Source organism: Mytilus californianus, unplaced genomic scaffold (genome assembly GCF_021869535.1).
Source record: "Mytilus californianus isolate M0D057914Y unplaced genomic scaffold, xbMytCali1.0.p SCAF_12, whole genome shotgun sequence".
NCBI lineage: Eukaryota > Metazoa > Mollusca > Bivalvia > Mytilida > Mytilidae > Mytilus > Mytilus californianus.
Window position 1 is genome coordinate 44,439,734 of NW_026262604.1, and position 72,089 is coordinate 44,511,822.

At 31.4% G+C, this 72,089-nt stretch overlaps 1 protein-coding gene across 2 annotated transcripts; it reads right to left on the minus strand.

Annotated features, from left to right (window-relative positions):
- Positions 1-26,027: 26,027 nt before the first annotated feature.
- Positions 26,028-37,528, minus strand: LOC127721868 (uncharacterized). Of its 2 annotated transcripts, XM_052228677.1 has the most exons (9): positions 37,047-37,528; positions 36,003-36,190; positions 35,129-35,195; positions 34,147-34,362; positions 33,602-33,731; positions 32,883-33,074; positions 28,941-29,111; positions 28,114-28,198; positions 26,028-27,152 (listed from the first exon to the last, which is right to left on the minus strand). In XM_052228677.1, exons 1-9 carry the CDS (start codon positions 37,498-37,500, stop codon positions 26,094-26,096), a joined length of 2,562 nt encoding a protein of 853 aa, XP_052084637.1. In that variant the 5' UTR covers positions 37,501-37,528; the 3' UTR covers positions 26,028-26,093. The 2 variants fall into 2 exon arrangements, with proteins under 2 accessions (XP_052084637.1, XP_052084638.1); XM_052228678.1 differs by lacking the exons at positions 28,114-28,198; positions 28,941-29,111 and having other exon boundaries at positions 26,949-27,152.
- Between the last annotated feature and the right edge of the window lie 34,561 nt (positions 37,529-72,089).

Below are 72,089 nucleotides of genomic sequence, written 5' to 3' on the forward strand. Positions count from 1 at the left end.
ACTCACGTTCGGTTCTTTTTTGAGTTCACACAATAAAGCTTCAAGCATTTTACCAGCTATAAAGTTAATTTACTTTTATGAATCTTCACTGCAGAAAAGATGTCAAGAAGAACATATCTTTTGATGTTTTATTATCCTTTTTACTTTCATCGACATCTTTGATGTAGTTTGGAGCACTCAACTAAACTATTTTTTATTTCTCCACTTCAGTGATAGATTATTTAGATATATCGTGCAGAATTGTAATCTTATTAAGTCATTACTGTGTATCTATCTTTCTGCAATCTATTATTCCATTTCATTGAGATAAATTATAATTATTTCTTTACTAAATCTATTGTTTTCACATGTCGGTTGCAGACATAGTCATACTAATTTTGTAATTGCTTTAGATCCTTACTCATATACTTAAGTGTATTTCGGGGAAATATAGTTTCGTAGCTTGGACTGTATGAAATTAATAAAGATTGGTTTTCATTTTTTTTTCGCAAAAATTTGACTTAAACGCCTATAAGAAAATTGTGGATTATTATGGCATCCTCAACGGAGTTTCTTTTTTTTCTTTTTCCTTTTCTTCCACACTTTTTTGTCCTCGCTATTTCTCGGAATTTAATGGACCAATGTTGATTGAACTATGCTTTAATGTAAAGCACCATGTGAAGTTGTGCACTTGACTTTGGAATGGTTCAAGATGGCCACCTTTTTCCATGGAAACTGCAAAAATGTAAAAACAAATCTTTCATTATAAGACTCAACTGGATGTAACTTTATGGAAATGTTAACTGGTATGCCTAGGTACGAATTCAGTATTAAGAAATTCCAAAATGGCCGCCATTGTCATGGAAAAAGGGAAAAAGTTTAACATTGACCCTATGGGAACACGCATTAAAGCTGCATTTTCTTAAAGAATATAAGATCAAACTCAAGGAAACTTTATAGGTATGTAACATGTACTAGGTCAAAGTGGTTCCTGTCTTTGGAATTTTGAAAACGCTACGGTTACCATGAAAACGACAAAGATTTGAAAATGCACCAAATTTTATGAAACTTTATAGAAATGTTAACTTGCATGTGCAGAGTTGATATATGATTTTGGAGATTTTAAAATGGCCGCCGTCACCATGGAAACAGCCAACATATGAAAAATTTCAAAATGCTACAAACTTTCTGAAAATTTACAGTAATGAAAACTGGCATGTGTAGAAGCACTGTTTGACTTTGGAATTTTCAAGATGGCTGCCGTAACCCTGGCAATGGGGGAAAGAGGGTGTCATCCGTTATTGCTCGCAATCACAAATCTAGTAGAATGAATCAGGCGGGGAAAATTAATGAAAAAAAAACAAAAAAACAGACAGCTGAAAATGATATTTAGAGATTGTATTTTTCTTTTATTATTTTCACTAGACGTAAAAAGGCAGCATAACAAAAGTAATAACTTATTGAAGCGATGATGAGTATTGTGCATATTGAGGAATTAATATTGATTCACTCATAGGGTCTTTGCATCGGAAATAAACACATTTATTCTAAAAATAGTTGTTGGCATGATACGGGTTATGTTCTTCTCATATATTTTGTGATGGTATGATACTAACACCTGACGGGAGTAATTGTGATTAATTTGTATATGATGACGACATTTTCTTTCAGTCAGTTTAATTGACCTGGAGCTGGAATGTCAGTAACTGCTAGTAGTCATCTGCCTCTGCCATATGCTAGTCTTGTATGTTTTTTTTTAGATTTTGGTTCATTTTCAATGTTTCGAAGTTTAGTGTGACGTCCATTTTCACTGAACAAGTACACATTTTTATTTAAGGGCCAGATGAAGACCGCCTCCGGGTGCGGGATTTTCTCGCTGAGTTGAATTCCCACTGGTGGCCTCCGGCTGTTTTCTGCTCTTTGGTTGGGTTGTTGTCTCTTTCACACATTCCCCATTTCCATTCACAATTTTATGCTTAAAGGCAAAACAAAAGGCCTTTAGCAACATATTTGTTTATTAGTTACAATACCGACTCAAAGATGCCTGGCTTATAATTGTGTACGCTTAACGCACGTTTTGTTTAAAATAGACTCCTCCGTGGCGCTTAAAAAATGTTAACATACCAAGTAAGGTACAAAGTTGTTGAGCATTTCGGAAAGGTTCTGTCAAACAAAGCTAAGGTTATCTTACTACTTCGAACAATTCAAAGTTTTGTAAATAGTCTATTCATGACTATGACCACATCAATGATATTTCATATCAACACAGAGGTACTAGGTTGATGATACCTTCCAGGAGAAAACATCCTACATTAGTGGCATCGACACAGACGTTGTAAAAAACATCACCAAAGATACCAGGCGTAAAACATATATCCTTATGAGTACAATTACTTTAAAAAAAAAAAACCTTAAGTTTGTTTTTGATTCCTGTACACATAGCTATTGAACGTGTAGATAGTGTAGCATCGATTCACTTACAAAAAATGTATTCCATAACAAACGTATGATACACACATTATAGATACCAGGCTTAAAGTTTTGTACCTCAGAAAAAAGTAAAATCACAAAAATACTGAACTCCGAGGAAAATTCAAAAAGGAAAGTCCCTAATCAAATTGCAAAATCAAAAGCTCAAACACATCGAACATATTGAAACACGTGTCGTCCTCAAAAAACTCATCAGCGAATCTCGAATAAAAAAAGTTTAAAAGGCCAAATAAAGTACGAAATTGAAGAGAATGGAGAACCCACAATTCCGCAGTCTTTTACACAATACATTTAAGGTAATTTTTTCCCAGGGTATGAAATCCTTACTATTTCAAAAAATTCGAAATGAGTGTATGGGTTAATTACCTGAACAATTGTGTTGTTGAAATGCATGTTTAAGATCAATAGAATTGAGATTGGAAACGGGGAATACGCTAAAGAAACAACACCCAACCATGGAGCAGAAAACAGTACAAGGCCACCAATGGGTCTTCAACACAGCGCAAAATTCTCGCATCTGGAGGCCAGCTTCAGTTGGCTCCTTAACAATAATGTATACTAGTTCAGCGAAATGAACGCCAAACTTAACAATGCTACCTCCAAAACATATAAACGAACCAAAATAAGAAAAAAAAATGAATTAGATATTACTAAATGTCAAGTCTTTTAAGCAACATTTATGCTTCAAATTTCAAATAATCCGAAAAAATTGTTTACATCCGCATGAAGTCATTGTATACATGCAAATAAATTTTTAAAGTTTATAGTTAATATATCTTAACGTTTGTGCAATATAGTATACTTTTAAAGCCAGCGGGTATGAATAACTGTCACATTAAAATGTTATGATGAGTTTCTGTCTTTTGATCAACGTTGCTTATTCTTTACAATAATAATCATACTATTTAGATTTCAAAGGCCGTATAGTTCGTATCATAATGCCAGGTGTCTCAATCGTTGTAAAATGCAGAGATTTAAATGAAGTGTTGCAAAAATCTGCTGGTGTTGTTTTGAAAAATTTCAGATAAAGTTGTTTCCTAGTTTATTACGTGATTATTAAAAAAAAAAAAATCCATAAAGTGCAGACAAGACCCGTTTGATAGGTTATTTCGAAACAAGGGGCAATTACTCTAGACAGACTGTGATTTAAAACTACAAATTTCTACAAGAGGTGTTCTTTTGTTTGAACTTTGCGTGCAGTGCGACAAAAACGTTAATTTCTAGATGAAAGTTTTCATTTTCGGTCCTCAAAAATTGCGATTCGAGCAACGTTTTTCTCTGTTTTAGATGAATTATCTGTAAGCGAATTCGTGTTCTTGGCTTAGAATCCTACCTTATCGATAAAAAAATGGAAACCTAATAAAAAACAGGAAAATTAGGACCATAAAAAAAGATACAATGAAAATCAATTGGTTGAACAGAACAAAAAATAAAGTTCAAAATATACTGGAAAGATAAACAAAATCAGAAAACATTGGGCAGAAAATAAAGAATGAACATCACGAACACAACAAAAAATCAGTTCTAAACACAGGTACGTCGAAGAATTAGCAGTGTATTATTTGTTGTTTTCATAAAGTTAGTACAAAATTATAAACTTATACAACATGTTTTTTACCTTTAACATGAACGACTGTAACTGTACCAATTTAACTACCTCATTAAGGTATTTCGACAATTAATCTCTCTTCGAGGCAAACATATTTAAAAATTTAAAACATATTACAAACGTTAAAGAGTTATACAATGAAAAAGGACATACGTAAAGTCAAACCCGGACAGGGAATCTGAGCTATTCTTAAGGAGATACATTACTAAATCTTAAATGATTTTGAAGTTATATTACAGCCAATTTAAAAGAAACATCATATTTTATTAAAACTAAACTTAAACTTAACACGTTTTTCAACATATATAGGAGCACCTTAGATCACCCATGATATTTAGTGAGATTCGTGTTGCTCAGGTCTTTTGTTTATCTGTGTTGCGTTTTGTGATTTTTGTTTGTCTTTGTCCCTCATTACATTTTCTGTTTATTTTCGACTTATGAGTTTAAGTGTCAATTATGTATCTTTCGCCTATCTTTTCCAACCATTTATTTTATAAATTAATAAGAAACATTATCTTAGAATTTATTATCAGTCGTGTGCACGTGTTATGTATATAATTTACATTTGAACCGCCTTTGCACCAATAGTATTTTATTAGTATTTATTTATGAATATATCAAAATTCAATATGTAATTCAAAATGCTTTTCATTTCGTATGTACACTAACTTTGTAAAATTATTATTAAGATTATTAAGAAAACAACCTATTCTGACATTATCAGAAATAATTAATAAAAACAAAAGACAAAAAACAAAACCTGGTGGTCTCTACAAATCTGAAACAACAAGACACTGACATGAAGAGAAACACAAGAAACATATACTAATCTAACAACCGAAGTAATTAAACGTTCAAACAACTAATAGTTTGCTGTGATATAAAATCTGTCAGTCCCATGTAATAAACAACAGATATAAGAAGATGTGGTATGAGTGCCAATGAGACAACTCTCCATCCAAGTCAAAATTTATGAAAGTAAACCATAATAGGTCAAAGTACGGTCTTTAACACGGAGCCTTGTAATATACAACCATGTTACATAAGGAATGGAGACACATATTCTTAACGCGGGTATAACAAATAATATTTATTGACTCATCAAGTTGGCCTGACATAAAGGTAAGAAGTAATACAATACTAGAAATAAAATCCTATGTTGTAGAATTATATGTATTGGTTAAGCATACTGTTGCATTTAATAAGTTATACTGTAAACCAACTTTTTTTCGCGGATACTTTTTTTCGCGATTAGCCCTTTCTAGCCCATTTCGCGGCGACTTAATTTCGCGATTCTCAATTTTAATTGATGTAATTATATATGGAAAAATCAATGTTTTACATATTCGCGACGATTTATATTCGCGTTATTTTTCTACTCGCGAAAGTCGCGAAAATAAATCGCTCGCGAAAATTAGTTGGTTTACAGTATATATTGTCATTCAGTTCTTTGGGATTTACTTTAATCGGTATGATATATCGCTATGTAGTTCTTCGGGACTTTCTTTAATCGTTTGCCGTTTTATTTCATCTTTATTTCTGTAAAATACCTATGAAAAACATATATTTTTCTGAATAATTTCTTTGAAGAAAATATATAATTATAAACAGATGATCGCAAGAAATTTGAGTAATGTTTCATTTGAAATTGATTGTTATTGAAAAAATTTGAGAGGATGATTGAATCAGAATTATGCAGAATAATTTTATTATAATTCCAAGTTTGCAGAAATCATTTAGAAACTTTAAAATTATTATAAAACTAAGGTTCTTTAACCCTCATGGAAAGTAAAAGCGTTTCGAAGGATACCAAAAAACAACCCATTCAAACTCATAAGTAGAAAAATAAACTGACAACGCCAAGGCTAAAGTGGAAAAGACAACACTACACAAAACGACACAGAAAACCTAAGTCTGAACAATACGAACCCCACTAAAAACTGGAGTAAATGATATTATTCTTTTAAGTACTTTTTAATCATGTAACTTTTCACTGTTCTAAGTATTTACAAATCTTTGGCTTTTGAATGTTAACTTAAAATGTTTGGACGTTAGCGTTCCTGATCAAGGTTAATCCAGAAAAGCGCTTTATTTAAATTGTATGCGTATTTACAGATTGATTTTCATTTCATTGTGTGGACGAGACGCACGTCTGGCGTATTGAATTTTAAGCCTAGTACCTTCTGCTAGCTATTATTCGTGTGTTTCTTTGTCCTATATGTTCTCCCATTTATTTGTATTGTGGTCCTGTCATGTGATGTTGTCGTTTTGACGTTGTGTTTGACGTTGCCATAAAGGCGGGAGGTTTGGCATGCCACAAAACCAGGTTCAACCCACCATTTTTTTCTTAAAATGTCCTGTACCAAGTCAGGAAAATGGCCATTGTTATATTATAGTTCGTTTCTGTGTGTGTTACATTTTAATGTTGTGTTTTTGTTGTGTCGTTGTTCTTCTCTTATATTTGATGTGTTTCCCTCAGTTTTAGGTTTGTAACCCGGATTTGTTTTTATGTCTATCGATTTATGAGTTTCGAACAGCGGTATACTACTGTTGCCTTTATCTACAATGGTTACATTTCGATAAAATATTTTGAGCAACACATGTGTTATGTATCAAATCTAATGAAATATCTTTGTTTATATAATTTTGAATTTGTATGCTCTTTATTGACGGATAGAAATAAAATGATTTGTTTAAATCAACAATTGATTCCAGGAGTGCAAATTAATGCATCATAAAAAAAGAGAAAAGATTGATTAAAAGGATTATGTAATAAAAATCTGTTTGTAAATGTAACATAACCAATTTAACAGTATAATCAATGCAATTTTTATATTTGGAATTTGGAATAATTATACTTCTCCGTCCTTTCAATCATCTACATAATACTAACAATATGTTGATTAAAACATAAAATTTCGACAAGACAATCAGTTTTGATTAACGAGAGTAATGCCAACAGTACGACAAAATTTATTTTCTCAATGCAAAAAAATAAACAATACATTTCGGTGCACATGAAAACGATTCATTCTACTTTTTTATCCATTTGTTAAAGATACATTACTGATGAAGACTTGTTAACGACTAAACCTTTCCAAATGTAAATCTCCCTAAAAAAAACCCAAAGTCAAAACTTGAAAAAGAGCGGTCAAAGATACTAAAGGGACATTCAAACTCATAAGTCGAAAATAAACTGACCATGGCAACAAAAGAAAAAAGACCAAAAGACAAACAACAAAACATTAAACACGACATAGAAAACTAAAGACTGATCAACACGAACTCCACCAAAAACTGGGGGTGATCTCATGTGCTTCGGAAAGGTAAGCCAATCCTGATCCACATTAAAATTGAAAATTACGAAGCTTAACAATCCATACGTAAAAAAATATATCAGAAAACACAAGGGCCAATTAAAAAAAAGATAAAAATACTGTACCCGAATATAACAATTGAATAATAAACGAACCCAATGAGAAAACATGGAACGAGCTCAGGTATTTCAATTAGTCGTGCAGATCGGTGAAAAAAATGCGGGTTTGATGAAAAAAGCACCACATTTGACATGTTGCTTTAAACAATTTTAGCTATGGCCCATTTTGATATTTCAATATGGCGGCTATTTCCCAGTTGGCCGCCATAAAATATCAAATTAAAAGAATATCACTTATATAAGTTTACAGTGTGTTTCGTATTGACGTACCTTCAGCAAAACTAAGTGGCCTATCATACTAAGTGCATGCAACATTTATCAACTTAAGCCAGATCTAAATAAATTAGGAAGTGGTAATTAAAGTCGGAGGAAGGGGGGAGGTTGGTAAATCTTGAAAATAAAAATCTTGACTATCATTAAGTTTGAAATAAATAATCTTGCATTATTGCAAATGAAAATGAATGTTCTTGCCCAAAAATATCAAAAAAGTCAAAAAATGTTAAAAACAACATTTTGATTCTACGGGAGAGGGGATGGCAGTTTTTGGAAGAGCAGAAAATAAGAATTCTGGTTTGAGTAAAAATAAATAATCTAGCGGCCTTTGAATTAAAAATAAATATTCTGACCTCATTAAACTTGCCTACCCCCTCAAAATTAAATAGTCGTCCGCTTAGTGAGAAAGGTATTGATAATCCAAACAACGGCATTGTTCTTGCAGAATAGAAGTCTACAATGAATAATAACGTATCGGCACTGATGTCATTCCAATATGCAAATAAGAATTAACTAGAATGTATACCTCTGGACGCATACATTTTTGTTATGAGCAACTGGAAGGAATATTGATAGAAATGATATTAAAATATGCATTTTTGCAATAATCCCAGGCTTGGAGGACCATTACAAAGGCAGGCGTGTGCTTTCCTGTTTAATGATTAGTGTTGCATATATGACTGAGAGGCATCGATACTTTCAGTAGCTATGCAGGTATTTAATTAAATTAATTTATTAATTTAATAAAAAAGATAAGATGAAAACGAAGTACACATTCTATGTACCTGAAAAACAGGATGCTGGCAAAAGTTTTTTTCACAGTCATTGAAAACATTTGATGATCATCGGTTGGCCAAATATTCAGATGCAGTCAAGTTATTCCATTTAGAACTACGATGCTAACCATTTTATAGTTGCTTTTAGTTTATTCCTCTATTCTTTAATATTACCACAACTTAACATGAAACCATCTCTAAATGTATATTGGCCTTTTACTGGATGCTACAACCAGGAAAGGAAGACTAAGTGACAAAATGTGCGGTTTCTGATTTTCTTTGTGTATTATCCAATAATGCATTCATCTACACTACTAGGAGATAAAACATTACACATTGAATAATCCTGGTGATTATACAATTGCAACCATGGACAATATTGGAAAGAACCAAACTGCTGCTAAAAAATAGTTACAAAGTACGAAAGCTTCAATATTAACGAATCAGTTTTCGGGAAGTGTAATTGTAGCTCTAGGTAATAAATAACTTCAATTGTATTATACATGGTGGTGTAATTTAGTCTGATAGGACGCCGTCTTGAAAATGGCCGCCATATTGAATGTTTCAAAGTGGTTCTATAGCTTAAATTGACTACCATATATATGTCTACATTTGTGCAAAGTTGCATTCCTTTATCATCAAACTCACAATTCTTCTGAAAATGCTGGACTTAATAGGATGCGCCGTTTCTGCTGCACCAAGTAATATTCGTCATGTTTGTCATGTCATAAAAATCATGTAGTATTAAACGATAAGGCTTCATACCATAAACGATTCGTTAATTCCCTGATTTCATTTTTAGACATTACAAAATTCATAAAACGGCAACACTGGATGTTTTCCCCTTAATCGACAGTGATAGATTGACTTTGACAATGCAGTCAATAACCATAAATTATGAAACACCGTCTACGAATAAAATAAGAAACTCGTTGTTGTTTAAAAGTAACACCAAAGAGCACAGGAAATCTTCCCTGTCAATCGACTGCTGAAACACAGGTTCTACAGTAAGGCAATCAGACCCTTGTATTGTAGAAGAGCCCTTACCCAGACTTACATTTATTCACGTACTTTATCGAAGTTATATAGTACCATACGATAATTTTGAACATAAGAACATAATGGTCATCTGATTTGTAAGTTAACCAATTATATTCTTATCCCGACTGTGAAATTTTGACTAAGTATGGATTCGTAAGGTGGTTGGTGCATGCAAGATTGGAAAATTTTACCATGTTGTCATATCTTGTCTCGCTTCTTCTGGACTCTTTCCTTAGATTTGTATCTTCTTAATGAATTCATAAGGTTTGAACATGGGTTGATTGTGTTGACATCAATCAAAAACATCAAATATGTTCCTACAATTGTTTTGCTTAGTTATTAGAAGACTTTATCTTAGTATTGCTTATTAGAATTTTTTCCTAACTTTTTCTTACATTTTCTGATCAGTATTTAAGCCCTCTTTGTACTAATATAATTCGATATATATAAAGTAAGGAAATTAGATATTATTACCAATAAGACAACTATCGAAATGATCCCAAAATGAAGCCCTTTTAAGCAACTATAGGTCACCTCACGATCTTTAACCGATGAACTAAAACTATACTGTATGGTCAGTTTTTAAACATAACGGCAATATGAATCAATTTAAACGAAAAAAAAAAAAACGGCCTGACAAAACAATAAAGGAAAAACAAACATGACAGTCAGCAACCAACGACAAACAAAGAACTACAGGCTCCTGACTTGGGACAGACAAATATAGAATGTGGATGGGTTAAACATAACTGTAAGCGCAAAACCCTACCATAACATTGGACAAAGGTGTTACATCACAACAGGAGAACAAACTATGAAAGTTAGTTTGAAATTGCTCTACTCGTCGGATCGGCACAAAGCACAAAGTGCAGACCTATGAGTCACATATAACAAATACATGAACCATGTTATCCAAGACTAAAGTAATAATCAGTTCATAGCAAGCAGACTTAGTGTAAAGAGGTCATATTAAGTCTGAGCAAGTACGACCTTGTGCAATCCCAAATAGAATTCCATGATATCGAAAGGATTCCGGATCATAAGTTCCTAAATGTATAACATTTCCTATATAGTCATGTTCAAGTTTAGCAAAACAAAATCAATATTAATACCAATAAAAATAGTATTCAAAGATCTTATAATAAAATGTTCTTTGTTATTGTAAAATAAAGACGCTTATTAATTCCTTTTTACAACGCGTTTGTTAAAAGACTATTTTGAATATTATCAATGCAAATGATTGAGTCATTGTCAGTTATAAAACAAATATCAAAAGAACATTACAATTCTGGAACCAAACAAATGCTATTTATAGATAGATACACATGTAATTACAACAATTTAACAACAGAAGCAATAAAACATCCAAACAATGTCCAGCAATTCTGAAAACAAAGTAAACGAAAATGAATCTTTAAAATTACGAAGCGCTTTGCTAGATTCATCTTAACTAGGAAATCCTCAATCCAAATTATTTGAAAGACCTATTTTATCAAAAGGGACATACAAGATTATCCAAATTCATCAAAGATCAATTTTGGTTAAGAAAGTTGTAAATATTCTGCAAATAACATATCGTTAGAAAGGGAGTGACAATACGTGATTGGTAGAAAAGATCGGAGAACATAAATGAAATATTGAACATATCAAAAACATTGAGTTTTTTATGCCTTAACTACATTATTTTTGACATAGTTACACATCCAACATGACTATTAAATTAATATGTAATTTAATCATTGAACATGCAATTTGCTGCGACATAGAATATGTCAGTCTCATGTAATATATGAATGTTCTACAAAACCCATAGGAATATGGATGTAAAATAATCTTATGTTGGAGAATTATAATTTGATTATAAACAGAATGATGCATTTATTGGGTTAGATATAATTCCATTAGGTACTTTAGGATTTGCCTTAACCGTTTTTGGTGTTATATCCTCTTCATTTCTGTAAAATGTCTAAGGTAAATATATATTTTTCTGAATGATATCTTAGAAAGAGAGAGATAAAAAATGGAAGTGATATGTACTTTTAAGGGTACTAATAGTAGGAAATGTGAGCAATTTTTGCAGGAACGATTGAATTATGCATATGCTGATTGCCATAATAATTGTTATAAATTCACCGTTTGCAACATTTATGGTACAGATTTTACTGCACCAGATGCTCAATTCAACAACAATGTCTTCAGTGATGCTTGAGGCTAAACTATTTGAATAACCAAAACCTTCACAAGCGTTGACGAGCTGATCAAATTCAAAAGTACCATAAGTATAGCCTGATATGGAGAAGGTATGAGAGTTTTGCACTAGGGAGAGAAATTCCAAAATTTTCAATGATTTTTATAACAGCTACATTTAATTAAAACCAAACAATATCCGTATTTTCATGCTTGTTTTGATGTTGTTTTTATTTAATTTCCATACTGACACTGTGTCACAGCAATTTAGTTACAATGTACATTTTCTTTGTATTATTTAACACGTATTAATCAATTACGTATTTGAGCAACAAATGTGTGACCTATAATTGTTTACTTTTTATACATTGTGACTTGGATGGAGAGTTGTCTAATTGGCACTCATACCACATCTTCTTAATTGTATATTTATCAAATCAAAATAAAAAACGTATGGATTTTTCTATTATGTTTTGAAAGAAAAATTAAAAAACGTTAGTTTTAAAATCAACAACTGATTATTAGAATGCGAATTGTGTTCAAAGGTCAATACGACAGGCATAAAATAGGAAAACGTCACCATTTGCAAATAAATGAAACTAATCTATCATCCATTTTGACAGGTTTTTAATGACACCGAGAAAGATCGATCGAAAAAGAATTATGAAATAAAGGCCTGCATGCAAATATTGCATAATAAGGTTAATAGTGTTGTTAAAGGTAATTTCATATTTAGAATCTTCTGACATTTCCGTTCTTTTAATCATTTACATTGATCCATAGTACGATAATGTGTTGTAATCCACCACGTAACATAACAAATTTGCCTAGATACCCATTTCTTAAGACTGTATAAATAAGAAAAGCGCGGGGCAGAAAATTGACCCTTCCTTATTTTCTTGTTAACCTTCTGTTATGGCCTTTTTACCCTTATTTAGTTTACTGTGCAGTGTTTGGTTTGTGTAGACATCCGTTTTTGTCTTATTTTGTATAGTGATTTGTATGTTTTTCAATTTTGATAAGAATTCTGATTGTCCCATTTGTATTTAAAAAGTAAAATCACAAAAATACTGAACTCAGAGGAAAATTCAAAAAGGAATGTCCCTAATAAAATAGCAAAATCAAAAGCTCAAACACATCAAACGAATGGATAACATATGTCATATTCCTGACTTGGTACAGGCATTTTCGTATGTAAAACATGGTGGATTGAACCTGGTTTTATAGCTAGCTAAACCTCTCACTTGTATGACAGTCGCATACAATTCCATTATATTGACAACGATGCGTGAACAAAACAAACATACACAATAGGTAAAAATGTCAAAAATAGGGGTACAGCAGTCAACATTGTGTTATCATATTAATCACTATAAAACAAACAAATGTAACAAAGAAGCACAAAAAGGCATACATCCTCATTTTGCTTTTTTATTATACGATTTAATTGATCTATGTAAAATCCACCCATAATGGATTGACGGTTTAAGGTACTGGCATAGAATCGCACGTTTGATGTCACTCAGGTAGATATAAAATAATTTTGTCGTTCAAAGTATGACGGGATACATAAGTACAGAGTCACGTCAAATGGATATCACAAAAAAAACAGACTTAACAGTAAAAGACTTTTTCTATACATTTTTTGAAGCCTGAAGTACTGAAAAAAAGTTCCAAGGAGTAACGTTGGAGTCATTACGTAGCTTAACAATCGCGATGTTGTTGCGAACTTCATAAATCACAGATACCAATGTAAATCGATATGATCCGTTTGTTGAAGTGGAAATAAAGGAGTTACAATCCCTGTTGAGCTTCTAACCTTTCCTTTAATGCGTTCTACTTGTAACTTACGAAGCTATAAAATGGTTTGGGGCAATTCTAACACTATTAAGGTTAATCAAACACTTAGTGAAGGCATACAACTATAATCACTATAGGTAGTATATACATGTCTATGTATAAAAGCATTGCATGTTTGTTATCCTCTTTATTTGAGAAGAAAAAAGGACAAAGGCTTTCAAATTGAAAATACTTAATATATTTGGTATCATTGGATATTAACATTCTATAAGCGGCTTCACCGACGGTTTATATAGAAATACAAACGAATGATATCAATTTTAAATCGAACACAACAATCAACCTTTGTACCACAAATGCGTTATCAAATCAATTTTATCAGGGGTAAATGCTTCTGTTTAACTGCTAAGGTACACTTAAAATGTTGAACACATTTTAATCATTGTTCCTTTTATCCTCTTTGTTGTTTTTTTTTATTGCGCGTAATAATAATGTGTCATAATTTGATACACAATTTAATCTCTTTCACATTTTTATCCACTAGGTTAACTTCTAAGATAGTAAAAGAATGAAAGATAAAATTGAGAATGGAAATGGGGAATGTGTCAAAGAGACAACAACCCGACCATAGAACAGACAACAGCAGAAGGTCACCAACAGGTCTTCAATGCAGCGAGAAATTCACACACCCGGAGGCGTCCTTCAGCTGGCCCGTAAACAAATATATATACTAGTTCAGTGATAATGAACGCCATACTAAACTCCAAATTGTACACAAGAAACTAAAATTAAAAATAATACAAGACTGACAAAGGCTAGAGGCTCCTGACTTGGGACAGGCGCAACAATGCGGCGGGGTTAAACATGTTTATGAGATCTCAACCCTCCCCTATACCTCTAGCCAATGTAGAAAAGTAAACGCATAACAATACGCACATTAAAATTCAGTTCAAGAGAAGTCCGAGTCTGATGTCAGAAGATGTAACCAAAGAAAATAAACAAAATGACAATAATACATAAATAACAACAGACTACTAGCAGTTAACTGACATGCCAGCTCCAGACTTCAATTAAACTGATTGAAAGATTATGTCTTCATCATATGAATATCAGGCACAATCCTTCCCGTTAGGGGTTTAGTATCATACCATCATAACATATATGAGAAGAACATAACCCGTGTCATGCCAACAACTGGTTTTTAAATAAATGTGTTTAGTGCCGATGCAAAGACCCTATAAGTGAATCAATATTAACGCCAAAATATGCAATCTTTAATGACCTGACAACAGTATCGTAACTATATCCCTTCTTAATAAGTCTATTTAAAGGTTTTGTTAGCTTTTGAGGTGAATACTGACATTTTTGTGCTTTATAAAGAATATTTCCATAAAAAATTGGATGTGAAATACCGGAACGTATTTATTGAACGTATAACCTGAAGAGGTTATTGAATTTATAATTTCGAACTAGGGGTATAGTTGTGCACTATATAACATATGTATCACTATTGTTTTTGAATAAAGCATAAATAAAATAGTGAATACCACGTCATTCATTTAACTCTTGCTACCAAAGTCGGTATGCTTTTTTTCTTTTTTCAATTTCTCACAAAAATGTTGTGATTAATAATTTAACAACTGTTACATGTGTGATGTGTTAAATAGAATGTTTATTTTCAGAAGCTTCAAGCATCATCGACATGAACAGAATTAAGAGTGCATGCCTGTTGTAACTTTGATGGAAGCTTAAAATATTTAAAGACACAAACATAACGATGATCCTTCATTTGAATATGTCGATATCTGATACGTTTCAAATGTTTGAAAGAAAGGTAATAAAAAATCAAATTTAAATTGATATATTATGATAAATTTTTCTGGAAACTCTGATATTATTATATAATTTACATCTTGTTAGACAATATTTTGCTAACCTCTTTTGGCAATTCATGCTCAAATGATCTTGATTGTTTTATTTTTTCGAATTTCAAACTTTTAGTCCTAAATATACATGATACACTTTATTCTAACAGCTGTTTTGTTCATGGAATCCGTGTCATATGATCAAACGTTTAATCACAAAAAAACAAAATCATACTTGAGAAAGATACAGACTTCAAGAGATACCAATTACAATAGAGCAGAAACCTTAGGTGTGAAATCATTATGATATGTTTTTTCATATATCTTCACTGTGGTGTTTATCTCATCGTCTGACCGCTATGAATTAAGTTTATAGAAGTAGAAAGGCGCATTCGAATACTGATAACGTTCTTTATGTAATCTTTTATATAGAGAAATGATAACAAAGAAATGAGGAACATCATTAGTCAAATTTTCATGACAAATGATTTCATAATTGACTTCAAATGTTGATCTACTGATTCGGTAAAGAACTATTAAATTGTATCATGAATAGAATGCTATCCATCCCAATTTCAATATGTGAAAAAGGGAAGTTATAATCTATAAACTATACAAAACAATTTTTGTTCAATATTCGAAACCTTCCTTTTGAGAAAAAACAATTGAATATGTTTAACGAAGTCAAAATGATATAAGTCTATTGATATAAAGGGAAATGAAGGTTGAAAATTGATGTAATTTTCGAAATATTTGCATCTATTAGACAATGGAATCGATAAGCAGTACGAAAACTTGATTGATGACAGCAAATTCTTACTATCTACTACAAGCAAGTGCTATGGCCTGACAGATAAGAAAATGGTAATTGAAAATATTTCACCTTAGCCATCTTTCATGTCTTTCGCATTTGTCAATTAAAAGAAAATAGCAAACTTACTTGAATTTTATTCAAATATTTGTTTGAATTCCTAGACTCTCTTTTTTCCTTGGCGTGTATTATTTGACCAACTTGTACCCTTTTCAAATAGATAGTCCTTATTATCTTTACATGTGTTTGTTGCTGTTTTCAAAATGTAACAAAAGGATGTTAGAAATGTTTTTTTATGAGTATCCCTTCGTACATTTTCTTGTTTCATCATAAAATTGTTTTCATTCATAGCACACCACCATCAATATATTCAGCTGAAATTAAACTGCCGGCTTTTTGAAAATAAAAAGAAAGTAAAAAAAAAAAAACAATACCAAAACATTGTATTGACAACAACTAACAAGATAAACATTATTACACAAATAAGAACTACAATTTAGTATATTTGATAATATAATCGTCTAAAAGTAATGAAACCTCACATATAAAATATGGTTTTCAAATGTTGGTGTAGTTTCGAGTTTACTTCAAACTTTCATATGGATTGTAATTTGCCTTAGCTTAAGCTTAAAGTTTCTCAGACTTTAGTTTTTTATGTTGTGTTTGGTGTACTTGTATTTGTCTTTTTGTCGTTTTATATTTTTTGCCATGGCATTGTCAGTTTGTTTTCGATTTATGAGTTTGGGTATTACTTTGATACATATCGCCTCTCTTTTAAGTCATAGTTTTGCATTTTATCATTTTCAGTGTGCAACAGAGCAATTTAAACGATGCTAAGCTTAACATGTGTTTCAGAAACCATAGGTCAAAGATAGAATAGCACAAAACATTATTGAAAACAAAGAAGACCAACACAAATCCACAAAAAATATACACAGAAGCAAACAACAAGTAAAAAGCAGGTTTTATTCAAATTTAAAAAAGTAAGCAGCTCATGCATCATTAGTGTAGGCCGTCGTTTTAGTTAAGCACTGACACAATTGCTGGTTATTGTACACGTAAGAAATTCATAGAAGAAAGGAATTGATAATCTCCATACAAAGAATAAAACACAATAACAGACCAAAGAGGTTGCCATTTCACCCTTTCTCGAATGTGACCTACCGAATTAGACTTATTACCGGATTTATATTAACTTGAGCAACATGACGGGTGCCACATGTGGAGCAGGATCTGCGTACCCTTCCGGAGAACCTGAGATCATCCTCCGTGTTTGGTGGGGTTCGTATTGCTCAGTATTTAGTTTTCTATGTTGTGATTTGTGAACTAATGTGAGTCTTTTGATCATGTTCTTTTTTTTGCCATGACGTTGTCAGATTATTTTCGACTTATGAGTCTCTCTTTTTTGGAGTAAAGTCAATATTTTAAGGTACGTATTTATGACTTACAGCACACTTTTGAATTAAGGTTGTCAACCTTCTGATTCAGCGTATCTGATAAGTACGACTTTTTGTTTACTCATTTGACATTGAAAAGGCAAAGATGAACTTATCCGAATTTAACTGTTTTTTTAGGACTCGTTTGGTCATATCGTAGTCATGTATTCGGATAATTGTACTGCCTTTCGCATGTTTACGTTTGAGGGTTACTGATGAAAAGAAAATCTTTTTGGACACGTGGCATTTACAAAGTGTTTTTCCTCTATCATATGAAAACATGACATATGATACTAAAAAAAAACAAACCATACTGCGCGTATGAATATGAACTTGGGGGTTAAGCATCAATTAATCAACAAATATACTACAGTTTGTATACAGTCCGTTTGCACAATAAATATTATGCATATTGCGCCTTTTTAGCATACATTTCATTAAAGACGGTTGACATATAGTATTGGAAAGCTAAAGAAAAAAATGAACTAAGATAAGCGAAACATGTTTAGCATATATCTTGACTTTAGGACCTTGAACCTATGTAAATAAAATAAAAGAAATTATTACTTCAAATTATTCATGCAAATGTCGATTCACGAATTACGAATAATTTCCACATATATAAATGAAACAATACTTTCTTCAATAGTTATCTTTATTCATAACTTTTTTAATCAAATGGAACATTGCATAACAGGAAATTCTATGTCTTGTTGACAATTTCTTATAAATTTTAATTAAACATACAAGACCATTTCCATTGAAGTAGTCATTTCTTTGTTAGGCTACAAGTCTTCTACGTAATTGGGTATGAACATATTTCTTAAAATGGATTATCCGTTAAATTGCATTCCTTTAACCAAGTAAATTAATTCATGTTGAACACAAACTAATTTGCGATGCCGTTTTTGTCGATAAAAACACATTAGTGGTTCACTTCATCCAGAGAAAAGAAACATTTTCGGGTTTAATTTGAATTTATTAATTTATCTGACTTATGAAGAATTCAAGGAGATATGCCCTGGAAAGCCCTTTCGAAAATCGTCATAAAAACATTATTGCACTTATGTGTCCACACCATACATTGCACCGTAACATTAACATACTTTTTGAGAGTTGTCCCATTGGAATTCATACCACATCTTTTTTTTTATACATACATGTATACTTGTACGTGGTGTAAGCAAATGGATTAGACTTGTTTTTTTTTTTGTAAGTTTAGAAAAGTCAAAAATGGTTTTCATTATCCGCCTGAACTTGGTGCAAATTTGGCAAAATCACATATTTAGTTGTTTTTTTATTTTTGGTACAGGTCATATTTGGACCACAGTTAATTTTAACCGTATCTCTAAGTTCTCATTAGCAGGAGATTCATTGGTATATCCGTGTTCGCTGTGGCCTTTGTTGCTGCCGAGTTTTTTAAGGTGTGGTAGAATTGCAAATGAGTCAACTATTCAACAGAGTCATTTAAGTAATTATGGGCAACCGTACGGCATTCAACAAAGGGCGAAAGGCAAACCGTATAGTAAGATACAGTTAAGTCTGCCTCATATCTTGACTTACATCTAGAAGTTGACAATGAGGGTCGGTTGAAAACAAAACTTTACGACGAAAGAGATGATTTCAGCTTCCCAATTGTGAACTTTCCATTTCTATGTAGCAACATTCCAGCAGCGCCTGCATACGGAGTATATATCTCCCAATTGATACGATATTCCCGGGCTTGTGTTTCCTATCATGATTTCCTTGATAGAGGATTGCTGCTCACAAGGAAGCTATTAAACCAAGAGTTCCAAATGGTGAAGTTGAAGTCATCCCTTCGTAAATTTTACGGACGCCATCACGAGTTGGTTGACCGTTATGGAATAACCGTTTCACAGTTGATATCGGATATGTTCCTTATGTCGTAACTACAATACCCTTCCCTTTTCACGAATGTGACTTACCGAATAAGACTATTTACCGGATTTGTAATAACATAAGCAACACGACGGGTGCCACATGTGGAGCAGGATCTGCTCACCCTTCCGGAGCACCTGAGATCACCCCCAGTTTTTAGTGGGGTTCGTGTTGCTTAGTCTTTAGTTTTCTATGTTGTGTCATCTGTACTATTATTTGTCTGTTTGTCTTTTTATTTTTGGCCATGACGTTGTCAGTTTGTTTTCGCTCTATGAGTTTGACTGTCCCTCTGGTATCTTTCGTCCCTCTTTTATTAAAGGCCTATACATGAGACTATATGAAATGGCTCATACAAAAGAAATACGATCTGATTTATAAGAAAAAAAAACAAAAGACGAAAAACAGATATTACATACCTCAACCACCGGATTGAAAATTGATTTGATCAATTGTACAAAAAAAGCAGAGACACAATATTTGTTTTTTTTTATTATTAAATTGTCTCTTACAAAAAACAATACAAACAAAATGTTCGGATAACGATATAAAATTATCAAGCAAACAAACCAAAAAAATATATTAATCTGTAAATAGCCAAACGTATAAAATAGTTTATAAGTGTCTAAAATCATTAAGACACCAAGTTCTATGAATAACTACATTGATGAACTTTAAATTGATTTCCACTGTTATTTTTTCAAACAACATTTTAAAGTCATAAGTTATTTCTCTTAGCATCAAGTGCTTGGTATCCTAAAGGGAATTTGGTAGGCTTTCTGATACACTTTGACTTGTTTCTTTACTGGTATGAATCTATATGACTGAGCCTAATGGAAAAGGAATAAAATTGAGAACATACATAAATATATTTAAGCAACATGTTTGTTCTTCAAAATATCAAAATAAAATTTTCATCTTGAATTCATTCTTTGTAAAACCAACGATGAACTAAATATTATCTGATTATTTGTTGTTTCCTTGATGGGGATTTAATGTATTTGTGATCAGTTTGCGTTCATCGCCGATTTACATAAACTTTTAATGATTGAAACCTTTGACGACAGGGATGCGCATATTGTAAATTGGTTGTTTTGTTGGTATATTGTATCATAATGTAAGGATTTATTATGGAAGTACAATTTCTCATTCAGACGTTCAACAAAACTAATTATTTACATCTATTCTTTACAGATGATACTATTTCAAAAGGCACACAGTATCAGGTATTGTCCTTCAAATAACTCAGCTGAGTTATGATATTTTGCTAGGTTACTATTAATACGTTTTTGGTATTGTTTAAAACAAGACTAGAATGTTCTAAGATAGTTTTGTACTGATTTACGTTGTGCATTGCTTCACATCGTGTGGTCATGCATCTTAAATTTTGCTGCCTCGTTAGTCCGAAAAATAATTCCCGATTACAAAGTGAAGGATGGCATGATTTATTATGCTAATATTAAGTATTTTCAATCATTTGATATTTAAGAAATTATTCTTTCATGCCATGCTCTTTGCTCATTTTAACATGGGTAGGCATTATAATGTTTAGTTAATATATTTATAACGAACGTTAGCGATGTGTAAAATGTTGACAAATATAATATCTACCACTGTTAAAATGAGCATAGAAACATGGCAGGATAGAATTATTTTGATTCTAATAGGAAAATTAAGAATTTTTATCCTCTAAAGCGAACCTATAATACATGTTTGAAAGGCAGCCATTTTGATTTGATGAAGCCAAAACGATATAGAAAATCAACCGTTTCACGATAAAGAATGAACAGATACATGTAAACGTACTTTTGTATGATTAACTGACGAGCGAGCGAGCGAGCAACTCCAACAAAAATCATCATTTTGATATAAGGCGTTGTTTGAAATACAATTGACGTTGCAATTTCAATTGTGACATCAATCACGTGCAGCCATGTTTTATTCGAATCAGAACATGGCTTTGTTTCTAAAGAAAAGGAAGAACGTCATACTAGGATTAGGGATTTAAGTTAGGGCTTTACTGATAAGGTTAACTAAAAAAAAAAGCGCTTCATACGCACAGATCGTGTGGTATTTGCTTGCTTTTTTCATTCCACTATGTTGTCTGCAATACTATGACACAGCTAACTGTTGTGGTCTGGTTTTCCTATGCATTATTTTACGCATCTACTGCTGTATTAACTTAAACCTTAGTCAAGGCAATCGATACGTTACTATTGCACTCATTGCTTTTAGAAATATCCCATATTTTAAATTTCCTGCCATGTTGTATAGAACCAGTAAAGTTCAAAACTTACAGCCTTGTAACACATGAGGTACCAGCTTTGAATTCATTGACATGATTTGTTTTCTATTAAGACCTAATTACGTCATGCTGTCATACTGCTGATAAAGCTAACACCGTAAAGAAATCTGTCTTATGTTTTGTTTCAGTCATAGACAAGGTTGTTATTAAAAAAACAATTAGGAGGCCTTTAATTGAACAACAAAATTCAAATGTCAAAGGTTTTTATATATTTTTTTAAAATACAAAACGGATAATGACTTGTCACGCTGTAACAAATAGCAGAGAAATCGTCGGATATTCTAGTAGATATTCTACATTTAAACAATGTTTTGAGTGTCGTCATTCTATAAAAAGTTCCCTAATCTATTTCTTTTGGTATTGTTTCGATTCTTAAATATTTGTCGTATGGCTCGATGAGGCATAAACTGTGAATAAACTTCCTATTCGTTCAAGCCTGTCTGTTTTATGGAAAAACTTTGAAACACTAAATGTATTTATATGATATGCCTTAATCATTCTTTGTTCGCATGTTAATTCGCATGGCGGGTAATACAAGCGAAGCAGTAGACGCTCATCCTGTTGACTCACCCAGTCTCGCCCTTTTTTGCGTTCATGTGGTTCCCTCAGCTTTTGTTAGTTGCCCTAATTCGTCTTTTTCTAAACAATTGACGAGGTATGAACATCGTTAAACTACTGTGTCCTTAATTAATTATGTATACTTATATGCATATATTCTGAGTGCATATCTAATCAATGAGCTAGCACACTCAAATATTCAATTTATTTTGGGGGTATTAAATGTTGGTATTTACAACATAGAACAATGTCGTACAACATCTCATGATCAGAATATTTCTTGAAATAATGGAATGAATAAGACTGAAACTGTGATATTCCAGCCAATAACTAATTATTTAAAAGAATTATAGTTTGATCACTCGTAGTTCCAAGTGTATAGTTAAAATCATCCCTTTGAAAATTTTACAGACCCAATCACAAGTTGATTGACCGTTATGGATCTGTTGCACATATGTGTTATGTAGACAAAACGCGCGTCTAACGTACACAATTTTAATCCTGGTATCTATGTTGAGTTTATTTTAAACGACGGATAATTTTCAATCGTTGTTATCCCAATCCCGTCCTCAACTCTCGATTATGTTCTGCCTACCCTTCAGGAGCCCCTGAGATCGCATCTGGTTTTTAATGGGGTTCGTATTGCTCAGTGATAAGTTTCATATGTTGTGTTTTGTATACTGTTCATAGTTTTTTTCTTTTTTTGCCATGGTATAGTAAATTTTTTTTCGACTTTATGAGTTTGAATATCCCTTTGGTATTTATATCCTTTTTTTATCAAACATATACGTCATTGTGCTGGACAATTATATACAAACTGTATATAATATATCATGTTGGACTTTTTCATTTTGCTTTGGATTATACCAACTTAAAACGTTGAATACTTTTTCAATATGGATTTAATGAACTTTCCAAATAATGGGGCGATCTTGTTTAATTTCATATATTGTGTATATATTGCTTGCTTATTTTCATTGTACAATAAAAAGTGTATACATTTACGCTCCAAGTAAAAAGAGGTACGCATGGCCTGACGGGTATTCGAGGCTTGTGTTTACAAAAACTCTCTGGTAAAGTGTGTTTAAAAGAACTTTAAAATCAATTCATATGAGTAATACACCGTTTGTTCTTGATATGAAATAATAGCCAGGGATGTATAAATACGTAGAAATGTTATACATGACCACAAGAACCATAAACGTATTAGCTATATGTATCTTAGGCCACTTTGTCTAACAGTGTTTGGACCTTAGTTTATTGAAATGTCAATTGACCAAACGAGAAGTTTGAGATAGTTGTTAGGAATAATGACTACTAATTTGATGATAACATTGACAACCAACTAGTCAACAGCAGTGTTATCGACACCCCCCCCCCCCCAAAAAAAAAAATTCTGATTCATTTGTTCAATGCTCAAGAAAAAAATCTACGTTGTCAATATTTCATATTTGTGAGCATGTTAAAATCTTTAAAATCGATAATCGAGAGTGGAGAAATAAACTTTACTCACAATAAAACAAAAGAAGAACTGATTTTGCAATTAATTTCAAGGCCTTCCATTGTAATAATTTCAGAGGATCTCTTTAAAAACAAAACCTGTGATGTTTGCGTACTAGAGTAAAAACATTGTTTTTTAATTGTTAATATGTAATGACTTAAATACATAACTGTCTCCAAACACCAACCCAATCGTTACGTAGACGCAGCATTACATGTTATTACTTTTAAATATAACAATTCAACACTTAAGATCGGTACTCAGTAAAGATTGACAATGCAAGGGTACCAGCAGTTCATTAAAACTAGTTACAGACACAAGTTCAAGTAAGGTAAATCAATAACGTTTTATTAGACGTTGATATCAATCAGATAGAAAAAAACATGTGACCTTTGCAAGATGAAGGACTCAAAGTGTTAGCATATGAACACAAAAAAACTTGCATCAATGTGTTATAATAACATGAATAATTATTTAGTTCAATAGAATATATCCCATGCAATTGGCTTCTTAAGGGGGTACCCAACACTATACACCAAAAAAAACCTGTCGTTTAATTTTTCTTGTTTTTATCCCATTGATAAACTAGGCCAAGCTAAACATCTTATAAAAATTTCGAAGGATTTGAACCATACGTTTAAAAGATTTGGCAACTCGAATATGGCATCTTTTACATGCTAATATCAGCCAAATTTGGAAGTTTCAGAAATATGGGTTTAGGGGTATATATGTTAAAAAAAAATTAAAATTGATCCTAAATTGACAATAGCATAGTTAATAGTGAAAACTGAGGCGAAGTTTAGTTCACCTATTCCCTTTACTTGTATTTTTTTTATTCTGGATTTAAATTTTTGTCCGAATTAAAAAAGGGGGGTCTCAGATTCAGCCCCCCCAAAAGTGAATATGATGGGTCAAGTATTTGAAGAAAAAATAAAAAAAAAAAAAAATGTGTCGTTTAATTTTTTTTTTTAAACTAACCATTTGTAGTGCTATATCAGTTTGTTATTTTTGCAAAAATTTATAAATTTTTATCCACCAGATTTTTTTCAATTATAGTTTTTTTATAATACCACCACCCTCAATAAATAAGAGCAAGTTCCATTCTGATAATATATTTGGGGCATAGTTTTCTTGTCTTTTGACCTAGGGCTTAGATATTTTGCATGTTGAAGTATCATCATGAGGTAGAGTGTCACATATCATGATGACTTTCATGTGACCTTGAAATTTGACCTCAAGGTCAAATAAATGTATTTTTGATAGAAAACAAGGCCATATGCATTTTTTTTGTTGTTTTTTTTTACCTAGGTCTTGCATCTTTTGTATGAGGATGTATGATAATGAGATGGAGTGTCCTGTGTTGTGATTATCTTTATGTGACCTTAAATTGACCTCAAGGTCAATTTTATTTTTTACTATAAACACTTTACTATGCCTTGTTGTATTTTTACCTTGGTCTTAGATCTTTGGTATGTAGATGTATCATCATCAGGTAATGTGTCTTGCACCATGATGACCTTCATGTGATCTTGAAATTTGACCATTAGGTCAACTTTATGTAGTTTTTAGCATGAAAATGACCAGGCCATGACTTTTGACCTAGGTCTTACATCTTTGGCAAATATGAATGTATTATCATGGAGTGGTGTGTTCCTTGCAAATTTGACCTTCATGAGACTTTAAAGTTTGGTTCATTTTATTTTAGAAGCTTCAGATAAATGATTTTTGAAATATTTATTTCATAGGGTACAATATCCAACCACTAGTATGTTTGACTTTGGCGGTCATTTTTTTGCAGATAAAAATGGCAAATTATTTATTTTTCAGTGTCAATTGATCTGGGACTATAACTCAAAATATGAAACTATAATGCAGGGAATCAAAATTTAATAGAACTTTGTAATATACACACTTATTGCATTCTTACCACCTTCCAAGTTTCATTAAATTCTGTTGTGCGGTTTTTAAGGAGTTGAACTAACAAGAATAGGATAGACAAATGGACAGACTGAAACATCATATCCTTGGCAAATTCATTGTGTTGGGAGAATAATAAAACAAGTATCAGGGTAGACACAGTCAGGTTATAGGAAAACACAGACATATATTTATTTTTTGGCCATACAAAATTCATTCCTCAGTCTGAAAGTAGTCCTGAATGCATTTCACACTTTTTGGTGGTATCTTATGGTCCTGTAAGACAAATTTCAGTCCATTTACATCTCGTACAGATGCCAGTTTGAGGTGTTTCAACGATATACCATCTTTTGCTAGTTGCATGCAAACTGGCCTTGAAACAATTTTATTACTTAGTAAGTCAGAGTAGGAGTCCATGCAATTGTGGTATAAAATGGAAAATACATCATCAGATTTCACTAGTGAGGTAAATTTACTGTTGTATAATGTTTTTAATGAATCCACATCCTCTATTGCATTGTGGGCAGAGTAATTTTCTCCTACAAACTGTTTGACAAGAGTCTGCTGCTTAAAATTTTCTACATCATTTTTTGGAATATATTTTCTAGCCACTTTCATTGTGTCAATAAAACCTTTCACGGTTTCACAAAATGTCGAAAACAGATTACATTCTTTCAATTTGTTAACAATAACAGGAATGTCAAAGTTACAAATGTTATGACCTAGTATAATTGACTGGTTCTGTTCCTTTAAAAAATGTATAAAATCAAGTAGGGCTTTATGTAGTGTCACAGGTTCAACTATATCTCCTCGAACATACATTTTATTTGTTCCATGGCTGTATGTTATACCAGTGATCTTACTGGCCTCGATCTGAATGTCCACTCTTGGGATGACATATCTGTTAAAACTACATGTATTTGAATTTGACTTAGCTGCTATCTGAATGATATCGCTATTCCTACCCAAGCCTGTTGTTTCTAAATCAAAAAACACTTTGCATTCAGTGCCATCTAGATTAAAAGGAAGTGGAATTTCTGTGGTTTGCTCAGGGTCCTGTTGAAGATCAAATTCCATTTGAGATCCATAGGTTTTTCCTTCTCTTACCAGATGTTTACGCTCGTTCTTATTGCGGTTTCTTTTCTTTTGTATACGGCCAACTTTATATTCCTTTGAATTCTTTTTTTTTTTTCTTTTTTCCATTTTTTTATCTCTTACAGAGGAAATTGCCATTGTAAATTCTCCTGGAGAGAGGTTTGCTGCTTCATTGATCTAAAAAAATGCAACATAATTAAAATGTAATACATATATGCATTAAAATATTAAAAATCAAGAAAAAACAGTAATCTCCATCGTGAACACATATTTTGACCTATAATGGTAACTCTTTATATAACTTGACTTGGATGGATAGTTGTTGCATTAGCACACATACCACATTTGATAATAATTTGAGAAGAAAGAAGATAATTGAGTTACATACTAGATAAACATGATTCGTGACTGTCAATTGTACAATGTATATCTGCAGGGCTAAAAAAGCAATACAGTAATCTCCTTGTATATAAACATTGGATGCAACATGTAATATGGTTTCAAAAAGATAAAAAAAATATTAAAGGAGAATGTGTAAGATGTCATGAATGCCTCCGCTGTAGCTTTGCAATTTTCCAAGTTAAAAAGGGACAGAACTATAGGTTGACAAATGAATCACAACACAAATTTGAACTCTGTCTGAGTGTTGTGATTCTTATATGTATCAGTTTTATAAAAGTTGTATCAGACAAACTTATGTTAGAGTAAGGAAACAAAACAATTTGCAATTTTCCAAGTTATAAAGGGGCATTCAAGACTCTAGAACAATAAGTGACTCACTTTCTGTGATGAGGCAAACTTCAGTTAGAGTGAGGAAAAAAAAAGAGGGTGAGAGTAAGGTCAGACGGACAAAAAGATATGGAGTGGACATAAAGATAGTACTAGAAATTTAATTTTAATGAACTTTAGGTCAAGGTCTTAGTTACCAATCCTGGAACTTGACACAAGTGATATACCCACATACTAAAAATTCATTATATGCTATATCAAAAGATTAATAAAGTTATGGTCTGAACAGGCTTTTCTGAGAAGATGAAGAAGAAGAAAGAAATAGAAGAGGAAAGAAAAAGAAGCACTCATATTCAAACACTATGTCACCCTTCGTTCAAAAAGAAGATGTAAAAATTTTCATAGTTACCTTGGATAAGTAGCCATATCCTTCATTTTTCTGAAGCACAGCTGCAGAAAGCCTATTCTGAAGTGAGCATGATCCACCATAATGTCTAAAAAAGAGTATGAAGAACTTTTTAAGTACATTAAAATATATTCCCCTCTTCCCTTATTTGAACTTGATGTCAAAGGTGCAGGTAACAGTTACATACCAACTCACCAAATATGAAGACCCTTTGCAAAAGATTAATATTTTTATATAAAGTTTCACTATGACAGTATTGACTCCCTTCATTGAAAACTAATAAACTTCAACCTGCCTGTTAACTTGAGTTGGACAGATGGATGTAAATCACTTTTAGTAGTCAGGGTATGAAAAATTTAAAGCCCTGACAAGATAATTAAGTCTTAGATGCATGGGTTTTTTTGTTATTGGCTTTGAACTAGCTGTCAGTAATTGCAATGTGACATATTTGTTTTTCATTTATTGATTTTTTACATTTAGCCATTAGTTTTCTTGTTTGAATTGTGTTGAATGTTGTACTTTGACATATGTATAATTGGTTTCTTTTTACAAATTGTGACTTGGATGGAAGAGGTGTCTCATTAGCACTCATACCACATCTTTTTATATCTATACATAAATTTGTGAATTGGGGCCTTTTATAGCTTACTATGTCATATGAGAATTGCTCATTGTTAAAGGCCTTTCTGTGACCCATAGCTGTTAATTTCTGTGTCATTTGGTCTCTTGTGTAGAGTTGTCTTATTGGTAATCATACAACATATTTTTTATACTTGTATTCATTGTTGCTTAAGAATGTGAACTGACACGCAAATATATATACAAATTACCTTGATTTAGGTGCCTTTACAGATACAAGCTGGTTAAAGCTTTCATTTGACTGTGTAGATCCAAGATCATTTAAAGAATTACTCCTACCAATCATTTTTTGCACTAAATTATTCAATTCAACCTTTAATCCTTCAGACTTGAGCGGTTTCCCATTTGGTAAACTTTTATACCTAAAATGGAGTTGAATAAAATGAAAATAAAATTTACATTTCAAATTTTTATTTGCACAAAATACTTAGCCTGAAACTTTAGTGTTAATACTTAGTATAAGTATATGTTCAATATTTCTGTACATGGGCAGATCAAGAAATTTTAAAACAGGGGCAGGAGTTGTTAAGAAAAAAGGGGAGTTCTTAGAACAAAAAGAGGGTGCAGCTTGATACTACCGCAGAGGTCGAACCCTGAACAGTTGGGGCAAGTATGGACACAACATTCAAGCTTGATACAGCTCTGAATTTGGATTGTTATTAATATTTGACACAGCATAGGTTTCTGACACAAAATGAATGTAGTCTAAGTACTTAAAATTTTTAAATTGGACATACCTACTAAGGTCAAATATCCAAAATCTAAATACATGGTTAGATTTAGCATATCAAAGAACCCCAAGAATTCATTTTTTGAAGAAATCAAATAAAAATTTAATATTGGACCCTTTTGACCTCAATGTGGACCAATTTGATAACGGGACCCAAAATCAAAAATCTAAATACATGGTAAGATTCAGCATATCAAAGAACCCCATATATTCAATTTTTGTTGAAATCAAACAAAGTTTAATTTTGGACCCTTTGACCTTAATGTAGACCAATTAGAAAATGGGACCAAAAATTAAAACTCTAAATACAAGGTTAGATTCCGCATATCAAAGAACCCTAATAAGTCAATTTTTGATGAAATCAAACAAAGTTTAATTTGGACCCTTTGGACCTCAATGTGGGCCAATTTAAATTGGGTTCAAAATCCAAAAACTTAATACATGGTTAGATTCAGCATACCAAAGAACCCCATATATTCAATTTTTGTTGAAATCAAACAAAGTTTAATTTTGGACCCCAATTTGGACCGAATTGAAAACTGGGCCCATAATCAAAAATCTAAATATATGTTTAGATTCAGCATATCAAAGAACCCCATGAATTCAATTTTTGTTAAAAACAAACAAAGTATAATTTTGGACCCTTTGGACCTTAATGTGGGCCAATTTGATAACAGGACCCAAAATCAAAAATCTAAATACATGGTAAGATTCAGCACATCAAAGAACCCCATATATTCAATTTTTGTTGAAATCAAACAATGTTTAATTTTGGACCCTTTGACCTTAATGTAGACCAATTAGAAAATGGGACCAAAAATTAAAACTCTAAATACAAGGTTAGATTCCGCATATCAAAGAACCCTAATAAGTCAATTTTTGATGAAATCAAACAAAGTTTAATTTGGACCCTTTGGACCTCAATGTGGGCCAATTTAAATGGGGTACAAAATCTAAAAACTTAATACATGGTTAGATTCAGCATATTAAAGAACCCTATATATTCAATTTTTGTTGAAATCAAACAAAGATTAATTTCGGACCCCAATTTGGACCGACTTGAAAACTGGGCCCATAATCAAAAATCTAAATATATGTTTAGATTCAGCATATCAAAGAACCCCATGAATTCAATTTTTGTTAAAAACAAACCAAGTATAATTTTGGACCCTGTGGACCTTAATGTAGATCAATTTGAAAACAGGACCAAAAATTAAGAACCTAAATACACAGTTGAATTCGTCATATCAAAAAACCCCTATAATTCAATTTTTGATGAAATCAAACAAAGTTTAATTTTTGACCCTTTGGACCTCAATGTGGACCAATTTAAAAACCAGGCCAAAATCCAAAAACTTAATACACGGTTAGATTCAGCATATTAAGGAATCAATTTTTAGGATTGACATATGATAATTGGTTTCTTTTTACAAATTGTGAATTGGATGGAAGAGGTGTCTCATTGGCACTCATACCACATCTTATATCTATTAATTCTTTGAGAAATGAGACAATACAGAAAACAAGAGGCTCTCAAGAGCCTGAATCGCTCACCTGTTAAAATTTTGGTTAAATCTTTCATCAATGATTAATTTTGCTTTTCGATATATATTAATGAGTGGCTTAAAAATGCCACTTCAATGTTCATTGTATCTGTCATATTTTCTTCAAAAGCAAATAAATGCATTTTACCCATATGTTCCATTTCAGCCATAGTTTCTATGTTTCTTGACGTACAAGGAAATAAAATACAAAATTTATACTAGATTCATTTCTTTTTTTAAAGTTAAAAAACATAAACAACTTGTGTAAAATTGTCCTTCTTAAGGGGTCAATTGACAATTTTGGTCATATAAAACTTTTTTGTAGATCTTACTTTGTTGGACATTTTTTGCTGTTTACAGTTTATCTTTATCTTCAATTATATTCAAGATAACAACCAAAAACTGCAAAATTTCCTTAAAATAACCAATTTAGTGGCAGCAACCCAACAATGTTTGTCTGAAAATTTCAGGGATGATAGATCTTGACCTTTTAAACATTTACCCCATGTCAGATTTGCTCTAAATGCTTTAGTTTCTGAGATATAAGCCAAAAACTGCATTTGACCCCTATGTTCTATTTTTAGCCATGACGGCCATGTTTGTTGATTGATCTAAAATTCGGATATAATTCAAAAACTAAATTCCTAAAGGAACATTCATTTAAAGTTAAGAAGTATTAGGCACAATAGTTTCAGATGAGAAGGTTTTTAATGTTAGCAAACTTGATGAACAAATTGTGTAAAATTGTCTTTAAAGCTTTAAGGGCAATAACTCCTTAAGCGGTCAATTGACAATTTTGGTCATTTAACTTTTTTGTAGATCTTACTTTGCTAAACATCATTGCTGTTTACAGTTTATATCTATCTATAATAATATTCAAGATAATAACAAAAAACTGCAAAATTTCCTTTAAACTACCAATTTAGTGGCAGCAACCCAACAATGGGTTGTTCGATTCGTCTGAAAATTTCAGGGCTGATAGATCTTGACTAATTGAACAATTTTACTCATTGTCAGATTTGCTCTAAAAGCTTTAGTTTTTGAGATATAAGCCAAAAACTACATTTGACCCCTATGTTCTATTTTAAGCCATGGCGACCATGTTTGTCAATGGATCAAAACTTCGGATACAATTTACAAACTAGATACCCTAAGGAATATTTAGTTAAAGTTTTAAGGTATTTGGCCCTGTAGTTTCAGAGGAGAAGATTTTTAAATGTTACCAAACTTGATGAACAAATTGTGTAAAATTGTCTTTAAAGGGCAATAACTCCTTAAGAGGTCAATTGGGCAATAACTCCTTAAGAGGTCAATTGACAATTTTGGTCATTTTACTTTTTTGTAAATCTTACTTTGCTGAACATTATTGCTGTTTACAGTTTATATCTATCTATAATAATATTCAAGATAATAACAAAAAACTGCAAAATTTCCTTTAAACTACCAATTTAGTGGCAGCAACCCAACAATGGGTTGTTTGATTCGTCTGAAAATTTCAGGGCTGATAGATTTTGACCAATTGAATAATTTTACTCCATGTCAGATTTGCTCTAAAAGCTTTAGTTTTTGAGATATAAGCCAAAAACTGCATTTGATCCCTATGTTCTATTTTTAGCCATGGCGGCCATGTTTGTCGATGGATCAAAACTTCGGATACAATTTATAAACTACATACCCTAAGGAACATTTATTGAAAGTTTGAAGGTATTTAGCCCAGTAGTTTCAGAGGAGAAGATTTTTGAAATAGTTTTCGACCATGACGACAGACGAACGCCAAGTGATGGTATAAGCTCACATAGGGGCCTTCAGGCCCCAGTGAGCTAAATATATGTTGTCAATACCAGTATAGAAGATCTTACGTAAATTTTTCTGGATCTTGATGATAGCTACACCAGTCAGCATCTTTACAATTTTCATGTGATCCAAAAATATGTGGTACAATTCTTTGCAGCCCAATCTTAATGTCATCTTCATTGTCACCTCCCTTAATGGAATACATAAAGCACCTCAAAATATATTGTTTTGTTTCATCCTTTTGCAATTCTTTGTAACTACAAAATAAGAAAGAAATAATTAATGTAAAAAAAAAAATTTAAAAAGTCTTCTTTTTTTTATTGCTTATCTGTCTATACTATTGAGGGAGCAAGCACCCTTTAGACTTTTATGGGGCATGGATGAAATCTTCAATCATGGATTCATGCATCTTCCTTTTAATTTTTAGAAAAAATGGTCCTAGTTTCTATTTTTTTAAGTCCGGCCTTTCTATTCTAAACTTCATAAAGCCTCACTAAAAACTATTTGGTCGTTCCATAAGCCATGAAGATTACTCATATATATACTAATAGTTCTTTCAATTTTCAATGTAATGTTTGTGAATTCAGATAACACAAAAATGCAAAGATCTTTACATGTCTTTGAACAACACAAAATTGAAATTTCATTGTAATGTTTTTTTAGAGTTTGTAGTCTTGACAGATCAATATAATAAGATCTATAAGTATGATTTGATTTGGTAAAGGATGGGCTTAAGCCTTTTCATAGACATACTCGTAACACTAAAATTAATTTGTAAAAATACCTCTTTGAAATATTATATAAGCTTGTTGATATACCCTTCTTTACATGGTTCTGGTCATCTTTTTTCTTTATATTTTCAAACTCAACTTCAAGTCTGGCTGATGTTGCTGCATCATTATCAGCATGTATGACTGAAATGAAGATTGAAGAATTATAAACCTACAAAAAGGCAACACAACAGCGGTCAAGATATACAACTGCAAGCATATTTTTTTATTTGGAAAATAGTGATAGCTGTTATATTCTGCCTTATTTAATTACATGTAGCTAATGTAAATAAAGCAACTAAAATAAATATAAACTGGATTTTTACATGACATTGGTTATGTTATATCATTAACAACAAAATTAATTGATTCTTTGTCATAAAAGTGTAAGAACAAAATCCAAGTTTCCTGTGAAAATCACAAAATATTCACCTTTCAAATTTGAAAGTATTGTTGAAATAAGAGTTATTTCCCTTTATATGATATTTTCAATGCATTTTGGGGAACTCATTACATGAAATTGTATTTCAAAATTCTTTATTTTGATTATGAAACATACCATTAATTTCACATTCATCATCTTTTAATCTGTGGGCCATAGACACCGCCATATCTGCCTCCATGGATTTACTAGAGCCATGCCAATTCAACTGACACTCATGCTCCGGAACAGTCTCTTTTCTATTAAGATGGAATTCACAAATCTTACAAGTCTTACTTCTTAATTCAAAGGACAACACCTTTCCTGTCTCCTTTCCAATAAAAGTTGCATGTCCTGCAAGAATTAAAGTAAAAGGTATTACATACATGATGCAATGATAAACAGTTTAGGTGTCTGTTCTATGGTCGGGTTGTTGTCTCTTTGACACATTCCCCATTTCCATTCTCAATTTTAGTAAATATTTTTTTGAATTTTGGTTTCAATTTGTTTAGGGGTGTAGGATAATGGATATTTTAATGAAAGGTCCACAGATGTAATGTTACAGATTAATATGACGGACAGATATTGATAATAAAGAGCCTGTAGTTCAGTGGTTGTTGTTAGTTTATATCTGTCATATTTTCTTCATAAATTGTTTTGTTATTAATTACGCCGTTAGTTTTTTCATTTGAATTGTTTGGTATTTTTCATGTTGGATATAAGTTTTTCTCATTGTTGAAGGTTTTATAGTTGTCTAGCTATAATTGCCTACTTCCAATTCATTTGAGCTCTGGTGGACAGTTGAGTCACTGGCAATCATGTAACACATCTTACTTCTATAATGTATGCAAAATGATGGCAAAAGCTCACCTATTTGCTATAATTGAACCAGGTAAGTTAAAGAGATCTAGCCTAGGGATTGAATAAAAATAAGTATGGGAAGATATTTCTTTAACTACAGCTTCTTACTTGTCTTATATCAAACTAAATAGTGAAATTAATTCTTTGTCCAATTAAGTTATTTATATTAATAATTGATTCAGCAAAATTTAACAAAATACAGTAATTAAATCATGAATGTCAGACATTAAATTATATAACATGAATGCTGTTTATTTACCTGTATTACTATTATAATTCCAACCGGAGCCTCTCTTTTGCCAGCCACCATCAAAACTTGCTTCAATCTAGAAAAGATTGCATTTCTAATAAAAAAAAGTCCCAGCAAGTTTTTTATAGATTGACCTTAAACATTTACCTTCACCTTTAGGATACCTAGTTTTGTAGTAAGCTACAAATACATTATTAAGAACACAAACAAATCTTTTGGATGCATATGTATGCAGAAACAAACATTTGCAGTGACTGCACACCAAATACACAATTAGAAATTATTGTTTTTGTGGTCCTTAAAGAAATTCTGCTGGTCCTCACTGTTAAATCTAATGAAAAATTTCAAAAATTGTGCTGTCCTGTGCAATTTTAGGTGGTGAAAAGTCTTGATCTGTACATGCATGTACATGTATTGTTGTTTATTCTGTCTGTCTCACACTTATACCTAAATGATCATTGTATTTTTTGTAATTAGGACAATATTTACTAAGGGGACACATTTTAATATTACAAATTTACTCTTCTGTGAAACTGTTATTTGTTAAATAATTCGTTGAATGATTCTTGATGCATGAAACCATGAAATAATAAAAAATCAGCTTCACTTCAAAAACATGTTTGATGTTACTTTGAAGTTTCATATGACATACCTGTACATATATACAATGTAGCATTATACATGATCAAATTGTATTATAATTCTCATATATATTACCTAAGACCCTTGAATTAAATCTAGGATCTAGGACTTTTTTAGATGTACTCCATGAAAAGTTATACAATATAAGGATTTTTTTTGGGGGGGGGGGGGTAAAAAAGACTTCTAGAAAGGGGCATCCAGTCTAGATATTCCACTTTGTGTGCATACATTTGATACTTACATTGCCATTTGTGCTGAGTGACTTTTCCTCTCTTTGTGCCATATTGCACGACTGGATTGTTACATTTTTAATCTGTCCACTTAATTCTTTCTCTTTTTTCCCTAATGTGCTCTCTGTAATGGATGGCAGGTTACATTCTGCTAGAAAGTTCTGCAGATGAGTTGGGCCCATCCCTGCATGTATCATTCCTTTAATAGAAATAAGAGGTATTATTAAAATTGAGAAAGAAAATTGATGTCTTAATAATGGAAAATGTACACACCTGCATTTCCAAGACTAAGAAACAGTTGTGTTATAAACAAAGAAAAGATGGTAATTTGTTTCTCTTAAAATTGTAAAATTCTTTAAAATTTTCTAGACTGAAGATATATTAACAGGACACAGGCTGACAGTCCTGTGCTAATTTCTCTGACTTGGCTTACAAAACATCATCTAAGAATATTTACATGATATGATGATGTACATATAGTTGTACATTTAATGGCCAAGCCCTAAAAAAATATTTCACAGTTTATAATTAGTTATTATAACTCTTTTCAAAGCCTACTTTACTTATACAAAAGTGACATAAAATTACCAGAGTGACCGAAAGTACAGAGAGATTATAGTGTCAAGTTGACACTTCTAAAGACTAAAGACTAAAGATAAGAAGGGAGGGGTTGAAAGTTGATGATGTTCATTGAACAATGACAATGTTTTCAACAATTAATTTGCTATAAGGCACATGCACTTGTCTCAGAAAAAATCCTATATACCTTAATCTAAAAAGTTTTCCCAACACCCCAATTTGCTCAAGTATGCAAGCAGCATGCACTGTTGAGTTAGCTATATATATATAGACACATTAGTTGTAATTGCCCCCAAGGACTCAATATTAATCTATTTATTAAACAAAAATCATGAATGCATTTAAATATAATTATGAAAAATAAACAATGCAACATGTTAATTATAAATGTAAACAGTAAAACTGTAAATATTAGCATCATACAGGCTATTATAATTTACAAGCATGTGATATAATCATATAGTTTCTATACCTACCTATGGAAGCTTTTGTGTTGATGTCATAACTTCCAGATGGCCCCCTCTTCCCAAACTGGACATCAGTTACAGTATGACACAGTTCACAATCCACCATCAGTAGACCACCTAGCCCAAATAATCGTTCTCCTACAATATTTGACAGGTGAAGCGGACACTTGCAAGTGCAGCAATACATTCCTTTTGCTAGGACATTCAACTCAACAATTCTTCTCCCCATTGTCCAAGATTTTGACACATCAGACTTGTTATCATCTTCCAATTCAGCCTCGGCCCCAACATCAAGAAACTCGTATACGTAATTGCCATAATCATTACGCAAGCCGACTTGCGGAGAATCTTCCAATTTCCTGCCATCATTTAACCATTTGAAGTAATCTGAACGATTTGATTTCTTATCGGCAGATTTAGACCTCGAAAATTTACCAAACGGATCACGTTTACGCTGTTCCATTATAACATTGATGTATCGTCTGCTTCATATCAACAGGTAATTAACTATTCAAGGTCAATAAAACGCTTGTAATATGAGGCGTATTTTAAAACACTATATTGACGTAAGTTAATTCAGAATTTCAGTAAGAGTTATCTTTTCTTAGGTGTACGGTACCCCCTTAAATAGTATAAACATGATTAAATAATAATCTATAATGTAGATGTAATGTGCTCGTTTTCTTTTGTTTCTTTTTATTCCAATTCCCTTGAAGAAGTTTTTTTTTAAAAATCTGTATCCTCCCCATTTTTACATCGAAAAATGGAGTAAAGAAGTTATATTTAAGAAAATACATAATGCAATACAAAAAAATCCCTGTAAGGCGCCATGACTCTAATATAAAATTAAAGCAGATAACAAAAACACAGTGCAAGCAACACAAAAATACACAAATACCTTATCATATGAAACTCACTGTAACTGAACGATTTTGAAAGAAGTGAAAACTGTACACCTTATAATTAGCATGACTTTATCAGATAACAATACGAATACAAAAAATCCAGGCTGAAAAAAGGCGTATGTACTTAATTCAGTCACGGTACTGCGATGTCGCGGGTATGTTCTAGTTTAAACTATAATAACGAGAATTATATGTGGAGCGGATCTCCTAATCCTTCTAGAGCACCTGAGATCTACCCCGATTTTGGTGGAGTTCGCGTGCTCAGTCTAGTTTTCTACCTTGTGTTTGTGTACTGAAATTTGTGTTTTGATCATTTTTCCTTTCCTGCCATAATATAAATATTATAAATTTAGTAGCTTAAAAGCAGAGGGACCGCCCATTTCACGTAACATGGGAAATAACGAAAACCCTCTAGTTATGATATTAATCAACAAAATTATCTGATTCTTGTAGAAGCAAATTAGTGTTAGGTCCTGAGTTTGTTGCTGTTATATAGAAATTGTATTACATCATCACGGTAAAATATTGCAATGTAGTCTCTGCCACATGAATACAAAGTGACATTAGTGCACCCTATTATCGGATAAACATTAAATTGAATTAAGGGTTGATAGGTTCCCTCGAGTGAATGATTCGAAACACTGTCACGTTGCCTTTCGCTTATTGTTCAAACCTTACTAATGATGATATTAACAAAATGTCATTCTTTTCTATTATATGTTTAAAAGTTGAATACTCAACATATTCATCTAAAGTATAAAAAAAAAATCCTTAAGTCAATCTATGTTTTAATTTACCTTGAAGTAATGATTAAAATATCCGTTAAGAGTTTCTATTTTATTTTTTGATAAAATTGTTTACTGCAGCGAAAATGTCAAAGAACTCATTTATTTTTTTGCCTTATTCTGTAGAAAAGTCAATTACATTCATCAGTGATATCAGCTTTGCATGTGTGATGTCTTTTTAGATTAAATGTCAGTAACCTTTTAATTCGTTTCGATAGGTAAAAACTCATCAATGATACCAGGGTTTTGATCAGGAATATGACAGTTGTTTTCAATTTGTTTGATGTGTTTGAGATTTTGATTTGCCATTTTATAAGGGACTGTCTGATTTGAATTTTCCTTTGAGTTCGGTATCTTGCGTTTCGTCTACATAAGACTCATCAATCAACACAGGGAGGATACCAAAATGAAATATGAAGCATTAAAAACCGAAAAGTCCGAAAAAGGGGGAAAATGCTGCTTTGTCAATACAACTGTCAAAGAAGTTGAAAGTAAGAAAATCAGGTTTTACCCACAATTTTCTTCAGAAAATACCTATACTTATTCAGAAATATAAAAGTTGTTTTCCAGTCTTTTATTTTTTTTTTGCTTTTATTATCTGAATTATCTAAATTGTCTTTTATAGCTGACTATACGGTTTGGGTTGTTCTCATTGTTGAAAGCCTCACGGTGGCATATACGTGCATTTATATTCGTTATTTGGACCTGATGTATAGTTGTTTCATTGGCAATCGTACTACTTCTCCTTATTTGAATACTAATTAAGTTTCAGAGAGAGTCTGAGAACAAATACACCTATAAATTACTCCAACATGATCTTTTTGTATGTTATTGACGACACTTTTCCATCAAGCGTTGAACATGTTTAAAATAATACAAAGAGATGGTAGGAATAAGAGTCTCGTAACAATTTGTGTTTAGTACATTTTAATAATTAAACATTAAATCATCTATTGTCTTGAGAATATAAAGAGATATTTGTTTTGAATCCGTTGACTCATTGAATGGTGCCAAGCGACCTTTGTCGAAGATATTTGTTAGAAATAAAATATTAATGGGACGACTAATTTTAAGTGAAGGATACAAAAAAAAAATCAGATTACTAGTAAAAGATAAATCTATGTAATCAGTAAACTTACAGTGTTTGTCCTCTAGGGTTTGTATAAAGATACATAAGATATCATGGGACGATGCAAAAATCACAAGTCGGTAAAAAGCGAACAAAAGCATGTAAAATAAAAAAACAATGAGGAGACCTACATTTGCTTTAATTCCCGTCATATGGACACTGATGGATATTGTTTTATTATAATATAATCATTGAATATAATAAAAGTTACGTGGCTGTGTACGTTTATACAAGAACATTAACTCAGATCAAGAACCGAAGAAAATAATCTCAAACTCATTGACTTTAACCTGAATAAAAAATAAAAAAAAACTTTGGATTCATTATTATTCGTTGGATACCAATTATCGTGGGTTTCGTGGGTACAGGTGAACCACGAATTAAAATGTTCAACGAATGACAAATTTTCAATTGCCCTTGTATGCAGTGATTGGCAAAACCACGAAATCAAATATCAACTAAAAGACAAGTTTTCTTGAATCAACGAAAATTGATACCCACTAAAATAAATGCATCCACAGTAGTATTTTGTCACCACATATATTTTGTTCTCAAAATAACATCAAATGGCTGATAACATTAACGGGACCAATTTTAATGCACCAGATGTGCATTTAAACAATAAATGTCTCTTCATAAGTAAACCAAGATGTTAATTATTGAATAATAAAAATCTAAATTGGCTAATAAATTAACAAAAAACATGCTGTTCAAAAATCAAATTGCTTACATATTTTTTTTTTTATCTTTGTCAAAACGTAATACAAAAGTTCACAAATAACCAGCATATCCTATAATTAATTTAGAGAAAAACATAGAAAAGGAAATAAGAAAAACATCTATCAAAAGATGACGGAATATGAAATTTGATGACTCAACACCTACGTTTCATGACACTTTGCTAAACACCTACTACTAAGAATTTGACGCCAGTAGCAATCTATATACTAGTCAGATGAGAAATGAACAATTTGTAATGATAAATGTCCTAAACTGGAGAATCATTCAGCTATTTACTTCGTATAAAAGATACAGAAAACCCGCAACTCAAATGTGATAAGGCGTCCTAAAGGTACTAAAATAGTTATTTTGCGGATACGCTATCCAATGTATTGATTGTACAAACATTTCCTTCTTTTTCATTAGCAAACCATTGAACTAAAACTGATTTCGGAAAACAACTTGATATATGGACTTTAAAAGATAATGCTGTGATTCCCAGATAAAAAAACGATGAGGTCAACATTTTTGTGCAATATCTGTCTACTGTTTTGTCGAATATGTTAGCTTTTGTTTTTTCTTCCACGTTGTTTGTTTTTTTATTCTTATTTTTCAATCATGGAGTTTTTTAATTGTAGCTAGCCTATTGGTGCTTGTCCATTCACATGGATATCGAACCATATACTTTTGATGAATCATATACTCATTTGATTTTTTTTTGAGTAATCAAATAAAATATCACAGAATAAAAAAAAAGTGTCATCTGATGTTCCATGATATAAAACTGTATGATATATAAAAAAAATCTAACTGATTGTAACAATTAATTAAATAATTTAGCATGACCAACACATAGCCCACTCAAACTAAAAAAAGCCAGTTTTTATTTGAACCAAACATAGATTGCATTTTATTTTATAAATTTGTTAAGTTTTTCTGAAATGAACCTTTGGTACAAACATTCGTAGTTAGTCTTTTTTCTTTCGTTTTCTGTTTTTCTCTAGTTTCTCTCTGTATGCACGGTATCTGAGATGAGTATTATATCTCAATAAAATGCTATTTTTTTTATCTAGTCAAATAATTACAGGGAAAATAGTTTTAGTGTATTTCAATATTATAGTAGATTGGTATTAGTCAATAATATATGCTTTCTTAATTTGAATTAATATCTTTCTGATTGCAAATCAATATTAAGCCGTATCATATACACGTAAAACATACAAAATTTCATAGTTAATGAAATATTTTGAGCAAGATCACAAACCACATGGACCGATTTCTAGAACGATAAACGTTATAACTATAAGGAAGTACTCAAACGGAGAGACTGTATCAAAGCAAAATGTTTTGTTATACATCGTCTCCTTTAAGTTAATGATAAATTATACTTGGCAACTGTCCTGATTTAAAGGCCGTTTTTTTCATTAAAAATGTATAACCCTCATAAAAATAATCGAAAACACAAATAACTAAATCAACGTAAATAATCTTCTAAAATCATAATTTATTCAAGCCTTGTTCCAATAAACGTACATGTAGAATACCAGATATAGTCTGAATGTTTTTCCTTAAATAATCTGAGACTCTTTTATTCAATTCAGACCTCACCGTACAAAGAAATTGACATCAAAATCGATAGAAAATTGCTTTGTTATATACGTTACCATATAGTTTTTTGGGGTATCGTCAAGTAACTTCTTTGTTTTACAACTTTCAACCTTTATACATTCACTTGGACTTGAACGTAGGAATGGTGACCAGACAGTCAATATAAATGTGGTTTTCATTACAACTAACAATTTACCTTAACTTGCAATCGGTTGTAATTCAAAGCAAAGTAATGAGGGTTGGCGCGCATTCCAATTAATTTTAACCCCGCCACATTATGTATGTGGTTGTCGTTTGTTGCTGTATATCATATTCGTTTTTTCGCCCATTAATTCGTACATATATCAGCCCGTTAGTTTTCTCGTTTGAATTGTTTTACATTTGTCATTTCGGGGCCTTTTATAGCTGTCTATGAGGTATGGGTTTTACTCATTGTTGAAGGCCGTACGGTAACCTATTGTTGTTACTTTCTGTGTCTTGTGGTCTCTTGTGGAGAGTTGTGTAAATGGCAATCATACAACATCTTCTTTTCTTATATTTAGTGTGTTATCAAAAAAGTACCCATGTTTTTTAATAAGTTCAGGCTGTTTTAACAGTGGTTTGGCAAAACCCTTTGAAAGTTTGGTTTCTCAATGCTCTTCAATTTTGAACTTCATTTTACCCTTTAAACTTATTTGATCCGAGCGTCACTGACGGTTTTTTTGTAGACAAACGCGCCTCTGGCGAACAAAATGTTAAGCCGAGTATCTATATTGAGTTCATTGGTATCGGATATCATATAATAGTATACAAGATAGATATGTTAAATCGATTTATCAAATATGTGTTTATCTAGAAATGCATCGGCATCTCTTTTTTGTACTACTTTCTTAACCGTGACTTTAAATTTTTTTGTAAATGTTCATCTGAAATCAAAACAAATATATCCGGAATAACGTTTTCTGCGCTAAGATGTCTTTTTAAGTATCTTTGTCTTTTACCTTGAACTACCTAAAAAATTAATATGGACATTTTTTGGAAAATTATATTTGACCCTATATCGAAGTATGATTATAAAAAGATGATAATAGTGAAAAAATGTGAAAGTTAAATATTGTTTGTGACACTAATTGAATTAGCCTGGATGTGTAAGTGGGAAGTGAGAATATTTTGTCAATTACAATGTACATGATGTAGAAACATTTCCGTTTTTTAGATTCAATATTTTCTCTTAGTTGAAGCCTGCCTACGCAACATTAATTACTTTTGTAGAATTTTTGGAAATAAGGCTTCGCTAGACTAAAATTCATAGTTCACTTTTGCGTTTCTTTCTATTTTTGGACGAGACTATTGAATTACAAATGTAACAGTGACAACATAATCATCCTACATTTTGATAAAACTATAATTTAAATAGAAACGATATTTTTATAAACTTTGACATCGAACTATATTTGTAATAAGCAACTTATTCTTTTAACAATGTGAAATTGAAGTATTTAAAAAATTGATAAACAGTTAAATGATATTAATACGTAGTATTTTATTTGAACTTCTATTTTGAGTACCCCAAGGGTAAATGGGGAATAGAAATGTGGTCATCGCAGTTTTTCTTCCGACCGGCAGTAAAACCCTTGCCAAAGTGGGGCGTCCGTTTGGCTGTGCGGGATGTATCAAGTACGCATCCATGTCCAGTTAGAATGGGGACGTTAAATCCGATGCCTCGTGTAGAGAGAGTGCTACGCTCATTGCACGGTAAGAACCCTTTCAACAACTCTTTGAGCGGTCCGTAGTTGGCCTGTTGCAAGGCCATATTTCTATCCCTATCCAATACACCCTCACTTTCCCGTTGCAGTCCACATTTCTACGACCTTCATCCCGGACGGCCTCTATTACAAGACTTACATATTGTATTGTTGTATTGTATTTATTGTTAATTTATTCTCGTCCTGAACATGCATGAAATATTTGCCACTGAACGTTAAGCAACCTACAATCAATCAATCATTTATGTTGGGTAGAGGTCTACTGATGAGTCCTATGTAGACATTACACGTGCTTAGGGTACCAAATTATAAGGAAAATTTCATGTGAAAAGACAATAGTGTGACGTCTTGAACACGATCAAACAATTAAACAAACGAGATTTATGGTACAATTGCGAGAGACAAAAACGGCCTTAATGCATACATGATATATAATTCAATAAAAATATAGCAACTGAGACAAAGAATTGATTGATATTTGTACAGATTATTTCAGGGATAATTGTACGTTTGAGATGTATTTCTATGTGAAACAAACATTGTAAGCTGAAACTATTATCTTTATTCAATTGTACATGCTGCAATAATTTTATACAGTTAGCAGAAAAATACATCAAACACCTAAAAGTTCATTATGTAATTTTTCCTTTATTGTAATTCGTCCGTAAAAAACATCTGATTTCACAGAAAATATTGCTAATTGTCTGGCCTATATTTCCCTATGAGGATAACGAGAACGGGGCACATTAGCTGATGAATTATCAGATGCTATATTCATTCAAAAGAACAGTTGTCTGTTTTTTCATGTAAAAAATTTAAAGTGACATGATGACCATAGCAAAAAGAAAATAACAAAAATATCGAACTCCAAGGAAAATTCAAATCGGAAAGTCCCTTATCTAATTGCAAAATCAAAAGCTCGAACACATCAAACGAATTGAAAACAACTGTCATATTCCTGACTTGGTACAGGCGTTTCCTTATGCAGAAAATGGTGGATTAAACCTGGTTTTATAGCTAACTATACCTCTCACTTGTATGACAGTCGCATAAAATTCCATCATATTGACAACACGCCAAAAGGATATTACCAAAAATGGACTAAACAGTAAAGGTTATTAATTTACAAAGACAACAAAAGAACACTATAACACGTTATTAAGATGATAAACAACGTCAGTACCTAGAATCTATACTTCAAGACCATCATGTATTATTTGTGAAGTTGATACGGAATATTAATCAACAAGGTCTTGGTATCTTCCGATGAACTCTTTTAGAAAAAGGACGAGACGTTCTTTAACATAACCCTGGTTCATCAACTTTCTGCTCAGACACTAATGACGTTTTATAAAGTCTGAGTAGCAGCTGCAAGCTCTTGAATACTGAATGAATTGGAAAATGTATATCCAATATGCAGGTGAAGTTGGAATATTCCTACTAACATACCTAGATACGGATATAAAAAAAAAAAAACTCAAGTTGCAAAACATGACTACTCACGCACGGTATATTCGGTCATTCCTGTAAATATTGTTTAAATATTGGGATAGTAAATGTCTCCGGTAAATTTTACCAAATCTGATTTAAGCTGTCTAGTCTAGCTTATTTTACAGTATATCCTTATATTCTTGTTTTTCTCAAACATAGTAATCAAAGTTAATCTAAAATTGTTTAGCACGGAAATTATATCACATGTTTTTATCTATGTGATTGCCATGGTTTAAATGTTACATTATATCAGATGCATGTGGAAGCCATGCTTTCTACATGCGAATTTACCCGATTGCAACAAATCTTTTTGGGGTTGATGAACGAAAAGTTGAATAACACAAATACAGAACAACAAGGAAAATTTAAAGTGGAAAGTCCCTTATCAATTTTAGTTTCAGGTTAAAAAAACAAATCAAATGAAAAAAACAAATACTTCCAGATTCTGTTATTTTCACCTTACTGTCTGTCGTGCAGAAATAGACAACAAGATAATGACAGAAATCTTGTAGTTTTGAGTTCATCAAAGCGGACAATAAACTTACTAGAAATAATATACTGATCAATATCTCAATTTACTTCCTGGTTCACACTATACACTCTGTTGAGTGAATTATAATAGGTAATTATTAAAATCATGACATTAATTTGATTTGCAGGACAGAAATAGAGTCACAATGACTTCATAAAAATTGGTATAATAGCCATCCCAGTCTCTGAACGACTGTCTATGCATCAATATAAGTCTATTTAACCGCGAGACTGGTTATTATTAATAAAATTATTCTGACAATAAAGTGTATGTAATTTTATTGATCATTATTATTAACTTAAGGAATGGTGGTCGTGAACCTTTGACAATTTTTATGATAACGTTAACTTAGTTATTACTATGTAACTAACAAGTAGATGAAAGGAAAATATAGCAAAGTGTCCTTCAAAATCCTTGACAACTAAGGCCTTTCATGGTAATGTTGGATTGTGTCTTCAGTATCTTCAGTATCTTCAGTATCTTCTGTTTCTATTTATACAATTTTATGCGAATACCATATGAATTAATAGAATAAGAACAGTACTAGAAGCATTTCTGAGTTGATCGGATATACCATAAAAATGAATATCCTAGAATAATGTCATTTCAAATTCAAAACAAAATGACTAAAATGGAAAGTATAATAATAGAAATTACCAAACATGTGCATACTCACTATAGTATTTTATATCTGTAAATTTGGTATCCTAAATAAAACCTAGTTTTTATTTTGTTAAAATCTACAAAAGTTTAAGTATTCAAGATGTCAAAAGAATATGTTTTTTTATGTAACTATTTGTAATTTTGTTATTGAGCTATTGTAAAAAACGAACTAAGTTATATGCAAGACAAAAGAGTTCTCTGTATTTTTTGCGTATATAAGAGGGTAAAAAGTATATGAAAAATCTCTAGGGTAAATTAAAAAAGTCCGTAAAAACTGACAAAATAAATGTTAGTGTATGTCAACCACTTTCTCGATAAAGTAAACATAAAACAAATTGTAAATACAAAGGTAAACAAAAAGAAAACAACACTGGTAAACATCTTGCGTCCGAATTGCACCTCTGGATCTACACCAGGAACGCCCACGACCAAAATACCAGATAGCTTGCTGTAAACATACAAAGTCATTAAAAGCATATAAATCAAACGATGATTGGTAATGACATCTCACATTCATCATTATATCTTTTATTTATTATTTCTTGTATATTTGATGAGTATTTTAATATGAAACTGAATAAGACGATAAGACTGCAAACTACAGTCATAAATCATATTCTACATTTATTTTATGAACCTTCCGGTGTTAAAATGTTATGGCACGGAGTATCAAAATAAAATATATGTCATTGAAGTGTTTAGTAATAGGGAATTTGCCAGTTTTGTTTTACCCATTTCTACATTTATTGCACATATTTTATACGTTGTATGGGATGCATGATTATATAAAAAAGGTAATAAAATAGACAATGACAGAGATAGCAAGTTATAACAGATGAACACACGAAATCGTTACAACTGATAAAGTTTTTTGTCAGGTTATCAAGGTGTAATACACTAAGTCTAAACCTTGTAAACATAAACATACGGTGAAGAAAACAATTGTTGCTAAATGCAAATCATGTAAAATAGAAAACAAAGGAAAATAGTGAATACTACTTATCTATATGAAACCCTGTTCTTATAGATATTAACAATATCGGGGTACCTTACTGTGAAAGCTGTAGCGGTAAGGTCATTGTTAACAGCTTTAGTGCAATAAAACTTTATTCAAGTGTTAAAAAAAAAAAAAAAAAAGAAAATAGTGAATAATACATGTAATACTTAGACAAATTATTTCAGAAGAATATTTTAGTGTTCATTTGTCGTAAAACGTTGTGTGTACTTTTCTTTCGCCAGGCAGTGAACGGCAAATACTGTTAGTGTTGTTTCATATTGATTTCGTGATGAAAAAGATAGTCGGTAGATACCAGGATGATATTCTTAAATCATAAGTCGAAAAGAAACTTTCGACGCCTTGGCAAAAAAACAAAGAAGACAAATGTTATGCACAATTACCATATCATCTATACGTCTTATGTAGCTATAACGATGCTATTTTGCTATTATTTGCAGTCTATTTTTTTACGTAAATACATAATTTAAAGCAAGTTCTACACTGTTGTGGCACCCTTTGGAATGGAAACTGCTTTGTACATGTAACATTAAGCAGTAATATTTGTCATACATGTCATATTTGGTTTTTCTAACAAGTAAAACTGTGTTAGAAATGTGTTGATTATATATCGATCGACATTGATTCATAGCAATGGTACTAAATTTTGTCTGGTTGATCTTAATATCTTTCCGACTTATCTTTCAATTGAAAGAACAAATTCCATATATGAGCAAACATTTTGACATCAAATTTATCCTCTCCCAAACATCAGGTAAATCATCTTTCCTCATTAAGATTTATGCCTGCCCACGTACAAGGTTAATGAAGGACAAATACAACTCCAGTGTAAAATGAAATCTAGATTCATATTATAACTAAATGCGACAGTCTTTCTTTATACATTATATATACAGTCTAGACAATAGCTGATATAACTTTGTCTTCCTTAAATGTAACGCAATTAACTTTATACCCTTTATCCATGCAATTTTATTTTAAATATTACTACTAGAATATACAAAATTACTTTAAAAAATTATTGAAACTTCTTTACTATCTTTAATGGCTTTTATCCATTGATAAACTTTCTTCAATCCATTTGTGCTTGTAACCACATTTTACTATAAACAAAAACCAATTAACCCCTATTTTACATTCACTTTTACATTTGAAATGTGGAGAACGTTACTTTGTCTTAGTAAACTTTAAACTTTCTTGTCAACAAGAATGTGTACTTGTAATAGTTGATACGATTTTCAAGAGCAAAAAATATGTGTACAAAGAAAATTGAAGCACAAGACAGTCCATGATAATTTCTATTTTTGCAATACAGGAATTTAGGATTGTTCATGTCACATAATCCAGTGTGTTCAAATTGCTGTATTTGATGTTGTTGAAAATGATTTAAAAACATTCTATCTAGCTATTTGTTGGAAGCAGTGACTTCAATTATTATGATTATATTCAATATGAAAATGGTAGGATTGCAAATGAAACGAATATCTACCGGAGTCCACAAGACGGGGATGTAAGCAACTAAAAGTCATTGTCCTGCCTTAACAATGATCAAAACGAATAACATAAAGTCACCATTAAAAGGTTTCGAAAAAATGTAAAAGAGTTGAAACGAGCAAAATCCAAACGCCCTCACTCATGATAAAACAAGAAACAACGAAAACAAATATATCAAATAACAGCAACTAACGACAACTACTAAATATTGGACTTTTTTGTATCATCAAAGACATACAGATGTTTGCGGATATATAACTAAATGATAACACACTTTTCAGTTCTTACTTATTTGCTGATAAGACAATACAATTTAGTGAAAATCACTATAAAATCATCAACACTGATTTCAAATCTCTTGATACATGCGAAGAGTGGAATTCGCTCCTCTAGAAAGAAAGGTGTACCCTGTTCTGTATTTGCCTTACAAATGTAGTCACATTCAGTCAATGGTACTAGTAAATGAGTTTCAATCTTAACTGAGCATTTTTACTTAACATTGTCTGTAACGTCTGGACAATACATTTTTAGCCATTTAAGTATTTCAGTCCATTTTCAGACTTATCCACTGCGGTAAGTGGAATAATGTTATACACATGGCTTGCAGTCATTTCAGTCATGTTCAGTAGAATTTCAGACAATTCGTCATAATGTTGATGTGTACATGAAAATATCATATACTGAACAGTCTGAACATGTACTTAACAGTTCTCAATTGACTGCATACGAAAATGTTTTGAATAGTACTGTGTTAACCGTAGTGGACAAGTTAGAAAATTGAGGGAAAGATTGAAGATGGCTTAATGAATTTTTGTTCAGATCAAAATAGCCATTTAAGATCAAAAGTAGTTTACTAGTGGGAATCAAGTAAATGTAAAATAATGTTTCATATTACTCCATTTCAAGTAAAGTAATAATTATAATTATATATGTTTTGTTTTACCCAAACGAATAATTCCTGCAATTTAAAAAAAAGTGTCTTAATATCAGATCAATACTATTGAATGCCTATCAATCACAACGATGAAATCCAAAAATCGTCCAAATAGGATTTCGTATCACGGTTTGAGTAACTCTAAAATGTAGTATATTCCCTTTCCCGTAACTTGCTTCGTTGCAGGCGATGTCTAGTTTTCAATATTACTTTAATTGCAGTTGTGATTAAAATCGTACGTTTTCATTTATTGATTTATCTCGTCTTCCATGGTTTTCTGTTTCTAAATATTGTCTAATGTGATTGATTGTTCAGCAAACATATCCATTGTGATTACAGTATTTCTTTTCTAAACGATAACTGTAGGAGTAGAAAATGAAAGACAAAGATGAACCAAGAATACAACAACATCAAAAACTAGATTATTATTTTTATCAAACATGACTTACAAATCCGTGTGAATTTGGTACTACAGAGATTTTTAAATGAATAGAATACTTAACAAATTATTGACCTTCGGACAATGACAATTCGTTTCTCCGGTTTTTAACATAAAAACAAAAATGAATCAAACACATTTTCTGCCGCTCGTAAACTTTATATTCATCAGATATTGCATACCGAAATACAAAATTAATAGATGTAAAGCGCAAACAGATCTATCAAATTGCACGAATCTTATAAGAAACGGTTGGAATATTAGGTTCTACTAAACTTTTGGTTTCGTGAACTCCAGCTTCACAATGGCAATTCGTTTCTCCGGTTTTAACATTAAAAACAAAAATAAATCAAACACATTTTCTGTCGCTTGTAAACTTTATATTAATAAGAAATTGAATACCAGAATACAAAATTAATAGATGTACAGCGCAAACAGATCTATCAAATTGTACAAATCTCATATGAAACGGTTGGAATATAAGGTTCTACTAAACTTTTGGTCTCGTTAACTCCAGCTTCAGGTTATTGCTCAAAACAAGTGTCATACGCTTGATATATGTTGTTATAATGTTACATAATGCTGCAATAAAAAGAACAATATTTTACGATGTTATAAAAAAAAATTAACAAACATAATGACATACAACAAATCTGCCTAACAAAACCAAAGAAACATCCACATAAATCTGACGAACATGCCAACAAAAAAGTTATTGTAGTTGATAGTAAAACTGACAGTGACAACATCAAAGAAAATTTATGTAGTTAACAGTACATACAGTATATTAAACATAATGCCGAAATAGATATATGTATCACTATGAAACATACTTTGTGTGCTTTCATGATATGTTTTACATTAATTATTTATCATTGAAATAGTTTCACTCCTATCATTATCTGTGGAAATCGAATAAGACTTTTAGCTGTATAGGTATACTTAATTTTTTTATTCTTTGTTAATGACTCTTACACAATGTTTATATTAATATTCTTTTCAGCTAAACATAACCTTCTTAATTACATACTATGTTAAGTATACATGAAATCATCACAGTAACTGAGCAGAATTTTTGTTTTAATCCTAACAAACAAATGTACGCAGTATTAGAATTTGTTCTACTCTCATAGCAAATCCAAAATGTTAACGGATAATTGTAAAATGCAAATACATTAACCAACATTTCAGCTATCAGATGTGTTAAAAAGGAAGAAAAAAAAGATAACTGTTACATGACTGTTAAATATATAAATTAAAATGCAATGTTGACTCAGTATGTCATTAATGTAATATTGGTTTGTTTTAACTTCACCCCAATAAACCGTTATTGTCTTTTATAGAAATATTTTGAAGTTATGAACACATTTGTTTAGTAGTTTCAAAATTTTATGTATATGTCATTTGTAAGAGTTCCTTTATTATTCTTAATGTAACCTGCATAAACCGTTGTTATCTTTTTCGCGAAATATTATGAAATAGTAAACAATTTTTTTTGTAGTTTCGAATTTCTATAAAAGTAATTTTTTCCTAACAAAAGCGTTACTAAGAGCTTTGCAGAATTCATAAATTATCAAAAATGTATAACTGAATTTTAACACACCCGTAGGGATTCATTATGCAGCTATGATCCACTTGCATGTAGCTTTTAACTATAGAAGTTCGCATGAAGATGTAACGGTAATACTACTACGAAGAAAAATCATTATAAGAATTGGCCAATTGATAACAGTTTTAATACTTCTGTTGCTGTTTGATAATGCGTTACTCGATCATTTGTATTTTTGTTCATTATAAACATATGCAATAGTATTTTACCATTTTTTCAAGTTAAGAAAATGGGAGAATAACGTTGCGTTATTGGACATACAATTATATACAAAAGCCAATATTTGATTGTTTGTCTGCATAATTAAAACATTAACACATTATACATAACTTTGACCTTGGTTTTGCCAGCAGCGAACAAATTTATTATTTAGAACAATATAAATTGTATCTATGGTGTACACAAGTTAAGTACGGAATCGACTTTTATTGTACAATCTTCGATGTCCGTTTGCTAACAACTGATTGTAATTAAAGGTGGAATGTTGAGTCGGGAACCTCGTCATTTCATGACTTCAGATATAAAAATATTAATGTTCATTTTCCATTGAAAAGTTAAGTGTGAATTGAAATCTTTCTCGATTGTATTTCTAAAATGTTATATTTGGAGTCTACTAGACCTTTACGTTTGTATGAACTCTTATATATTCTGAGGACATATATAGAAATCCACATTTTAAGTCAGGTGTATTCACTAACGAATACTCAACATCGTATTCTATCATTCTATTAACATGGTTAACAACGTACTTAAATGTATTTACATATTACACTCAGAATAGTTGTACTAATAGAGAGAACATGTGTTACATTACACAAATCAACACTGAATTCTTCTTGAAAGCTCCTTAAATCAAATAAAAATTTATTCCGCAATTATGGTTTCATACAGCGAAAAATCAAAGCTGCAACTATTAATGATATCAGCAGAATTGCACCGCGAAACAATGACTGACAAGTTCTTTATCCGCTGTATAATGTGTTTAAATTAATGCTTAGACAACAGCATCACATACCATTATACAAAACCTATGAATATATTCAATGTCAAAACATTTAGTTAACAGAAATATGGGACAAAAAGTCATTAAACGGATTGTCCATTACCTCAAGCAAACATTACACAGATAAATCAAAACAAATGATGGAGTGTTTATGCTCTAATGTACAATAAAACATTACGAACTTATTTTATATAGAATTATTCCCTTATTACGTCTGCATCAGGGACAAATGATAGGTATTTGATGCGTCTGTGGCTTAACTGCGATAATAAGAACATTAACGGTATGCTTTTATCTACTTTTTGCACTGTAAGGTTTAACCATATAACCGAAAAAAACAAAAATGAAATCCCAACGGTATTGCATTGAAGTCGAAAAGGACGTTTATGATTTACAAGTATAAATTTGTTTTTGTTTTCGTTTGAATAGAAAATATTTGTTTTTCCTTTGTAGATAGTGTTTTCCTTTTTATCCAGCAAATTCAGTAACAACTATTAGCTATATTGAGTAACTAAGTCAATTTAATTGAGTAAGTTTCTCATTATTTATAAAGAGAATAAACAACACAGAAAGTAATGAATTGACCATCAGTTCATTTAGTTTATGTTCAGTTTGTTTTCGTTAAAAATTTATTTATGTACTTCGATCTATTCAATTTATCTATATGATAGAGCAATCTGTTTAAGATTAAGAAATTTTAAATAATTGCAATGTATGGTTTGGTATATTCGGAATTATCGGTCAGATAAAAAGCAATAATATATTACGAAACACGAAACCACCAATATATTACACAATGCGAATAATTTCCTCACATTACTTCGAAAATAACTTACAATAATCCCATTAAAATAACATACAGTCGAACATCGATAGGTCGAAGTCAAAGGGACGAGCTACATCATGGTTTCCCTGTTTGAGATAACAGTTTGTATCGTCAACCTGGTACGTACTACGGAAGACGAGCAATCTGTTTGCATCATTACTACGTGTAAATTATGAGAAATATTGTTTTCTTTTCAACAAACACGAGACGGGATAAACAGTTCCTTGGACGCATACCTTGATTTGAATAATTATGTTAGATAACGAACGGTGGAGTTGCTTTCACGTCATGTCATTTCCTGTGATAATTCAGAAAGGTTTCTCATGCAAGAATGTCTTTCTATAACTTCATTTGACTCACGAAACAATGTTTAATATATAGAAGATAATCAAACATTGTAAAGTAGCAGTAGCAAACAATCTAAGGACAACGATAGAAAAATGTAGATTTCTGAATATGTGCTGAAGAATATACAAGAGTGTATAAGGTTGCCTATAATTGCTTACATTCACTGCATTTGAATGTTGGTGGATAGTTGTCTCATTAGCAAGCATAACACTTCTCCTTTTTTTAAAAGAGATATGAAACAAATATAATGAAAATGTAATGGAATACCCATTAAACTTTTGTCATTGGATCTCATTACATGTACATTGCTGTCCACAGTCTCATATGCCTACTTCATGATAGATCGATCAACTGTGTTCGCCATCCATTTCATAACCTTTACTTAGGTTAGGAATAACCATTGTAATTAAAATATCATGCCACGGCATATGCTTCCTTTCTTTACAATAAAAGGGTATGTTCTATTCTATTGTTAGGTGTCAATTCTAATAAAAAAATATGTTTTGTGTTATGCAAGTTTACAAAGAATTACATTCATCAGTGATATCAGTTTTGTATGTGAGGTCTTTTTAAATTCAATGTCAGTAACCTTTTAATTCGTTTCGATAGGTAAAAACTCATCAATGATACCAGGGTAATATTTGATCAGAAATATGACAGTTGTTTTCTATTCGTTTGATGTGTTTGAGATTTTGATTTTTCCATTTTATAAGGGATTTTCCGATTTGAATTTTCCTTTGAGTTCGGTATTTTTGTTATTATACTTTTTAAAACAACAGACTTGCGTTTCGTCTATACAAGACTCGTCAATCAACACAGGGAGGATGCCAAAATGAAATATGAAGCATTAAAAACCGAAGAGTCCGAAAAAGGGGGCAAATGCTGCTTTGTCAATACAACTGTCATAGATGTTAAAAGTAAGAAAATCAGGTTTTACCCACAATTTTCTTCAGAAAATACCTTTACTAATTCAGGAATATGATAGTTGTTTTCCAGTCGTTTTTTTTTTCTTTTGCTTTTATTATCTGAATAATCTGAATTGTTTTTTATAGCTGACTATACTGTATGGGTTTTTCTCATTGTTGAAAGCCCCAGGGTGGCATATAATTGCATTTATATTCGTTATTTGAACCTGATGTATAGTTGTTTCATTAGCAATCGTACTACATCTCCTTATTTAAATACTTATTAAGTTTCCGAGAGAGTCTGAGAACAAATACACCTATAAATGACTCCAACTTGATCTTTTTGTATGTTATTGACGACACTTTACCATCAAGCGTTGAACATGTTAAAATAATATTAAGAGATGGTAGGAGTAAGAGTCTCGTAACAATTTTTGTTTAGTACATTTTAACAATTAAGCATTAAATCATCTATTGTCTTGAGAGTATAAAGAGATATTTGTTGTGATTCCTTTGGCACATTGAATGGTGCCAAGCGACCTTTGTCGAAGATATTTGTTTGAAATAAAATATTAATGGGAGCAACTAATTGAAGTGAAGGATACAAAAAAAAAAATCAGATTACTAGTGAAAGATATATCTCATATGTAATCAGTAAACTTACAGTGTCACTAGGATTTGTATAAAGATACAGAAGATATCATAGGACGATGCAAAAATCACATGTCGGTAAGAAACCAACAAAAGCATGTAAAAAAAAGTCGTGAGGAGACATACATTTGCTTTAATTTCCGTCATTTGGACTCTGACAGATATTGTTTCATTGAATATAAACCACATCTTCCTAGTAGGGGTTTCAAGTCACGTGACCTTTATCGGTAATCGATATACATTTTGACAAAAAAAAAATACAAACTTAGATCCATTTTAAAAGTAATTTCTCGCTTTAATTTAATGTTATTCCCTTTAAATATATCTGCAGTGAATATTTTCCTTTCTTTTGGTCCGAGTAGACAGTTATCGTCCTTTGATTTTTGTTGTCCACGATTATAGTCCCTAGTGTGGACAGTGTGTTACTTGCCAATTTTTTTTTATACCCCTTCCAAATTTATTTCTTCGTGTTGTATGCCTCAAATAGCAAGTAGGGGGATAAAATTACACTGTAAAAAAATTTGATTCATGAATTTTAAAATAAAGTAGTGATTTGGTCCAGTTGGAAAAGGTTTAAAATTAGCATTTCGGAATCTATCAAAAGATGTCAGGACCCCCTTAACATAAAATTATCCATATTTTGAGTTAGAGCCGATGAAGTTTTTATAATTTTGATATAATTTGTCCCAAAAGTAGTACAACACACTGTAAAAATATTATTGAGAAAGCGCAGGTGGGATTTTTTTATTTCCATTTATTGTCTAAAAGAAATGCACTACGAAATAACTGTGTACTCGGACCTAAGAGGTGAAATCAGTAAATATAGAATCTGTACTTTGGCAACTTCCCTGAATGATTTAATGGTGTCAATTTGTCAAATAGCATGAAACTAAAGGATTTAAACTTTCATTTGATAGAAATTCTGCAAAAATGTCCAATTTTGGCATTATATGGTCAAAATAAGCATTTCATAGCTTTTTCAATTTTGATGCTTAAGTGGCATTCTGACTTTCTATCTGACAGGTTTTCATGTGTCAATATTTGTGTTGCTATGCTTTTATCCAGTTCTTTTACTCATTTGTGAACTCTGAATTTACAGAAAAGAAGATTATCTCAGACAATATGTTCAAAATGTGTTGTATAAATGACCCTCGTCTAACGCCCTGTTTGGATCAAGTTAAATGTGAGGAACTTGGTACATAAAAGTCCATAATAAAGACCTCACTAAATTTGTTTTAAAAACACTTTACAATGTCTTTTGTACCTGTTTCATTTCACATAATATCTTTCTTTTCTTCTGTAGGATAGCAAGTGGTTCAAATATAAGCCTGCTGAGACTAAAATTGCATGCAAGTTTTTCACTAAAAAGTGAAAAATCTTTGTATGAGACCATACTGTCTGCAAAAAAATTGAATGCAAGAGTCTTTTTGTGCTCAGATTTATTGTATCATGTCACCTGAGTATAGAAATGATGAAAAGACAAAAATGTTTATTTCCTATAGCTTTAGTATGCATTTTTTAATGTAAATATGTGCTACGGCCTAAATTGACTATCCTATTAGGTCCGAGTACACAGTTATCGTCCTTTGATTTTTGTTGTCCACGAATATAGTCCCTAGTGTGGACAGTGTGTTACTTGCCAATTTTTTTTATACCCCTTCCAAATTTATTCCTCCATGTTTTATGCCTCAAATAGCAAGTAGGAGGATCAAATTACACTGCAAAAAAAATTTGATTCATGAATTTTAAAATAAAGTAGTAATTTGGTCCAGCTGGAAAAGGTTAAAAATTAGCATTTCGGAATCTATCAAAAGATGTCAAGACACCCTTAACATACAATTATCCATATTTTGAGTTAGAGCCGATGAAGTTTTCTATAATTTTGATATAATTTGTCCCAAAAGTAATACAACACACTGTAAAAATATTATTGAGAAAGCGCAGGTGGGATTTTTTTTATTTCCATTTATTGTCTAAAAGAAATGCACTACGAAATAACTGTGTACTCGGACCTTTTGGTGAAGATTTGATAAAAAATACTCAAAAGAATAGATAAACTATTAATTGTATATACGTGAAGTACCAAATGTGTTGTTTTCGTCACTGTTTGGAAACGTGGTACTTATTTTTAGCGGAATCTAAAAGCGGCATTAGTTTTCATTGGCTGATCCGCGCGTCATCAAGATGATACCCTTTTCTGAATGACCAATCAACGGAAAGCGGATTGTCTGACGGTTATTTTGGTACTTGATAATCCAAGGTGAAAGAGGTCAAAGCCAGGTCGGCAATTGTTTTCAGGAAAATTATGAATTTATCATGGTAAGTTGAACTCAAATATAAATAAATCATCGATTTTTGAATTTTCAGATGTTTTTCAATTAAGAAACAATAAAAGTATGAATGAATAATGTTTTATGGGCCGCGGAGGGGTTACAACCTTTTCAATTAAACATGAGTTTTGTTAATTTTCAAATGATAAATAATAACAAATATCAAATTGGAATGCAATTATATTTGATTTTTAGTTTAAAATTTAATCAATTAATTGTTTGAAATTCAATGCAAGTTTCTGTGTTAATATTAAACACATGACATGATAATATCATTACTAGATGGTGCTGGTCATTTTATATATTTATTATTGAACATATTTAGTACATGAACATGCATAATGTATAATATGTTATTGTTGATTCCTGCTGGATAGGACCCTTAATAACCTCAAATCTACAAATGCTAGACGTCAGAAACCTGTACGAGACAGATGACGAGAGATGTATATACATGCTGTTGCTTGACAGTACTGCCTTCATTTTTTTTTTCAAATTCAATTAAGATAACCGTCTGATGGTTGCCAGTATTGGTTCATGTATAAAAATGTTCACGAATTCTGAATTGTTTTAGTTATTTTGATTTAAATTTGCTATTGCTGTCCCAACACAGATGATATCATGACACATTGGAATTATTTATCAAATTAAAGAATTAAATCTTTTGAAATAAAAAAAAAAAAAAAAAACCTGATTAGTTTATTTTAAAATGCTTACTTGTCAATGCATCTGAGCTGGCGACACTTGTAGTAAATTGTTTTTGCATGACGACTTGGTGGTTTAATTATATATAAATTAATTTGAATTTTTAGGTGAAATAAGTACTGCTAACATATTAAACAAAGACATAACAGATCTGTTTCAAAAAAGTGTATTTCAACAAGGGGTTGTGATAGGGAAAGAGAAGTTTCCGAATGTTAATTGGGATTTGTGTGATCAAGTTGTACTACGAACAAAAGTTAACAGAGTGGTTGAGAAAGTAAGGACTTTTAGGAAGAACAATTAGGCCAAATTAAATAGTTTTCTTGAACATGACTTTTATTTTCCTGTAAAAAAGAATGACACATCTTCATTTGAATACCTACATGAGAATGAAAGAAAAAGAGTGAAAGAAATAGAGACAGAAAGAAACAGAGCTGTTGATAAAAATGTGAAATTAAATAGACAACCCAAAGAAACTGTTTTTACTTTAGACAATTTAGAGTTACAAATTGAACATTTTGAGACTAAGAGTCATATATTGTTAAGACTTTTAGATATTAAAGAAAGGGATATTGATAATAAGTCGATTACTTTAAGAGGCCATATGTTTAACCACTTATTTTATGCTGCTGGGGCTACATATCATCATTTGAATGATATTATTGATTTAATTGAAAGCTGGGCAGATCCAAATGATTTGTTAAAAACATCTCTTTTGATGTGAGAGAAAAAGCTTTTGGAAGTGGCATAAGGGCAATGGGAATAATTGATACATTAATTACAGGTCCTTCTTGGAGAATTATCGAGACATATCAAGAAATATTCGAGATTTAAACCTAACTCTTTGCAACTTGCAAAAAAAAAAAAAAACTTCAGAAGTTGTCGGTTGATGCATCTCCACTCTTAGCTGGTGAATTAGTATTTGAAGGTGTGGAGGTATATAGGGATTCTATCTTTGATTCATTGTTGAAGGATACTGATGATCCTGTATCTGAAATGTATACACAGATGGCATTATAGCTTTGTGCAGGTGGTATGCTTCTAATTCTAGAAAGGAAGCTAAAGACCAATTGCCTGGTGGTAAATTCTATGAACTCTTAGGGACCAAATCCACGGTATTTCTATACCTACAACAAATATATGCTCAGAGAGAGATTTTGCCCAGCTTGAAATGTTAGTTAGGCTTAAAACTTTCGGCTACAACTGTAGCGTATGAAGATATAATTGTGTGGTCAAACAACAAAACCTCAAGTCGGCTTTCAAAACAGTCAGACACAGATAGGAACAAGGTTATAGATGATGCTAGGGTTAGTGCACCAAGTATGATTCAGTAATTTAAAACCAGACAACAAATTGTATTCGATAAAAAACATGAAATTCTAAGAGCAAAGAAAGAAAAAAAAAAGGCAAATAAAGAAAACAAAGAGTACACCTAAAAAGTTAAATTAACAACACAATGAAATGAGCTTGGTGGTATGTGGGTTACCCAACAACAAATAAAGTGCTACAAGGTTCAAATAAAAGATAAACCCACATATAATGTATTGTTTAAAGAAACTTTAATAACACAACTTCAATTTAGAAAATATGTCATAAAAGCAAAGGTCATAAGGAGTTATTTCAACAGTCAAGTAAAGGGAAACAATTTACAATTCAACAACTTGAAAGTAATTTAAATGAAGTATTTGAATTAAATAACAAAAAATGAAAATGTAAGTCCTGTTGAAAATAAACTTCAATATTTATCTATGAATGAAGTTAATGATAATATTAGCAAGGCAAAGCAAGCTTTAGCACAAAAGTTAAATTTGGAAAGATAAAAAAAAAATAACCATTAGTCAGCAAAGTTATATTTTGCCCAAATTCATTGAAACCCCAGAGCTTCTTGTTGGAAAAACGTTTCAGCAAAAATGCAAAGAGGAGGGTTCAAATGAAATTTCATGGTGCTCTGGTAAAGTTTTATCAATACATAAATTAAACATTAAATTGTAAAACACAGAATATCTTGTAAAATATGACATCGATGAAAACGATGAATGGCAGTTTCCTTTGTTGGTTGACATGTCAAATGGTGACTTGATTATAGTTGATTTGTAAATAATTTTTTTATATGTGTATCCTTAACGTATTCTGTTATTGCATTTGTTTGTTTTCATCTGTCTGTCTATTACTGCTTAAAATCATGAAATAATGTAAAATTATACGATTAAATTGATTTTATTTCTCTTTTCATGTTTACCAATGCTAATGATGACTTAAAAATAGAATTAAAAACTAGGAAACAAACACCATTGATTGAAATGACAACCCAAACAGCAAACTATAGAGACTAATACCATTTCAAATAAAACCACGGAATAAAAAGATACTAACAAAATCTTGACAAAAAGCATTACATTTAAATTGACAAATATGAATTCTTTTGAGACCGGATATGAAATAATGTGTTGGGATGAGTAAGCTTTCCTGCTTTGTCAACAGCTCTCTTTTTGGTACAGTTGATTGTATATTAAACATTTGTACTATAATTGTTGTGTTTGGTCTTCAACATTTTCAATAAGGAATGCAGCTTATAACATTTGTCCGTGGTAACAAATTTTGAATTCTGAATTCAGCTGAACAATTACAGAAACTACTATAAAAATGGACTAAATTACCAAATATTCATGCAATATCTGGTTAAAAAAGTTAATTTATCGTTTGTAACCATTTACATTTATTTGAAATAACTTAAAAATGAATTAAAACCTTAATATCATGTTATTCCAGAAACGGTGGCCATTTTGGATTTTTTTTGTTATCATTACTACAAATTGTGTGGATTGTCAATACCTTTCAGAAAATATATAGTTTATATACTCTTCTATTGATATTTCAATAGATATTTTATAATAACCTCCCAAATTTGTCAATATTTTCAGCAGTTTGGTACCGCCTAAAAGTATGTATATAGTACTATAAGAGATATTGGTTACAATTTTTTGGTAATATTTGAAATTGAAATTACCGTAGGCCATTCAATTTTTTGAATATTTCCTTAAAATAAAGTTGTTTTTGATTCCTTTTCCTAGTCCTTTCCAAATATGCAATAAAATTATACATAAAGCAGCATCCTTTTTTTAACCTGAAACCCCTAAATCCTAGATTTATATTTGTAACGACTTTTTATTATGAATATAATAGAAGCAACTTGTGTACTTTAATAAAAGAACATTAACTCATATAAAGGACAGAAGAAAAATAATCTCAAACTCATTGACTTAAATCTGAATAAAAAATCTGTTAAATAGTATTTTGTCACCACATACATTTTGTTCTTAAAATAACATCGCATGGTTGATAACATTAACGGGACCAATTTTAATGCATCAGATGTGCATTTAAACAATAAATGTCTCTTCATAAATAAACCAAGAAGTGAATTATTGAATCATTAAAATCTAAATTGGCTAATAAATTAACAAAGAACATGCTGTTCAAAAATCAAATTGCTTACATATTTTTTTTTAATCTTAGTCAAAACGTAATACAAAAGTTCACAAATAATCAGCATATCCTATAATTAATTCAGAGAAAAACATAGAAAAGGAAATAAGAAAAACATCTTTCAAAAGATGACGGAATTTAAAATTTGATGACTCAACACCTACGTTTCATGACACTTTGCTAAACACCTACTACTAAGAATTTGACGCCAGTAGCAGTCTATATACTAGTCAGATGAGAAATGAACAATTTGTAATGATAAATATTCTAAACTGGAGAATCATTTAACTATTTACTTTGTAGAACACCTGCAACTCAAATGTGATAAGGCGTCCTAAAAGTACTAAACTAATTATTTTGCGGATACGTAATTCAATGTATTGATTGTACAAACATTTCCTTCTTTTTCCTTAGGAAACCATTGAACTGAAACTGATTTCGGTATACAACCTGATATATGGACTTTAAGAGATAATGCTCTGATTCACAGATAAAAAACGATGAGGTCAACATTTTTGTGCAATATCTGTCTACTGTTTTGTCGAATATGTTAGCTTTTGTTTTTTTTTTCCATGTTTTTATTTTTTATTCTTATTCTTTAATCATGGAGTTTGTTTTAATTTTAGCACGCCTATTGTTGCTTGTCCATTCACATGGATGTCGAACATTATACTTTTGATGAATCATATACTCATTTTATTTTTTTTGAGTAACCAAATACAATATCACAGATTAAAAGAGTTCTTCTGAAATGAACCTTTGGTCCAAACATTCGTAGTTAGTATTTTTTCTTTCGTTTTCCGTTATTCTCTTCTTTCTTTCCATATGCACGGTATCTGAGATGAGTATTCTAACCTCAATAAAATGCTATTGTTTTATCTAGTCAAATAATTAGAGGGAAAATAGTTTTAGCGTATTTCAATATTATAGTCATTATAGTAGATTGGTTTTAGTCAACAATATATGCTTTCTTAATTTGAATTAATCTCTTTCCGATTGCAAATCAATATTAAGCCGTATCATATACATGTAAAACATACAAAATGTCATAGTTAATGAAATATTTTGAGCAAGATCACAAACCACATTGACCGATTTCTAGAACAATAAACGTTATAACTATAAGGAGGTCCACAAACGAAGAGACTGTATTGAAGCAAAATGATTTGTTATATATCGTATCCTATAAGTTAATCATAAATCATACTTGGCAACTGTACTGATTTAAAGGGCGTTTTTTTTCTTTAAAAATGTATAACCCTCTTAAAAAAATCGAAAACATAAACACAAATAACTAAATCGACGTAAATAAGCTTCTTAAATCATAATTTATTCAAGCCTTGTTCCAATAAACGTACATGTAGAATACCAGATATAGTCTGAATGTTTTTCCTTAAATAATCTGAGACTCTTTGATTCAATTCAGACCTCACCGTACAAAGTAATTGACATCAAAATCGATAAAAAATTGTTTTGTTATATACGTTACCATATAGTTTAGATTTTTTTTCAATTTGAAATCAGATTTTTGGGGTATCGTCAAGTACCTACTCTGTTCCACAACTTTCAATCTTTATAAATTCACTTGAACTTAAACGTAGGAATGGTGACCACACAGTCAATATAAATGTGGTTTTCATTACAACTAACAATGTACCTTAACTTGCAATCGGTTGTAATCCAAAGCAAAGTAAGGAGGATTGGCGCGCCTTCCAACTAGTTTAACCTGCCATATTCTGTATTTGTCTGTCCAAAGTTAGGAGTTTGTAATTCAGTGGTTGTCGTTTACAGCTGTATATCATATTCGTTTTTTTCGTCCATTAATTCGTACATAAATCAGCCCGTTAGTTTTCTCGTTTGAATTGTTTTACATTTGTCATTTCGGGGCCTTTTATAGCTGTCTATGCGGTATGGGTTTTACTCCTTGTTGAAGGCCATACGGTAACCTATAGTTGTTAATTTCTGTGTCTTGTGGTCTCTTGTGGAGAGTTGTCTGAATGGCAATCATACCACATCTTCTTTTTTTATATTTAGTGTGTTATCAAAAAAAATACCCATGTTTGCACTAAGTTCAGGGTGTTGTAACAGTGGTTTGACAAAACCCTTTGAAAGTTTGGTTTCTCAATGGTCGTCAACTTTGAAATTTATTCTGCCCTTTTAACTAATTTGATCCGAGCATCACAGACGAGTTTTTTTGTAGACGAACGCGGGTCTGGCGAACAAAATGTTACGCCTGGTATCTATAACGAGTTCATTGGTATCGAATATAGAATAATAGTATGCAAGATAAATTTGTTAAATCGATTTATCAAATATGTTTTTATCTAGAAATACATCGGCATCTCTTTTCTGCACTACTTTCTTATCCGTGACTTTAAATTGTTCTTGTACATGTTTATCTGTATATCATCCGGAATAACGTTTTTCTGCGCTAAAATGTCTTTTTAAGTATCTTTGTCTTTTACCCTAAACTACTTAAAATTGATATGGACATTTTTAAAAAATTTATATTTGACCTTTTATCGAAGTATGATTATAAAAAGATGGTAATAGAGAAAAAATATGAAAGCAAAATATTGTTTGTGACACCAATTGAAGTAGCATCGATGTGTAAGTGGGAAGTGAGAATATTTTGTCAATTACAATGTAGAAACATTTCCGTTATCTTTTTAGATTCAATATTTTCTCTTGGTTGAAGCCTGCCTACGCAACATTTATTACTTTTGTAGACTTTTTGGGAATAAGGCTTCGCTAGACAAAAATTTATAGTTCACTATTGTGTCTCTTTCTATATTTGGACGAGACAATTGAATTACAAATGTAACAGTGATAACATAATCATCCTACATTTTGATAAAATTATAATTGAAATGGAAACGGTATTTCATAAACTTTTGACATCGAACTCTTTTGTAATAAGCAACTTATTCTTTTAACAATGTGAAATTGAAGTAGTTTATCAATTGATAAACAGTTAAATGATGTTAATACGTAGTACTTTATTTGACCTTCTATTTTGAGTGCCCTTAATGGTGACTCGGGAATAGAAATGTGGTCATCGAAGGTCTTCTTCCGACCGGCAGTAAAACCCTTGTCAAAGTGGGGCGTCCGTTTGGCTGTGCGGGATGTATCAAGTACGCAGCCACGTCCAGTTACTTTGGGGACGTTAAATCCGATGCATCGTGTAGAAAGAGTGCCACGCTCATTGCACGTTAAGAACCCTTGCAAAATCTTTGAGGGGTACGTAGGTGGTCTGTTGCAAGACCAAATTTCTATCCTTATCCAATATACCCTCATTTTCCCGTAGCAGTCCAAATTTCCCCGACCTTCATTGCGGACGGCCTCTATTTCAAGACTGACCTATTGTATTGTATTTATTGTTAATTTGTTCTTGTCCTGAATATGCATGAAATATTTGCGACTGAACGTTAAGCAACCAACAATCAATCAATCATCTATTTTGAGTAGAGGTCCATTGATGAGTCATATGTAGACATAACACGTGCTTAGGGTACCAAATTATAAGGAAAAATTCAAGTGAAAACACAATAGTGTGACGTCTAAAACACGATCAAACAATTTAACAAACGAGATTCATGGTATAATTACAAGAAACAAAAAAGGCCTTAGTTTATACCTGATATATAATTCAATAAAAATACAGCAACTGAGACAAAGAATTGATTGATATTTGTACAGATTATTTCAGGGATAATTGTACGTTTGAGATGCATTTTATGCTGAAACTATTACCTTTCTTAAATTGTACATGCTCCATTTTTTTTTTATAAGTTAGCGGAAAAATTCATCAAACATCTAAAAGTTCATTTTGTAATTTTGCCTTTATTGTAATTCGTCCGTAAAAAAAACATCTGAGTTAACAGAAAATGTTGCGAATTGTCTGTGGCCTATGTTTCCCTATAAACATGAAGAGGACGGGGCACATTATTTATTAGCTGATGAATTATCAGGTGCTATATTTATTTAAAAGAACGGTTAAAATTGAGAATGGAAATGGGTTGTCTGTTTTGTCATGTAACAAATTTTTAGAGACATGATGACCATAGCAAAAAGTAAAACAACAAAAATATGTCAACAAAGAAAAACAAAATGGCGGGATGCATACGTACCGAGCCAGGCCAAAAGGATATTACCAAAAATAGACCAAACAGTAAAGGTTAATAATTTACAAAGACAATAAAAGAACACTATAACACGTAAATAAGATGATAAACAACGTCAGTACCTAGAATCTATACTTCAAGACCATCATGTATTATTTAGGAAGTTGATACGGAATATTTATCAACAAGATTTTAGAAAAGGACGAGACGTTCTTTAATATAACACTGGTTCATCAACTTTCTGCTCAGATACTGATGACGTTATATAAAGTCTGAGTAGCAGCTGCAAGCTTTTGAATACTGAATGAATTGGGAAATGTATATCCAATATGCAGGTGAAGATGGAATATTCCTACTAACATACCTATGTGCAGATATGAAAAAAATCCAGTTGCAAAACATGACTACTCACACACGGTCTATTCGTACAAGTGAGAGATTTAGCGCTATAAAACCAGGTTTAATCCACCATTTTCTGCAAAAGGAAACGCCTGTACCAAGTCAGGAAAATGACAGTTGTTTTCAATTCGTTTGATGTGTTTGAACTTTTGATTTTGCCATTTGATTAGGAACTTTCCGTTTTGAATTTTCCTTGGAGTTCAGTATTTTTGTGATTTAACTTTTTTCGATCATTCTTGTAAATATTGTTTAAACATTGGGATAGTATGTGTCTCTGGTAAATGTTACAAACTCTGATTTAGGCTGTCTAATCTAGCTTGGAGGCCATGCTTTCTATATGCCAATTTACCCGATTGCAACAACTCCTTATGGGGTAAATGAGTGAAAAGGAAAAAAACAAAGATACCGAACTCCAAGGAAAATGTATAGTGGAAAGTCCCTTATCAATTTTAGTTTCAGGTTAAAAACAACCAAATCAGATGAAAAAAAAACAACAAATAATTGCAGATTATGTTATTACCACGTTACTGTCTGTCGTGTGGGAACGTTTGTTTTCAGACAACATGATAATGACAGAAAGCTTGTAATTTTGAGTTCATCAAAGTGGACGACAATAAACTTACTAGAAATAATATACAGATAAATATCTTAAGTAACTTCCGGGTTCAAACTATAAAGTTTGTTGAGTGAACCATTATAGGTAATTATTAAAATCATGAGGTTTATTGGATTTGGAGGACAGAAATAGAGTATAATAGCCATCCCAGTCTCCGAATGGCTGTTTATACATCAAAATTAGTCTATTTAACCGCAAGACTGGTTATTATTGATACACTCTTTTGTTTAACTGCTTTGACTCCAGGTGTAAACCACCCTAGAGACAACATATATTGCTTTGTTTATTCATTAATTCTGACAATAAAGTGTATGTAATTTTATTAATCATTATTATTTACTTAAGGAATGGTGGTCGTGAACCTTTGGCTATTTGTATGATAACGTTAACTTAGTTATATTTATGTAACTAACAAGTAGCTTAAAAGGAAAATATAGCAAAATGTAACTTCAAAGTCCTTGACAACTAAGGCCTTGTATGGTAATGTTGGATTGATTCTTCATTATCTTCTGTTTATATTTATACAAAATTATGCGAATACCATTTGAATTAATTAATATCAATAATGGAAACAACCTATAACTTGAAAAATAAATATATACATATATCTAATAGAATAAGAACTGTACAAGAAGCATTTCTGAATTGATCGGATAAACCCTAAAAATGAATATCCTAGAACAATGTCATTTCGAATTCATAACAAAATGACTAAATTGGAAAGTATAATGATAGAAGTTACTAAACAAGTCCATACTCACTATAGCATTTTATATCTGTAAATTTGGTGTCCTAGATAAATACCTAAATTTCATTTTGTTAAAATCTGCAAAAGTTTAAGTATTCAAGATATCAAAAGAACATGTTTTTGGAACTATTTGTAACGCTGTTATTGAACTATTGGATAAAACAAACTAAATTGTATGCAAGACAAAGAGTTCTCTGTATTTATTGCACATATAAGAGTATAAAAAGTATAAGAAAAATATCACGAGTAAATTTAAAAAGTTCGTAAAAACTGACAAGACAAACGTTAGTCTATATCAACCATTTTCTCGATAAAGTAAACATAAAACAAAATGTAAATACAAGGGTAAAACAGAAAGAAAACAACACTGTAAAACATCTTGCGTCTAGTCGCACCTCTGGATTTACAACAGGAAAGCCCACGGCCAAAAACCAGATAGCTTAATGTAAAAATACAAAGTCATTAAAAGCATATAAATCAAACGATGATTGGTAATGATATCTTACATTTATTATATCTCTTATCTATTATGTCTTATATGTTTTAAACCCGCTGCATTGTTTTGCACCTGTCCTAAGTCAGGAATCTGATGTTCAGTAGTTGTCGTTTGTTGATGTGGTTCATAAGTGTTTCTCGTTTCTCGTTTTTTATATAGATTAGACCGTTGGTTTTCCCGTTTGAATGGTTTTACACTAGTAATTGTTTGGGGCCCTTTATAGCTTGCTGTTCGGTGTGAGCCAAGGCTCCGTGTTGAAGACCGTACTGTGACCTATAAGGGTTTACTTTGATAACTTTTGACTTGGATGGAGAGTTGTCTCATTGGCACTCATACCACATCTTCTTATATCTATTGATGAGTTTTTATTAAATGAAATTGAATTTCTATAAACGAATACATATACATGTTATTCAAAGTTTATACGTCATACCTTTAAATCAATACAATAAATGCAATATGATTGTTTTATGCTAAGGTGCTGCTTAAAGTGAAACATATGAGTATTGTTAATTTTATTGTTAAAAAAGCATCTCCATGTAGGTTTTGAAAAAAGAGAAACATGAGTTAAAAGATTTGATGCGTCGAAAGCGTTTTTCTTAGTTTACCTTCATCGGAACGTTTATTCGAAAAGTTTTAAAGCCAAGACTGTATGAATATGTTATTACTAGAGGATCTGTGTGATCGAAATGGACATACAAAGAATAGACAAATCCACCTGGAGTCACCATTGCCTGAAGGAATTTGAATCTAAGTTTCTTAATAATTAATAAAGAAAAGGCCAATCAGTTTTCAACTGTTTTTCAATGATATGTTACGTTTAAAAGTGTCTCTATGTTTATGATATTACATAAGCATGATAATGTGAAGAGCATTGGTTTTATATTCATTTTGTCAAATTAATCGAGAAATGTGTCAAGATGTAAATTTCAAATGTGCGTGCTTGAACACGTTGGGTAAGATTAAAGACACATTAAACTGAACTAATTACATACTGTATAAAAACAGCAGTAATTACCACTAAATTATAAAGCCAAGTCACGATGAGACTGCAAACTACAGTCATAAATCATATTATACATTCATTTTACGAACATATCGTTGTTATACGTTATGGCACGGCATATTAAAATAAAATATAAGTCATTGAAGTGTTTCAGTTATAGGGAATTTGACAGTTTTGTTTTACCCATTTCTACATTTATTGCACATATATTAAACGAACATATTCTTTCGTTGTGTATGATGCAGGATTATATAAAAAGATAATACAATAGACAATGATAGAGATAGCAAGTTGCAACAGCTAAACACACGAAATCTTTACAACTGATAAAGTTATTTGTCAGGATATAGAAATTTCATACACTAGGTTTAGACCTTTTTGTATCTAATTTTGTAACTTTGTCTACTAAGTCTAGACCTTGTAAACATAATGTGTTTACGGTGAAGAAAACAATTGTTGCTAAATGCAAATCATGTAAAGTAGAAAAACAAAGGAAAATAGTGAATAATACTAAGACAGATTAATTTCATATGATTTTTTTTGTGCTCATTTGTCGCAAAACGTTGTGTGTACTTTTCTTTCGCCATGTAATGAACAGCAAATACCGTTAGTGTTGTTTCATATTGATGTCTTGATGAAAAAAATAGTCGGAAGATCCCAAGGTGATATTCCCAAATCATAAGTCGAAAAGAAACTTACGACGCCATGGCAAAAAAAGAAGACAAATGTTATGCACATTGACCATATCATCTATACGTCTAATAAAAAAGAAGATGTGGTATGATTGCCAATGAGACAACTCTCCACAATACACCAAATGACACAGAAATTAACAACTTTAGGTCCCATACCGCACAGTCAGCTATAAAAGGCCCCAAAATGACAATGTAAAACAATTCACACGAGAAAACTAACGGCCTAATTTATGTACAAAAAATGAACGGAAAGCAAATATGTTACACATAAACAAACGACAACCACTGAATTACAGCCTCCTGACTTGGGACAGGCATAAACATACAGAATGTGGCGGGGTTAAACATGTTAGAAGGATCCCAACCCTCCCTCTAACCTGGGACAGTGGTGTAACAGTACAACATAAGGACGAACTATAGAAACGATGATATTTCGCTATTATTTGCAGTCTTTTTTTTTACGTAAATACATAATTACATAATTTAAAGCAAGTTCTACATTGTTGTGGCACCCTTTGGAATGGAAAGGATACTGCTTTGTACATTTAGCATTTAGCAGTAATATCTGTCATACATGTTATATTTGGGTTTTCTTACAAGTGAATCTCTGTTGGATATGTGTTGATTATATATCGATCGGCATTTATTCATAGCAGTGGTACCAAATTTTGTCAGGTTGATCTTTATCTTTCCGACTTATTTTTCAATTGAAAAAACAAATTCCATGTAACTCAATTAACTTTATACCCTTTATCCATGCAATTTTATTTTTAATATTACTACTAGATTACTTTAAAAAACTATTGAAATTTCATAACTATCTTTAATGGCTTTTATCCATTAATAAACTTCCTTCAATCCATTTATGGACATTTTACTAAAACTAAAAACCAATTAACCCCTATTTTACATTCATTTTTATATTTGATATATGGAGAACGTTACTTTGTTTTAGTAAACTTTAAACTTTTCTTGTCTATAAAAATGTATATTTGTAATAGTGGGTACGGTTTTCAGGAGCAACATCTATGTGTACAACGAAAGTTGAAGCACAAGACTGTCCATAATATTTTCTATTTTTGCAATACAGGAATTCAGGATTGTTCATGTCACATAATCCAAATTGTTCAAATTACTATTTGTTGGAAGTAGTGAACTCAATTATTCCATTGATTATATGCAATATGAAAATGGTAGGATTGCAAATGATACAAATATCTACCAGAGTTCACAAGACGGGGATGTAAGCAACTAAAGGTCATCGTCCTGCCTTAAAAAATTATCAAAACGAATAACATATAGTCACCTGTAACAGGTTTCGAAAAAATGTACAAAAACTGAAACGAGCAAAATCCAAACGCCATCATTCTTGATAAAACAACAAATGAAAACAGATATATCAAACAACATTTTAATCTTAAGTATGTTTGCTCCTCTTGTTTTTGAATTTTTGTCAGATATTCGGAATCCTCAGGTTTTCTCCATGTATTGTCATGTAAAGTTTTGCCCACTAATCCCTACCTTTCTTTTCATAAACTTATTACATATAGTTTCAAAAGCCATATTTGAAAATCTTATAAAATCCTTGTTATTTTTTCATAGTTTTTGAAAGAAAAAAACTGCCAATGTTAACAATATGAAAAGTCTT

Coding starts and splice junctions, on each gene's coding strand:
- LOC127721868 (XM_052228677.1), bottom strand. CDS start 37,500: ATGGAACAGCGTAAACGTGATCCGTTTGGTAAATTTTCGAGGTCTAAA. Junction 36,191..37,046: donor CAACACAAAAGCTTCCATAG/GTAGGTATAGAA, acceptor TTTCTATTAAAG/GAATGATACATGCAGGGATG. Junction 33,732..34,146: donor TGATGAATGTGAAATTAATG/GTATGTTTCATA, acceptor TCTTCATTTCAG/TCATACATGCTGATAATGAT.